This window comes from Saccostrea echinata, unplaced genomic scaffold (assembly GCF_033153115.1).
Source record: "Saccostrea echinata isolate AGI-Se365-2 ecotype Australia unplaced genomic scaffold, CSIRO_AGI_Sech_v1 ptg000054l, whole genome shotgun sequence".
NCBI classification, from domain to species: Eukaryota; Metazoa; Mollusca; class Bivalvia; order Ostreida; family Ostreidae; genus Saccostrea; species Saccostrea echinata.
The window spans coordinates 15,024,722-15,075,568 of NW_026889803.1; the positions used below are offsets into that span (position 1 = coordinate 15,024,722).

The window sequence follows — 50,847 nt, forward strand, 5'->3', positions numbered from 1 at the left end:
ATATGACTGATCTGACATGGCTTTGCTTTTCTGGAGAATTTTTTTTTCAATTTATACCCATGTTAAATTTGATCGTCTATAGTGGCCCCACTCTATCCCCGGGGTCATGATTTGAACGAATTTGAATTTATACTATGTCAGGAAGCATTCACAAAAGTTTCATATTTTCTGGCCAACTTGTTCTTGAGAAAAAGATTTTAAAAGATCCCCACCAGTTTATTTCACTGTTTTCTTATTTTTCTACCCTTGGAAGAGGGTGTGGCCCTTCGTTTGAATAAATTTGAATCCCCTAAACCCAAGGAAACTCTGTGCCAGTTTTGGTTGAAATTGGCCCTGTGGTTCTGGAGAAGAAGATCAAATTGTAAAAAAAAATTAACGACGACGGCAACAACGACGACATCGACGACCGACAACGGACAAATTTTGATCAGAAGAGCTCACTTGAGTTTAATTTGAACAATTCGCCAACTTTATTACTTCCTTATGGTAAGTTTAACATTCTTTATATGATACTTTTTAAATCTTCTCATAATAGCGAACTTGTGCTGCGATGTGGTAGTCTGCATTTCTGCTATCTTTCCTGGTGACACACTCATGCAAATATAAAACACAAATAGGATATTAATCTCTAAAGATCGTGCCTCGTGTGTCTGTAACCGATTCGGTCAGTGGATGATAGGCATCTGACCCCACCTCTGGTATTCCCAAGGGTCGTCCGCGTTTTGCCCTGTCCTCGGTTTTGTATTGTTTATAAAATTTAAGAGATTAAGAACTGATATCTTCACCTTTTACACCAAGACATTACAAATAGAAACCTGTACCTCTGGGCATCTTGAACTTCCAGAAGTGCACAATAAGGATACTACAAAAGAATTTCTGATAAAGATTCAGGTACATAGAACCTCGCTTCGGGTACCTTAGATATCCTCCGAGACTGTAGTGGCATTTATCAAAATAATACTTGAAATTCGCGGAAGTTCAAAAGTAGTTTGACAAGAGATCTCGTAAAAATGAATTAACATATTTTCTCCGATAGGTAATAATGGCCATAAATAATGGATCACAGGTACCATATGTACTTCACAACCTGTTGTCAATTTCACCTCAAACAGTTAAACAAAACTGAATATTTAGAGACGTTCATGTTTTCCCATTGTATTGGGTTCTTTCCTGCACAATTTTCATAAATTTTAATATCGTAATTTGTCCGACTTTACTAATTTCCTTTTTAAAAAACATAACAACAAAAATAGGTGTGCTATCTAAGGTTTGCTGTAGAATTTATGAACATAGGAATATAGGAAATTGTAACATATACAAAAAATATCAAGATGCACTTCAGCTTTGAAGTTACTAACATGTTAATTTCGATACATTTATTGAGTCATATTTCATACTTATTAAGCAATTTCTTTTAATAATGATGTCTTTAGAACTAGATACTTTTATAACTGGAAGCATAAACAATTTTTTTTATTTAGAAAAGGGTAGATATGGTGCTTCGTACAAAGCATTTTACAGTGTAATATTGGTTTTATTTTTAAGGTTATACACAACCTTACAACAGCTGTAACGACGCACCTTACCTTTTATACTTTTTAACCTTTATATATTCTGAATTTATAATCATTGTACCATCAGGAGTTTTAGAAAAAAAAATCAGCATGTATTACTGGCGGTTTGAATAGATATCAAACTATCCAATTTCTTGTGATATTCTAAGAGAAATAACAAAACATGCAGTTTTAAACTGGTATTTCCTCATTTGTTTTAGAAGAGGTGAAGAACATATTTAGACATTATAAAAGTCACACAAAGATCATTCAATCATTGGAACTCCTTAGTTATACAGGGAATAAGAAAACAAGCATTCTACCGGTAAGTGTTATCTGATTCCCGTTAAAAATTGAAAATGCCATAATTTCGTCAAAAATCAATGAAGCGGAACGAAATGCAAACTTGATCTATAAATCTTCAAAGTTAAGTCACATACCAAAAATCAGCTCTACATCTGCAAGCGTTTAGAAGAAAATTGCGGAAAACCCTTAAAAATTGAAGAGGTCGTAATTCCATCAAAAATCAATGAAGCGGAACGAAATGCAAACTTGACCTGTAACTCATCAAGATACACTCACATGCCAAAAATCAGCTCAATATCTGCAAGCGTTTAGGAAAAAAGTGCGGAAAACCAAGTGGGACAGACGAACAGACGGACAGACGGACGGACAGACTCAGAGAAAACCTATAGTCCCGTCCGGTTTCACCGGTAGGGGACTAATAATCTAAAGTTTTAAACAATTGTATTCGTATCTGTACGGTTAATTGCATTTCCCCCGCAATATGTTAATTTGAATTTTAAGGGCGTACGCAATGTAGTTCTGAACTTTATTAGTCCCCTACCGGTGAAACCGGAGGAGACTATAGGTTTCCTCTGAGTCTGTCCGTCTGTCCGTCTGTCTGTCTGTCTGTCCGTCTGTCCGTCTCTCCCTCTGTCTGTCTGTCAGTCTGTCCCACTTGGTTTTCCGCACTTTTTTCCTAAACGCTTGCAGATATTGAGCTGATTTTTAGTATGTGAGTGTATCTTGATGAGTTACAGATCAAGTTTGCATTTCGTTCCGCTTCATTGATTTTTGACGGAATTACGGCCTTTTCAACCAGATTACACTTGCCGGTAGGGGACTAGTATTGCTAATGCAATACTCTCAGAATGCTTGTTTTATCAGATTGGTAACAAATACTTTCAAGTATATAGGCCTATAAACTTACATGTAGTTTTCGAGATGTAAGTAGGTTTCTTTCTTCATTGTGCATATTTTTGGTTATTCTATTTATTAGTCCCCTACCGGTGAAACCGGCGGGGACTATAGGTTTCCTCTGAGTCTGTCCGTCCGTCTGTCTGTCTGTCTGTCTAGCTGTCCCTCTGTCAGTCTGTCCCACTTGGTTTTCCGCACTTTTTTCCTAAACGCTTGCAGATATTGAGTTGATTTTTGGTATGTGAGTGTATCTTGATGAGTTACAGATCAAGTTTGCATTTTGTTCCGCTTCATTGATTTTTGACGGAATTACGGCCTTTCAATTTTTAAGCGTTTTCCGCAATTTTCTTCTAAACGCTTTCAGATATTGAGCTGATTTTTGGTATGTGACTTTACCTTGATGAATTATAGATCAAGTTTGCATTTTGCCCCGCTTCATTGATTTTTGACGGAATTATGGCATTTTCAATTCTTATCAGGAACCAGATTACACTTGCCGCTAGGGGACTAGTATTGCTAATGCAATACTTTCAGAATGCTTGTTAAGTTTTATTCATTTTAACATTTGCTTGTGATATGTAAAAAGAATTTATTGCCTTGGGTGGAAAAAAGCATTATTTCTCTGTATCATTTAATTGATTAAGCTAAATTTCTTCGCTAAACATCTCAAACTTTTTTTTTTACCTTTCGCTAGATTTTCAATTAAATTGATTATTGAAAATCTTATGCAAAATGAACTTCCGTACATTTCCAAATTGATCAATTTTTGTATGTGCACTAAAGAAAGTGTAAATACTTATCTTCTTTTTTTTATTTGTACAGATACACTAAAATATAATCCAATGGAAATCGTTCCTTCGGTTAACATAATGCTTCCTACGTTAGAATGGATTTTTATGTTGAATGTTAATCCATAATACAAGTAGTAATAAATGATAAAGGAAGCCTGTTCTTGATATAATTTAAAAAGGGGGATTTTGTCATTCTGTGCATTTGTATGCGTTCTTTGTCCCCCTTCAATGATAGCATTTGTGTTTGTTAATTCCTTAAATCACCATTAGGTCTATGTCTTGTAGTCTATGTGAATGATACTCTACCAGCCAGGATTAAAGTGTATAATAAGTATTCGCTATTGTTAAGAACGGTATTTGGTATATAGATCTAAATATTAATCAATGATTTTTTATCGATTGGGCAATTGCAAATTCCTATGCATAGACAGCATGTTATAAAATGCAGAAAATTGTATTACTATATTTTTAGTGGCAGTACAATGAACTCAGTGGATCAAAGACCACAGGGTTTCTCTAAACAATGAGCGTATCTTTGATTATTTCATTCAACTCAAATAAGTTAGTTTCAAGGATTTTTTTCTACTTTTTTTCTACTTACTTTATTTACCTTAACTCTTCAAACTTCGTTTATTTTTCTACATCAACTACACCGGATGTGTTGAGTAGCATACGATGGCAGGCTGAATGAATACTTGATCAGACATATGTATATCTTCAAAATACACATTGCATTTTCCGTAAATCAATGTGTCCGCGAACTTACCTCGTATTAATATATAATTATTGCTGGGTTGTTGTTTTTTTTAGGTCACTACGTTAATTTAGCCACCTGATGAATACATGCAATAAATATAAATAATATAGAAATAACTCTTTATAACGAATTTTATCAATTAAGAAATTCTCAGTCTAGTGTGATTCAATGTTCAAAAAAAAAGTTATGTTCACCTGGAAAATCGTGTACATTTGAAATAACTTTTCAAAACTAATTGTATCAATCTGGATGTTCTCGATTTTAGACCAATGTTAATAAAAATAAATGTTATGTTCACCTAGAAGTCTCGTTCTGGTGAACATAACTGTTATGATAACTTAGTACGAGTTCTACATAGATCTCGGCCAATCAGAGAGCTAGGAATTCTTCAATCATATAATGAATGATATTGCTTGCAATAGCAGACTTTCTAGTTGTGGTTTAATTTTATACACAATTGTTGTACAAACTCAAATATCTTTAAAGTAAATCAATATCATAAATGTAGATTATAAATTATACCGAAATTTAAGACTTATTCAACCTTCCCTGTACTATGAGGAGGGGCTATGATCTCTATTTTATGTGTACACATGTATTTTCACTTTTGTATGACATGCATGGTTCATTTATCATGCTGAATTAAGTACATATCACTTCAGCTTCCCTGTGCATGTATGTTTTGTTTTAGGTTAATACAGATACGGTTTATTACCTGCAATAAAATTCTAGAGAGTTCTTCACAGTTCATAACAACTTCATTTCAAATACAATATGGTAATAATTTTATCAAACTGACATCTTCTCCAAAGAGGCAATGATAGGTAATATTTCAATTTTTATTATTTAATTGCGTTATAAATATTGATTTAAATTCCTAAACTGTGTATTTACGTCGAAATATTAATATTACACAACTAGGAAGTTGAAGCTGTCCATAATCCGAATTTTTTTTTAAAAACATTTTTAAAAATTGGGAAGAAATTGAATGAAAGATAGACGCAGTTGAGAAACATTTTGGCCTAAATAAGGAATTCAAGTCAGCTTGACCAAAGTAAAAATAATTGATGAAAAATCAAAGAAAAAATATATTTACATTGTGCCCTGTTTTCTCCGTTCCTATGGGCAAAATCATTCGATGCAACATTAAAAAGTAACAAAAATTCCTGGATAGTAAGTGATCTTTCGGGGTTGAATTGGGGATGCAACTTAAAAGTATTTTGTACTACCTGAAGTTCTAAATTTAAAAAGTCGTGAATTAAGTTTTCTTAATTCGGGAGTTCCAGTCCTCATGCACCAAACAAGTACTTTATTCAAGTGTCCGTAACCAATACATTACAGGAATATTTTGATAGATCTATTGCCAGATGACAGTATAAATAGTAAATACTATACACAAATAGGGCATTTCATTTAAACTGTAAGCGATTGTTCCATTTAAATTCTCCAAGTATACACTAACGATTGCGTTGCCCGTGCTTCTTTAGTCTCTAAGGTCAAAAAAGCAATTTAAGAACTAATTATAGACATTTTCTTTTAAAAAATTGAAAGAATTTTGTTTCCAAATACAGGTAATCTACATTAAGGTCGTGTGATTATGTGAAGTAGGGCAGCAGAAAGGTGGAATAGAACCAATTCAAAAGTTTTGTCAAATACTCAAACTTTTCCTTAATTACATATTGCTATGTTACAAATTTACCATGTTAAGTTTAAAATCTTTCCTTTACAATTATAAATACAAATTCAAACAGAGAATGGTTTATAAATTTATGTTAAGCAAACTAAAAACATTTGTGTTTTCCCCTTTAATAAGCATTTCCTTGTACTTATATATTTAAAATCTAAAATTTAAACCAAACCAAAAAAGGAGAGAAAATTGTAGTAAAGTTTTGAAGTTTAACCCTTACACTTTTATTTTGTGTACATATCTAAATATATCACCATGATATACTATTATGATAATTGTTCAAATGAAGGACACCTTTTCAGGATAAAATTACAAAACTACAAAATTTAATTCAATTAAAAAAATATTCTTTAAACAAAAAAAAGTTTGTTAAATACTTTGTTCTTTTCTACTAGTACACCATGTTTGGTTCCACAATATAATTTCCTCATGATTGTAGTTTTCTGGCAATGAAAGGACAGATATACATATATATATAATAATGGTGGTCTTTGTTACTTAGAACTACATGTACATATATTTAAAATACTTGTACATGTGTATATGTCACATGTATCTTTTTTTATGTTCACGTTCTTATAAATAAAACTAGCTTATCGATCAGCATGAAGAAAAATCACATAAAAATAACCTAGTGTTTGTCCCCCTCTATGGATGAGATCAAAGTAAGCATGCTTGATAAGTAACTACAAGTTTTACATTAAATGGTTTGTAATTCTGTATTGCAACAACCCATGGAAAGCCTCATCACATAAAAAAACCTAAGGTTATAAAGAAAAAAAACAAGGGACATATTCTTGGTTCCCTTTTATCAACGGTGTACCAAATTGGCTCTTTCAAGTTCCCGCACAAAATCGTTATGTGTTGTGTGAACTTCGTCCCAGAACATCTGTTGTTTGGTCTTTTTAAGCCACACTTCCACCTTGGGCCACATTTTAAAACTGAATCCTGTCCACTCCAGAAGCACGAGTACAGAGGCTACACAGCTGTCCGCAACAGTCATTTTGTTTCCTGCTACATATTTAGATTTCATCAGGTAATTGTTTTCAAGGATTTCCAAGTGAGTCGTAACTTGACGAAGGCCTTTTTCAATTACAGCTTCGTTTGCGCTCTCTGGAGAAAAAGAGTAGCTCTCCAAGAACTGAGGAAACACGTAGGTATATCCCACTGATCTGGAAATAAAAATAAGTCTCGGTTGAATACTTTACTCATCAAAGGACAAAAAAGATGTACGAAAACCATGCATACATATAATTGTAAAAGTTTTATCTTGAAAAAAAGATATACCTCAAAAGTTCACCAAAGGACCAAGCAATTACTGACTCGCATAACATTTGATCCTGCAAGGACAGTCCAAACCCTGCTGAATCTGTGTATTTCATTCCCAAGTACCGCAAAATGGCTTGTCTGAAATTAGAACATGACAGGTCTTACTGTATGTGTCACCATACCATCATTGTTTTCACATGAAGAGATACTTTTTTGACAAGAATAGAGAAAATGGACGTAGAAACTCACGCTTCAAAGACCACAATGTCACCGTCCACAAGAAGAGGGACCTCTTGATGGGGCTGATTCCGGAAAGCAGGGGGTAGATGTTTGGGTCCCTTGGAGAAATCCACATCTATCAGGAGGTGAGGTATCTCATGCTACAAGATAAAAAAATGACACTGATAAAATAGTCGATTTCCTTATTCAATTAAAGTTCCTTGGAAAACTGCTATAAATTGCTAACCAAGAAAAACTTCTTGAAAATTGTAGTTTAGAAAAAAAAAAGAAATTATTGAAACTTCGTGTTTTCTACATACATTTAGATTGAAACATTATTTGATTGTATATGTACTCAAAAATTGAGAAGGTCATTTTAAAAGTGCAAACAAGCCTACTCTTTTGAACGTCTTAAACAGAAGTATGTACATGTACTTCAGAACTGGACGTGACCTCCTAGAAGTGTAAAATTAGGCCTTGACAAAAGGTGCCGTGATTTCCAGAGAGATATTGTAAACAGAAAAGTATACACACAAATGGGAAAAATCTCCAAGTACCTACATTGTATACCCCCATGATTAGAGTGGTACAGGTATTTATCACAATGATACTTGAAATTTGCGGAAGTTCAAAAGAAATATGAGGGGTGAACTCTTGAATTTTTTGTCAGTTTTATTTAATTTATATCTTCCAATGGATCATAAATTATAGAGAAATATAATTAAGGTACTTCTGAAATGAGACACATCTCTGACATGCTTTTGTAAATGACTAAATAATATAATACACTAAGGAGATAACGAAGGGATGTCTGTTATATTTTGTTTCTTTATACAAATACGACTAAATCTCTCTCTCTCTCTCTCTCTCTCTCTGATGTATATAGATTTGTTGTACCATTTTCATATCTTATGGAGTGAAAAAATTGGCCCAGTTGCCAAAAAAAAGATCTAGTTGCAAGACTGTGCATACCTACTGTTTTGTTTCAATCAAAGAATTGTTGTTATAATTTTAATAAAATATATTAAACATATATGTTTCCAATTCTGTTTAAAAGATCCGAGATTTTCTATCCCCAAACCCGTATACCTTTGAATGATGAACGTACCTGATGGAATAAGCTAAATCTCAATTCATTTTATACGCCGTAAATCGGTGTTGAATACATTAACTTTCTCAAAATGATTTAAACACAAAAAGAACCTTTTTAATTTTGAGGATTCGACAATTTACACCTACGTGCACTATTTTACTAGGGTTTAAATGGATTAATATTGTCGAAGTACAAAATTTAAGGCAACCCCCACACAGAGTTATAAAAGGCATGGAAACTTGTGGAATGTATACTTCTTGTTTGACTGCTGATTATCTGTCAGATATTGTCTGTAATTTTCTCCGAAACCTTTGCAAAAAAAAAATATTCTACCTGAAAAATATCAGTTGGAAAGTTTGGCAAAGCAAATAACGGTTTATTCTAATCTTAGCAATTTTTTAATTCATGGTCTTAAATTTTGTAAGTTGGTTCAATAGTCAAATTATTCATGCAGTGAGATCGTCGACTTTAGACACACAGTTGAGTGACAGGAGTGCTTCTGCAGTGTATCAGTAAAGAGGCTGCGCAAAGATACAAAGAAAAGTGGAATTTCATGTCTTGGAATGGAAGACGACGCACTTGTAAAGCGTGAACTAGTGATCTCCAATGAACCCCCCCCCCTTTTTTTCCCTTTCCCAAATGTAGATTCTCTACGGTCATTTTTTTTTAACTACAATATTTAGATTTGCGCAGTTAAAGCTGTATCAACCCTCAATGCCTCAGAAGGTAGCTTAAATGTACCATGTTTATTTTGCTAACAGAGATTTAAAAGATATTAGATATAAATAGGCAAGTTTTCTTACAAACAGAGTTTATGGTTTACGTTAAGGTGTAATTATCCTAGAAGATCAATTTTCTAATGACAAATAACGGGAACAAAACAAATCAGATGTTGAATGAGGTTTTAGGACTTGGAAATTCTTATAAGATATCATATACATGTTGATATATTTAGTAATGCTTTGAAAGTTTATAGCAAACTTAGCGAGGGTATATAGGCGTAGTATACAGAAAAGTATGTGAGCTAATTCGAAATATCAGCACAATTTACAATTTATTTAAAAGAAAGATATAAATTTGCAATAAATGAAAATATATTTTTTCCGACCCCCCCCCCTTTTCCATTTAAGGAAAAAAGTTTCTTAAGAACAAATGTCTCCTATATCCAGCGTGGATATAGAGGAAACATTTATCACTCCTTTATCACAAACATAATGGTTTTTCTCATTCACAGTCATTATAATAGTTTCTCAATTCTATAATATGCACCTCTTTAAATACCATAAATTAAAAACATGTCTCCGCATAAATTGGCATTTTGATGAGTTAACATGTTCAATAACAATTGCTTTTTTATTTGAATATAGAATTCTTTTGTGATAAAGCGAGAATATATTAGCAAGTGCATAGCAGTTAATTTCGGTGTCGTTTAACCGGTTTAAATCTCATTTATTTTCTTAAATTATTATGCACATAAAAAAGTGCATTTACAATCGAGTGCTATATTTCCTCAGACACTTAAAGAGAAATTTTCAAATCATTTTAATTCTTAAAATCCCTAAGGAAAAGTTTACTTTTAAAAAATCTTTTCTCTCTCTCTTTCCAAATAGTATAACGATTTTTTATTGTCCTGATAAATGCATCAAATATTGAACAAGACCTACGCGGATTTTTAATGATATTTAGCAAACAAAAACAACCAGTCAAATGCACTTAAAATTTCTCTTTCAAAATTCTAACCAAAAAAGCATTTTCAGCAAATGTCAAAGCATGTGGATCTACAAAATACGATTAATATGTTAAAAGATAAAAAAAAAAAAAATACTGACTTTCAGGAAAGTTGCCCAAATGGCTATTTTATTCACAATTCTTAAAGATAAAACCAATTTAAGTTATGATCATTAAAGTTCAAATAATTTCTCAGTTGTCCTTTATATGATTTGTAAGTATTTCACTGTCAACATTTGCTCACAAGTCTGGATAAAAGTCATTTAAAAACATTTTTCACGCTATTTTAATTATGTGTACATTTATTAATTATAATTTAAAGTTAAAAATAGTAATACATTTATTTAAAGTTATATATATATATAAGATATAAGTCAATTATTAAATAACTATTTACAACATTATGCAAGAATTTAAAGTAATCGACAAACGACATTATACGGAGTTATTCAATTATAATTATCAAAGTTAGGTAAAATTAAGAAGACCGAAGACATATATTCCAAATCCCCTAACAGAGACCTGACACTAAGTTTATAGTTTATAGTCTTGAGCCCAAGAACATTGCTAAAGATTTTGCTCTTAGTTATACAGAATGCATTTTTGAAGCATAATTACTCTTAAAACTTTTTTATGTGTAAAATAAAGAAAGAAATTTATTTCAGCTAATACCATGGAAATTTTTCAGCTACAAAGATTAATACAATTTCAATGTATTGCGTAGGTGAAGCCAGAGAGTACCTATGCACTCTAAATGTTAGGAAAATAACCAAAGTTTTCTAAGACCACTAACAGTCAACGTTGCGACAACAAAATCAAATGTTTGGTTATCTTCGTTTTTTATTATGTCAACGACATTAAATAGGCACGGACTAATGGGCGATAAGTATTACGGGATTCTGTTCAATAGTCTGTCAATATTTTTGTTGCAAGTTGGCCACTTTCTTGGGAAGGATTAATTTTCTGACGTATCGAAACAAAATTAAACTTTCTTGTGAATTTTGCAAGAGAATTCATTTTCCATTTAAATAAAATAAATCTATTCAAAAATTTGGTTTGAGATATATTGAATGTTATTATGTTATTTGTAAATTAATGTTCACTCTCGGCCAGTGCGGACAGAGAGTAAACACGAGTAACGATTTTAATTTAAAGTCAATAAAATCAGACGCTTCATGGCAAAGGCTGCAGTCACACACTTTATAATTAGGTAGTAATTAAGACCCATGGAGTCACATAATCTTTAAAACTGAGTACTGCTAAGTGTTGAGTAGACACCTGTTTTCTTTGACTTGCGACATAATTGGTTTTGTTACAAATATTGAAAAAATGTATCTCCTCCTCTCCCGTTAATTTAAGAATAATTAAAATATAATTTTCTTGAGTGTCAAAATTAAGTTTGTTAAAAACCGACTGAATCAAATTCAATTAAAAATCCATAGAACTTCCTCGTTTTATTATCAGATATACGCTTTCTGAATGAAAATTATTGTTGAATCTATCAAAATATATCGAGGAAATATCAATCTTTGATTGACTTTAGGATAACAAAAGATTATTTACAACGTAATTTTATTTTCATTTTAGCAGTGTTCCAATCATGTGCTCAAAAGTCATAGAATTGTAATGAGTTTAAAAACATGAAAATTACATTGCAAAACATTGTAACAAGAAATATTTTCAGAATGTTGCTCAGAATTGCACTGAATGATGACGTAATTTACCTGAATGATGTAAAGCCAAACAGCTCGACAAGCAGGCGATATTCTCACCAAATATAGCTCCATCGGTCCTTTATGAAAACCATTCGTCTTTTTAGTAGTCATTTTCTCAACACCGTTTGTCTCCATCATGCACGAACCGGTTGTGTCTAATTAACGATTAATTCATCTGTCACAATTCAAATCAAATCCTAATTAACGGTTTGTACATTGTCAAGAAAAGCTTGTTTCTAATTTTCTTTCGCAGTAGTGGACATGACAGTTCGATCTCTCAGCGACAAAAAAATTGGGCAGACAGGATAAAGGACGGCAGAAGATTTAAATGAACGAACGGTTCTGTTAAACGTTTTTATGCCAATAAATCAGCTTCGCAAATAACACAAACAAATATATAAACAGGAAAGGGAAAATATTTAAATCCCCCAATCCCCATTTGGTCTGCATGGTGTCAGGTATTACATGTTACAACATGTATCGTCTCTTTTATACAAGTATTTACATTTAAACAAATCACAGAATATATCAATTTAAGATCTTTATATTATTTCTGGAAATTCATTGCTGGTAACTAAAACTACTTTGTGTAACATGCTACCTATTCCTGTACTAAAATGAAATTTTCTCGATTTATTTTTTTTTTAGAAATTTAATTTTTTTTCACCGAGTATGTAAAATAATATATGTATAATACTTTAAGTATTAAAAAATTCTTGCAAAAATCAACACAACTATAAAGCTGGCATGCTGTAAAAAGTACCCCCATCCCTTTTCCCCATTCAATCCCAACACCCCACATTGTTTGTCAACTTCTGTTCCATAGCAGACCTATTAAAGGTATTGATGTCATTTTGATCAAAACAGTTATTGTTATGCGATGTTTTAAATCCGCTTTACACTTTTTATATGAATAACTTAATAAACAAAATGATTTACCACATCGATGCTTATAATTATATAATCATGTATTGCGATATTTTGCGAATCACTCTCAGATTAACGTCATAACAGTGTTTTTAAGCAGGTGTTAAAAGATTATCAATTTTCAAACGACTTCCCTGAGTTTAGAAATTTCAAAAGAGTTAAATATTACAAGATTTTTTTGTGAAGCTCAAGTATGCCCATACAAATGGCATTTTCCACATCCGCTCGATTAATCAGATAAATTACCCCATTCTATACACACATAAAAATTAAAGTCTAAAATGTTGAATTTGCTGGAAGGTTTACTTGACAGACGCATACTGTCCAAAATATATATCGGCTATTTTGATCGAGAGAGAGAGAGATTAGAAGCAAGTTAATTTTTTTCAGACCAAAACTTTTTAAACTAAAAGAACCGTATCACTGTTAAATTTACGAACACCCATTAAAATTATAGCACATGAAAATTCTGTTTGTGAACATTTACAAGCAAGGTATTTCTCCGAATTTTTAGTTCTATATATTATTGTAAACACTTTATCCTCTTCTTCAAACAATGTTCACTATGTGACAACTAATTAGTACTTGAACTTCTAAATGAATTCTAGATGAAAAAAATAAAATCTCAATAGCATGTAGTTTATAAGACTTATGACCAAAAAGTCGACAAGAAAAAAAACCCGCAAAATTAATGAGCCCAATGAACGGGGCGGGAATTTGACTGAAAATAACTGAACAGAATTATGATGTATAGATAATTTATAAGTATAAAATATCTCTAACACACATTTATACTGATCTAAAATACGAGGACATAACACAGCAAAAACAATAACTTATTTGACGTCTTCAAATTTTCTTAGAACTCGGCAAATACAGAGATTTGTGTCTTTTTAATCCATGATCATTACTGAAGTTGTCATCTTGACGAAAAAGAAATGTACCCGGTAGAATGATCTCACACACGCTTGATTCGGGGTTAATGCTCACTTTAACTTCAAATTTATCCTTTGTCCTTGGATTTTTGTCGGATGTTGTCGAAGAGTTTGATAAAAATGAATGTGAAGCTAACATAGGTAAAATGTATTCACGTAAGTCTATTTTTCCTCCATCACTGTCGTCTGCTTTGTTATTCATTGCGCAAACTCTCCGGCGCCTAGGTCTTGCAGCACCTGGTCTATTTTTCGGATTAGATGTGCTGCGTTTTCTTTGGCTTTCAAAATCACTTTCACATGCCGATGACACTTCGTCTTCGACAAAACTACGGTAAACAGAATCTTTCCTGAACCACTTTTCCTCAGTCCCTGAAAATGATTCATTTCTTGATTTTGCAGCGTCATATCCTGCATCTTCGACGCTTTTCGCCCATGAAGAACGCAGCATTTTCTCACGCCTGCGTCTATCTCTGGAACGAATTGAATCCTTACTTGTGACAGCTCCAGGAATATCAACTGTTGTTAACGACTCATTGTCGTGAAATCCATTAGAGAACATCCCATCGTTCATGGAGAATTTATCAAATTCGGCAGAAGAGTCAATGTCTCGAAAGAAGTTCCTTTGACTGTCCGATTTCATCTTGCTTGTTGGAATCCATAAATCGTCAATAGACAGAACATCTGAATTATCAACCTTCTCCGCATTGTCGGGATTTTGCGGTGTTGTCGGATATCCACTGTCGGAATTGGAGAAATCTAGATACCGAGAACTTGTCCGATGTAATTCCCGTTCTGATTTCGGGTGAACCTCTTTCTTGATATCAATTTCATCTAAATTTTGGGGTTTTTGTTTGGAAGAAATTGATATTCCCATCTTTTCTTCCACAGACTAGGGTAGATATTAAGTTGTTGATAGATGTGTTTATGAATATAAAGAGGATTTCCAAATTGTATCAGATTGTGTTTGGATATATCTAGACAACACAGTGCTCACACAAGGGAGATTTCGGAGTATTAACATTAAAGTCAATATAACTATTTACAAACCTGTCACAATTTATCAATTTTTGCACTTCTATCTATTGACTGAAATGATTTTCAATTTAGCAAGCTAATCATCATTATTTCTAGTAATTTTTCAAGTTTCCTCGACTTTGTTTTACCAACAGAACGTGACCGAATTACAAATGCATAAACAAGGATTAAAAGGATCGACTCACTGCAGTCATATAATGTAAACGTCACAAAACAAGAAAATGATTGTGCACCGTTCTTTCTTATCCTTATTATAAAGTGGTTAAGGATAAAACAACTGAAATTGAAATTTTAAGACATAAAAACGATGTTCCAGTATTGAATAGCAAATAATCGTACTTCTGCTCTAAAACAAGTGCCCTCCTATTCCTCGAAGCGTTAGGGTTAGTGAAATTATTCCCCCTGTCTGCCCATGGACCTTTTTTCTGAAAAATATCTCTCGACTTATCGAAGTTTGTATGGTTATACACATACACCCTTTGAACGAAGTCACATGGTTTTTTCAAACAATAATGTCTGTCGTTATTTTTTAAGATTTCCATATAGATTGCATTCATTCTCAAGAAGTTACTGTCGCCCGCGTGGCGCAGTGGTTAGAACGTTGAGCTCTAGAGTCGCAAAATAAGGAGATCATACGGGGATCTAGAGGGAGACACCTCCACCCACCCACCCATCCCCAGAATTTACGGATTTATTAAATATAAAGTAAGTAAAAAAAATGACCCTCGACGCCCCTAGAAAAGCGGACCTTTCTTAAGTTGTTGTTTGCTTTTTACCAACCCGGGTTGGATTTTGAATTTGAACTGGGGTAGACCCCCAGAGAAAAAAATCCTGGAATCGTCTAGCTAGTCTCGAATCCCATTGCGGGACGTAGAAACCGGTCTTTTGAATAAAACACATGTAGGTTCCCATGTCGCAATAGGTGTTTTTACAAAAAAAAAAAATCCCTCACTGCTAAATAGCAGGTTTTTACAGCCTTCCATCGGCATATACTCCTTTCTTAATGAGATTTCATGAATATGCATATCGAACTCAAAACGAGGCTAAGGTCGTATCGAGTATAAACAAAAATGGAGGAGAAAAAAGCGTCTGCAACGCGAGACTTGACAAAAGTACCATATATTACCTTTGGATTTGTCGAGAGCTTTATAAAGAAAGGAAGTCAGAGTCTCGGAGAAAAGGAAATATCTAAAGGATATAAATATTTCTCCGAGAGATATGTAACAAACATCACAAGTACGTATTAAAATCTCCGTTTAAACTTTCACTTTGCTTATGGATCATACGATGGTCAAGTGTTATAATCTATACACACAATGAATGGAAAGAAACAGTCGCATAATTTAAATCATATAATGAAATATAATTTTCATAAGCAAATAAGTCAACAAAATTATACACTTTCCAAAATAATTCAGTTCACAGTGCAGTAAATGGATGTGTAGTGAAAGGAAAATGTCACAGATCACAGCGCAGGAATGAATCACCTCATGATATTGAGGTAAGAAAAAAAATCAGTTTGGATCTGTAAGATTTCTAATTACGTGTTTTAATTAGCATGTTTACATAATCAAATTTTACTGGTATCAGGATTTGTAAAGTGTCAGATTTATAAATATGTTTTGTATCTAGTGATCTACACTTTTTCTATGCCTCAGTTACCAGTTTTTCTTTAACAAGCTGTGGTACAATTTGTAGATCTTTCTGCTGGATGGTCCGAGTGTGGACAGTAGTACCTGTTCCTGTACAATTGGACAGTCAGGGCACTGTGGGCATGTCACTGGGTTGCTATTTTGTCTTGCGCACATGAAATCTGCTAACATGACATTCATACCATCTGATGTTTTGAAGACTTCTCTACCTCAGACCTGGCATCTGCCCCGAGGAGAGAAGATATCTGGAAGCTCCGCTGACAACGTGGTCGTACATGGTTATGATGCTAAATCACCTCAACAACAACCTCGTGGATTGCGATCAACTTTGTACAATCCAATCAATTCTGATGTCCCACCAATCTCAGAACTTTATTCAAGAGTTTCGGCAGTTGACAAGACTTCTTTATTGCTTACTGTTGTGAATTTGGGTAACATAGTGGATTGCAACTATACAGACACAAAATTTGGTAAATTTCCAAAAGGATCTCCCCTGGCTGTGCAACAAAAACTGTCATCCCATTATGTATTGAATATTTTAGATGCTGGTGAATTCCCACTCCTTCCTGTTGAAAATGTTATGCAACAACAACTGCATATGATTCTTGATGAAAAGAAAAGTGGCAGTTTGTCCTCTATATATGTGACAGAAGAGGAGTGCCATCAAATTGAAGAAATGACAAGGTTGCAAGGAGAGAGTCCGAAGTGGCATGCGATTCGCAAGGAGAGGATAACAGCATCAGTTTCTGGTGAAATTGTAAAACGTAGAGCAGGTAAGGTGTTATAGATCATGCAGACATTACCTCATTAAAAAATATTTTCAATATTCAATATATATTAACATCGATTAAAATTTACATAAACCTTAAAGCCTGACTCATTTTATATGATATTATGCATTTATTTTATTTATGTAAATTTTAATTTGTATGCTGAAATTATTTTATATACTCTTTTCATAGATTTTGGACCTTTAATAAAAAGATTGAAAACAACAAGAAAAGTTGTCACAGAGAGTATGCGCCGTGGATTATCATTCGAGGCGGTAGCTGCTGAAGCCTTTGTACAAGTAAGCAATGTTAATCTATTCTATCAAACTTGTAGCATAATATACAATCACTAGTATGCATGTTCACAGGATTCCCAACATTTTTACACAGTAATCTATGCATGACTTATGTCAGATTCATGTATTTTGTTTATATCATATTTTAAAATCTTATTAAATTTTTCATAAATTGCAGCTGCAAGACAACAATGTCAACATATACCCTTGTGGAATCATTGTCAGTCCTTATGCTTCCTGGCTTGCTGCTAGTCCTGATAGGAAGGTATACAACCCAACCATGAACCCCCCATATGGTTTACTGGAGATAAAGTGCCCTGTAAAACCTTTGACAGAGTGTGTTTATCTGAAGAAGGATGGGGATGTATGGAGATTGAAGAAAAACCACAACTACTTCTACCAAGTTATGATGCAACTTGCTGTGACAGGTCTTACCTGGTGTTACTTTTTTGTGTGGCACTGTGATGAAAGCCATTTGGAGGTGATTAACTTTGATAATGAAGAGTGGCAGGAAATGAAAAACAAGATTGATTCCTTCTATTTTAACTACTTCCTTGAATAAAACCTTGGTCTTTGACACTTCTTTTAGAATACTGAATTTTTATCATGTACAGTAAAACAAACTTATAGCGAACACATCTTTTAATGAAATACTGACTAATGAATTCTCCCTGACTGCAAATTGATTTCTTAATCCTTATGGTTTTAAAACATGCTTCATACTGACAAATCTTACAAATTAGGTTTAAACAAAGCAAGCTTGCTTGCCCCTGGCACTTTGTTATAAGCATGTTTTACGGTACAGCTATCTTAAAAACAGAGTACCACATATATAGCTTACTGAATAAAAGCTGCATAGAGGATATGTATATATAAAAACATCACTTATCACAAAAGGTAAAAAATTATCTTGAGAAAAATAACTAATACAGTCATGTTCAGCCAATATCAGTTTAATCAACAATAAAAACAGTCATTGTAAGAATTTAATTACTAGTTAACATCACAAAATGAAATATCATGGCAACTTACACCCTGAACTCAAAATTGAGTAAATGTATGTCATGTGTATTCACATTGACTATGTTTTTTTATTTACACCAATCTTTCACAAGAGGACCTCTGAACAGAGTCAGCATATTGGCAACAGTCCAAATCTGATTTATTGTACCAGTCATACTCAATGGGATGACACCATCAAAGAGATGGTATTCTTTGACCCTCCGGATATGTCGTTCAATATGTATTCTAAGCTTTGCAATAATTTGTGTTTGCTCTACTTCCTGCTTTGAAAACTGACCTTGGCTGAGAAGAAAGGGTGGGGCATTGACAGAAATACCTGTACCTTCTAATACTTTGTTCAGCACAAACCCTTTATCGGCCATAATTGAATCACCTTCTTCCAGAAGATCAAGGAGACCAGATAATTTTGTAATTTCAACATCTGACATACACCCTGTGTATAATGAGGACACAAAAGTGAGAGCTCCATGAGGAGCAATTCCAACAAGCCCTTTCCATGTGTGGGAACTTTTGTATGTTGAATAACATTTTGATCCAAGTGCTAGGGACGATGGACGCTCAGTTTTAATCTCTGTGCAGTCAATTATGACTCTAGTTGAGGGGTAAAACAATTTGAAGGACTGGGGCATTTTTTCATAAGTTTGTTCCTTACTAGGCCAAATATTCATGCTGCCTAAAATGAAATACAGAAAGTTTGCCCATGTTATGATCTTTCGACTAACTGTAGAAACATGACAATTGAATCTGACTCCTAAATCTTGTGCCATTAGACCACATTTCAGCCTGCATAGGAACATGAACAACTCGTCAATTAACAACATGCTTCTTTGTTTGCCTACATTTACCAGCTGGTTAGGTTTATCACATGATTTATAATAATAGCTTTTCATACAGGTTGCAGTAGGTTTGACATATTCAAAAAAAGCTAAAAACATAGCCATTGTTGCAAATCCTGTGTAAAATTGAATCATTGAATCGTCATTTGAAAACCGCTGAATTCCAAATCGTTCAACCTCAATCCTCTGCTGTAGAGCCTTTATTTCTTCATCCTTCTTCTGCAACAAACTTTCTAATTCTTGAATTCTCTCGATCTTTTTCTGCATTTCATCAGGAGGAGGAGAACTAAAATCATGATTTTTTTTTTTTTAAAAATGAGACTCTGCAAAAATTATATTACATGAAAATAAAAGTCATACCTTAAAGACATAATGACCAGCATTCTACTGTCCAGCAGCAGTTGAAAGGTAAATCATTCAAAAAAAGTTGATTACAATTGCAAACTGAATATTATCAAGTCATCAGTTTGACAAAAGAATAACTTTTTCGAGAATGATCCATGTTAAATATGACTTTGTAAAACATGTCCTGAAAAATTCAAACTTTAGATTGCAAGTCAATAAATATTCCATCAGTATGCATACATGTATTTTAAATAAAGTAGGCACCTTAATGACCTTATGCCTTATGTACTTTTTACTTCATCATTATTTTAAAAATCTATGTTTCTTTTAATATTCGACAGATACCATGCATCACATGTCTTTTTTTTAAGCTTGTCTTGAACAATTCAACTAAAATTACCCATCCTCAATTAACATTGATGGAGTAGAATCCATTCCCTCATGTCTCACAATATGATCCTCAAAATCCTGCTTCGGTATTTTCTCTGGAAGGATGTGTTTCACAATTGGGCGTCTAGTGTTGGAATCTGCCTTCCAGGAGAAAACCGAGGGGACAGATCCAGGTTTCAATGTTGTCCTCACTGGTGTCCATTTGATATCTTCCCTTTTAAAATGGCGAGAGCAGACAACTGTTTGATCACTTATCTGAATAATATTAAATGAATTTTACTCAATATTATTTACATGACATATATACTAGAAGCAGTTAACATTTTGGAGCATTTCTACATAACTTTATTAGCCTAAACAAAACAAACTTGCATGGAAGATGCATCTAGGGATATCAGTTGATTAATGATACTTCATAACAAATACATGTAGCCTATGTGAATTTTTTTTTCAAGTTGAGAAACTATGGGGTATTAAACTTCACATGTAAAACACTGTCATTGATTGTTTTAATATTTAACTGTTTAACTACAGTAATAACGATTTTTTTTTTACTGGACTTAACGCTTTTTATGATTACAGAAAGTTACGGTAATATTTAGCTTTTACCACCTCTATTAAACAGCTGATTGACTTCCTGGTTAACATACTCCACTAGGACCTACATGCCTCTGCATCATGATCAGATGACATTTCGATTTATAAATATGTCATTCCAAATGTATTCTAATAAATGTATGAAAATTATGATTAATCAACTAATGGTAATATATTTTTGTTTAAATAAGCGCTGATCACTGATTAGTTTGCATCAATATTGTTTACGTGTTCTTGAAACATGTATTCGAAGGTCACTCACAGTAAAAAGGGGGCCAGGGTCTCTTTTGATCGCTTGGATCCATGCCTTCCTCATTTCGGGCGCCTTTGGTATCCGGTGAAATGATAACTCTGGATGGATTCGCCCATTTCCGTTACAAAATGGTACACAACAGTGTTTGTCGTGACCCTTCCCTTCCTCCTCTGACGCCGACATTTTGTTTACATTTTACCGACCTTAGCCTCGTTTTCGATTTTTCAGCGCGACTTATGAATATTCTTTGAAAATGGAGTATTGCGGTGCAACGCAGACAAAGAAGAGTTGCTTGTACTGCAGACACGTTGACAAGTTTCCATTCAAACTCTGACTCGAGATATTTGTGACCAGGGCAGAACACTCAATTGCTCATATGTTTCAAGGTCGAGTTTCAAAGATATAAGTGCGTGTCCAAAACATAACATTTCTGTTAAAAGTGCATAGAAGCTTGCAGGTTGCACATGAAGAATGGGACGCTTCGGAAAGATCAATTAGACATTGTCAAGGGACTACACAGAAATCTTTCCTATAAATTTCATGTTTGATATCAGTAATGTTTTATTTTAGTCAATGTCAATAAAAGTGCGTTGAACTATGTACAATCAGTTGACTTGATTTTAAGAATTTAAAGAATAATCCTTAAAATTGGACCGATAGGTCTACGTTGCTAGTGTCCGTGCACCAGTTAAGGGGTAGTGGCATGTGTATAGAATTTTTTTATGCCCCCGTAATCGAAGATACGGGGGCATATAGTTTTTGTCCTATCCGTCCGTCTGGCTAGCTGTCTGTTTGTCCGCAGCAACTTTAACTTTGGCCATAACTTTTGATTGGTTGGACCTATGGCTTTCATATTTCACGTGTATTTCTTGTGACAAGACCCTTCTTTGGGCACCAATATATTTGACCTCTTGACCTTGGAGTCTGACCCACTTTCGCAAAATTTTACCACGCTTTAACCTTGGATATAACTTTTGAATGGTCGGTGATAGAGCTTTCATACTTCACAAGTGTATTCCTTGTGATAAGACCTTTCCTTGGATACAAACATTTTTGACCTCTTGACCTTGGAGTTTGGCCCACTGTACAAAACTAACCTTGGCCATAACTTTTGAACGGTTTGTTCTTGGGCTTTCGTATTTCACAGATGTATTCCTTGTGATAAGATCTTCCTTTGGGTACCAACACTTTTGGCCCTTTGACCTTGACCTTTGAGTTTGACCTACTTTTGAAAAACTTTAACCTTGGCCATAACTTTTGAATGGTTGGTACTAGGGCTTTCATATGTCACATGTGTATTCCTTGTTACAAGACCTTCCCTTTAGTACCAACAAACCTTGACCTTTGAGTTTGACCTACTTTTGAAAAACTTCAACCTTGGCTATAACTTTTGAAACAGTTGGTGCTAGGGCTTTCATATTCCACGTGTTTTCCTCGTGACAAGACCTTCCCTTGGGTACCAACAATTTTGATTTGTTTACCTTGACCTTTGAGTTTGACTTGCATTTGAGAAACTAACTTTTGCCATGAGCTGCCATACGGGAGCATCAGTGTTTCACAAACACATCTTTGTTTTTTAATTTCAGTATCAGAGATCTTTTGTATTTTTAAACCTAAATTCCTAGTTGAGCATACATTTTATCCTCATTACTGCAGTGATATGATTTACCAGGCAGATTGGTATTTAGACGATTCTACTGATTTTTTGGTTATGACAGTACACAGAAAAAATAACTGACCAGTGAGCCATAACATTGAAATTCTTCTGTAGAAAAAAAATACAAAAGGTATTTGATGCAGAAAATTCATGAAAAAATATATATAATATTTATGCTGTATCCTTTGCAGCCATTAGTGCCTATAGTGTTATGTACATAGAGACCCAAGTCCAAGAATTGAACTAGACTTTGTTAGTCTTAATGGACTTAATGTTACAATATGGCATATCCAGATGAGAAAGAACATAAACCAAGGAAAAACAATGTGCATCTTTCACCAGATCCACCTCAAAATCTAGACGATTATATTTATACTGTCTGGGTACTCATTTCAATGAGATGCATATCTTTGAGCAAATTGGCGAATCCTTTCCGTCTTTTAGTCCCTGATCAATGTTTGCAAAAAAAAAAAAAAACAGTAAAGGTGCAGTACTTCTAGTACACACTTTTCCTTTGATGTTTTACATCTATTCACATCTTTCTGAGAGATCCTGCATACAAACATGAATGATCTAACATACATGTACACTTTATACTGGTGCAAATTCATTTACATATCCGTGGTATCCGATATATAAACCGTAATAAATAGTTAACAAATACCTATGCGTTGTACTTTCAAATCATTTATTAGTGTCTTTTTATAATTTTTCTCTCATTTAAACATACATACACATAAGTATACACACACAAACCACACTCTCTCACCCTCTCTCTTTTGAAATCCTTGTTTTCAGACTTTCTTCATTGGATGTATTCCCAGAAGTTTTAGCGAATTTGAAAGTGTCTGTCTGGCACAGAAAAACAGAAGGTAACGAACCTATAAGGAGAAGAAAATATGAGAAAAATTATATTTTTTGTACTCTTTGTGCCAAATGTATACATTCACTAAGACTTCTAAAATGTGGAACTGTTTAACTGAAAATCATACTGGATGCAGAGAATGTGACTCTGAATGCCTACTAAGATGAAACTAACATATGACTGTATGGGAACATGAATAAATTTATAAATAAAAATGAATAAAAAATATCTGAGAATATTTGAGGCACCAGTCCATTCTGTTAGATGTTATTGTATATTGTAAGCAAATTAAAAATATTGATGGTCACAAACTGGTTTTACTTTGGCAGTTTGCAAACAACAGTCATGATAACTTGATTTTTCAGTCCTTGCTGGTCAGCTGGTCAGTACTGGTGTACTCATTATACCTACCTCCTCCTGCTCCTTAGATATACTCCTGTCATTTATCCTGTAGTTTTCATACGTCTTGCCTATTAGTGCTCTGAAAAAAAGAATGAAACTTTGCTGTTTTTAAATTTTCAATTTTAATAAAAACTTCTAAATAAAGAACCAGCGATTTACTCCTAGGAAAATGGTCAAAGAAACGAACAAATTACGAAGAAAAATCATTGTTGCTTACTGTAGATCACTAAATTTTTACGACACACCTTATTTTTGTGAGATCATAGTTGTTTGGTATTTGTAAGTAAGACAAAATTTTCACAAGTTTTGGTTATTGTTCTATATAATCTTAAATGATACAAAAACATTTACAAATATATGTGAAAAAAAAATTTTCATGAGCAGACAGTCTCACGTAATTACGCAAAAATAAAGTTCTCGCAAATAAAAAGCAATTTACAGTACTTACATTGGGAAAGTACATTGCAAATTAAGTATTCAAGTAATTTATCATGGCCTTATTAAATGATAACAATGTTGAATTGATGGCAACATAATTGAGAGATATACTAGAAATTTCAATTTATTTTATTTTAGATCCAAGGGAAGTCGATGCAGCAACACTTACTCTAGATATTCTGTGTGGAGATGACCAGTCACCAGAAGGCTTTACATGGTTTTATTCTTGTACTACATTTTTAGTAGGAATTTTTTTTTCTTAAGCACATAGATAAATTCACAAAATTTAGATATTAAACATTTTGACCAAAATTCTCAAAAATAAATTAGCCTAAAATTTTCCAAATTTGCAAGAAGACTTTATACACTAGACGTTCTATGTAGTGACAAATGTATGAAGACTTACACTAGACATTCTATGTAGTGACGAATGCATTAAGACTTACACTAGACGTTCTATGTAGTGACAAATGTATTAAGACTTACACTAGACGTTCTATGTAGTGACAAATGTATGAAGACTTACACTAGACATTCTATGTAGTGACGAATGCATTAAGACTTACACTAGACATTCTATGTAGTGGTGAATGTATTAAGACTTACACTAGACATTCTATGTAGTGGTGAATGTATTAAGACTTACACTAGACGTTCTATGTAGTGACAAATGTATGAAGACTTACACTAGACATTCTATGTAGTGGTGAATGCATTAAGACTTACACTAGACATTCTATGTAGTGGTGAATGTATTAAGACTTACACTAGACGTTCTATGTAGTGACAAATGTATGAAGACTTACACTAGACATTCTATGTAGTGACGAATGCATTAAGACTTACACTAGACATTCTATGTAGTGGTGAATGTATTAAGACTTACACTAGATGTTCTATACAGTGATGAATATATTAAGACTTACACTAGATGTTCTATGTGGTGATGAATGTATTGAGACTTACACTAGATGTTCTATGTAGTGATGAATGTATTAAGACTTACACTAGATGTTCTATACAGTGATGAATGTATTAAGATTTACACTAGATGTTCTATGTAGTGATGAATGTATTAAGATGTATTAAGACTTAGGCCAAAATTAAAAAATTGTTGTTTGCCCTTTTCTGACCCAGATTTTTAACAATGGGTAGGTAGGTAGAAAAAAAGTTTTTTTTCTTCTAAAAATCATACCAATAAGCATAAGTGCCACAATGCTCATTTGAGTCACTTTCGTTATTGCTGCTCTTCAAAAGGTTATTTTTGAAAGATTTCTTTTCTACATTCCCATGAAAACTTGTGGGTCCATCCTAGGCCCAAAGACCCATGACATAACCAAATTTAATCTAAACTACATGGAGATTCTGAATATTAGTATGACTAATGTGGCCCTGCTATTTTAAAGGAAAATGTTCATGATTTTTCCCCTACATGCATGATTGTACATGGACAGAAGGCACTTTAATTTATGCTGCAACAAGAAAAAGGAATAGACATGTTTTCTGTTGCATGCCTAAAGTTTATAAGGTTTTGAGGTGGTTTATTTACTTTTTGTCTGCTTGTATTATTTTGTATAACCAAACACACAAAAAAATTTAAAAAGGGGGGGGGGGGAGTAGAAATTAGAAAAAAAAACATGTATAGGGCTTTTTTTTTTTCTATGGAAAATAATATATCAAGCGTATCATGAATTTTAAAAATTTATATGTAAAAAATGACGTAAATCATATATCTGGCTTAGAAACATTGAACCTGCGGGTATCAACTTTAAAGTTTGAACAACATCATTTAATGTATTTGACTTGATATTCTGTGTTTCCAATCCCATTTCTCATCCAACTTTCAAGTTTTAGTACATTTATGTAAGTTGACAATGTATTTGAAGGTAAAATCAGCAGCCTTGTTTCCCTCATCAACAATGTTTTTTTCTACTTTCGGTTTTAAAAATCACCTCCACTTTTGACAATGATTATAAATTTCTTTAATGTTTGCTGTCTCTTACAAATTATGCTTAAATTCTATTCTCAGTCTTCATTTTCTATTCCCTATTACATGTACTACTTTTGTCAGCTGTGTGCGTTCAAGCGAGAAGTGATTTCCTGTACAGTTCACACCCTGAATTGACACCTTTGCATGTCTAATGCCGTATTGCTGCATGCACTGAATAAAGAAAGCTAGTCTAGGAATAACACAGAATTCACCAATTACATTTTATTTTTAATGCTACTAATCAAAGCATCTAAATGACCTTAAAGAAGTTTGTAATCAGATAACAACAAACTGGTTTGAAATTATTCATATAAAAAAAATTTGTAAATGAAAAGAGCAATAAAATATTTTGAGTCGGGCGAATTTTTCTGGGTCGGTCGGCTGAGGGCAAACAAACAATATTTTGATTTAGGCCTTACACTAGACGTTCTATGTAGAGATGAATGTATTAAGACTTACACTAGACATTCTATGTAGTGATGAATGTATTAAGACTTACACTAAATGTTCTATGTAGTGATGAATGCAATATGACTGGCTCTGACTCACACCTTCATGTATAACTTCCTCCAACCTAAAAGTATATCAAAAAACACATTATACAAACTCAAATTACTCACAAATGATTTAAAATTTGTTCCCCATGAAAATTAGCTTTCAATTCCACTGCAGTCATTTTTTTAACCACAAAAATGACATGGCTTAATAATTCAATAGCAAAATATTGCCCATTTCAAAAAAGAAAGTGAAAAATTGGAAATCCCTCTGTTGTTTTGACTTGTAATACATCTGATGAAAAGAATAAAAACTCCTTATCAAAGGTATATAAATCTAACTCTTACACAAAAGCAACAAGATGGGAGGAGGGGGGGTATAAATGGGGGGGGTTGTTAAGAATAACATGTCTCAGTCACTTTGACAATGAAAAGGAACATGTGAAAAAGAAAAAAAAACTCGTTAACATTCTCCAATCAGGAGCACATTGTAGCATTTCATGTACCTGGCCATTTGTAAAACTAGCTGTAATGGAAGTGCTGAGATGGCAGCCTTATCATCACAGCTGAGGTATTCTGTTCTGGCATCAGGATTCAGGTTTAAAGACATGGCAGGGTTTTCCAACAATCTAAAACGATTTGAACAATAATTAATGATACATGTAATACATGTATTTTGCATATTCTACATCAAAAGATCCATGTTAATAATAAATAAATAAACTAAATAATTTTGACAATATTGTTTCTTTAATTTGTAAGCTCATGACAAAGATGAATGAGCAATTTTTTTGGTATTAAAGCAAGTTTTTGAATCTTTATGTTTATCAAATAGATTACAAAGATTTGCATGTACTTTGCTTTCGCATGTACACTTCAATTTAATCAAAGATTTGTATATGAAGCACTTGATTGCCTCTGTGATTAACATGTCAGGTATGACCTTTGACCTTTAATAACTGATAATGACCTTGACCTGACTTCACTTGCATTTGCTCCATGTACTGGAATATACATACTTACATGTTTCATCTGTATGTAAACCACTGGATTAAAATCAATGGTCAAAATGAAAGCTTTGATATTATAGCCCTAAAGTCTACAATTACATCTAAGAATAAAGCAAATTTAAAGCTTTTTAAAAAGTTTCACAATGATCAAAATACATACTGACACAGTCTGGCATGACAGTATTGCACAGGGACAACATTTCCTTTCCTCAGCTTCCAACTCTTTGTATTTTCTAGATCCGACTTCCATTTGTAAGGACGATTGTGATTGGACCGTAAATCTGTGTAAATCAGGTGACTGACAGCCAATGTTTGGGCTCTTTGTTTTAGTTCTGCTGGGTCACAATCTGAAATGATCACAAAAAACAATATCATTTAATACATTGCTTGAAATGAAATGAAGTATATAATGTATTTTGGATAAGGTAACTTTTGTATCCTCAATACATAGATGATTTCAATTTCCACTCACTGCAAGTACATTTTTACGAATGTAATATAACCATTTCTATAACCTGAAATACAGTATAACCAATAATTTTATGAATTTTTCAGAATATTAACTTGCATGCAATTTAATAATATTCAGTACTTTGATTTACATACATATATAATCCATGGCAAAAAAAGTTGAAATTATGTAAACAGCTGATCTTCATTTATAAATGTAAAAAAAAAATTCTTGTATTAAAATTCCCTTCTTCCTAGCTGGTTCACAAAGTGCATTTTGGGCACTAGTTTTAGGTACAAGTTTCATCGACATAACATTTAAGTGTTATTAAAATACCAAACAAATTAAAAGTATCAGTTTGATAGCATCAGGTTGACAGTGGAATACAAAAGGAGCCATAAGATGAGTAAACAGTCAACAAACATTGTTTCAGTTTTTTTCTTCTTTTTTTTTAATTTGCCAATGGACTAGGAATTATGGACTATTGAATTTCACAAGTTTAGTAGTCATCAGACCAGTGAATGTTTAGGGGAAATTTGAACCCTCTGAACCTGTAGCCAAATATACTGACCCTCTATGGAATACTTGTGGTCCGGGTTTTGCATGGATTCTAGCATGGTTGCTGACAAGTCTTCAATGATGTCCTTCAGCAATAAAACCTTTCCTTCCCTGGTGCTAAGGCCCTCAATTTCTCCAAAAGAGCGACAAAAGTATACACTGTTATGAAAAAATAACAAAGGTTAATTTTTTTAAGGAAAAAAGACATAGCATACACTTGAATAATTGTAAGTATTCATGATAATTTTATTCTCTGTCCAGTTGTAAGAGTATGTATACACTTCCTTTTATTATTAATCTTATTTTCAAGATTTGAAAATGTCAGCAACAACAAAAATCAACAGTAGGCAGCAAAAATTTAGCAAAAATGTTATTTATAACACCTGTAATAATATTTCTTACCCTTTTCTCCAAGATTCTGAAGGTTCCAATATGTTCAGCAAATTTAAGAGGTTTTCAAAGTGTCCAACTTGCCTTTGATCAACCTGCATTTACAAAAACTGGTATAAGTTTCACTTTTTACATGTACACACAAGCAACTATGGCATTTAAAGAATAACTAAAACAAACTTTTCTTTAAATTCAGTATTGTTTACATACAACATACTGAAGGGCATCTACTCCATATTTTTTCTTTCTTTCTATAGCTGCAACAAGATCTCTAAAAAAAAATTAAGAAAATGATAAAAATATGAAGGTAACATGTACTTACACTTCAAAACTTAACAGCAATGGGCTGTAAAAACCTCTTTACCTTGTCTTGATAAAAATTGTCTTGCCATTATTTTGATGTTTTTTGGCATGAGGGTGTATAAAGAATGCTAAAAGCTTGACTTCTTGGATTAAAAAAATATCAATAAGCACCTTGTAATATACAGAGAGGTTCCATCTTTTTTCTGCAAAACAACTTCTTTTCTAACACCTGACTTGGGGCACTTGTACACAGCAAGAACATGATCATCAGTTTTAGATCTGGAAAGGAAAATAATTCTACTTTAATGGTCAAAAGTTTATACCATGGACATGGGTCTCTCTTCAAATGTATCTATATAAACATTTCACCTCACAGGGTACTCAGACATTGACAACATTGTCATTTCCAATATAAAATCACACATTTATTCATTCGTTTTGCAACATTGTTTTTAGGATCAACTTCAGATAAAACTGAAAGTGTATATTTTTTCTTTGTTCTAATTCAGTGGTCAGTTGATATACAGGGAAATTTTTGCCCGTTTTATTTTCGCCCCTTCTCCCTTGTGGCAAGCGGGCGAATTAAAAATGGGGCAAATGAAGAGGAGACAGCATTATCTGTTAAATACATGTAAAACTGTCTGAATTTTAAATGGGGTAAAATTGGTAAGAAGTGGGAAGGGCGAAAATAACACAGGGTGAAAATAACCCTGTATACAGCACCCCCTCTTAACATGAAACCTATTCTATATCATCTCTTTGCTGTGTGATGAACATGCCATGAAAGATTTGCAAATTTACATTCATTTACTTCTGTGAATTTGACCCTTACCTTTCTATACATCCCTTCTCAGCTAAACTATCTATAACATCTTGGCTTTTGTTGTAGTACATAGACTCTCCTTCATAAACATCAAATTCCACTCCTAGTACCTGAAGAATTAGCCAAACTCGCTTTAAAAATATTGCTTATAAAAGGAAAATACAATGTATTCTGGGAACTCTTTTTATTCCTATGACCTACATGTACTTATGATACTGTGTTATTTTACATATTATGAATAATCTACATGTTTACTTTGTAAATGAATCCTTAATCCATATATATACATGTATCTATCCTTATGTCTTTTAAAGGCATTGCTGACTATTTTCCCTTGAGCTCTGCCACTTAATACCTGTAGATGGATGTATAATGGTGACTTCTTATCTAAATAATTCATGCTCTTAAGCCCCCTCAAAATACATATAATGACATGTGAAAGAATTTGTACAGGATTTGGTCACCTAACTTGATTTATTTCTACTTCAACCATTAAATCTGAAACAAGTCACTTACTTTATAAAGTTTCGTATACTCGGAGATGCTTATGTCTCGAAACTTTTTCCACAGGTTCAAATATTTATCGTCACCTACGTAAAAAAAAAAAATTCTTAAAAATGATTTTCTACTTTGAGTTTCATCCATCAGTCCTTATATAAACAGTGCTAAGTGTTAAAGCAGGTTCCAATAAAATTTGAGTGTCTACATGGGAGGAGCTTAACTTACCTTCTTCCAGCAGTTTGTTAATTTCAGCAGCCCTTGTAGTCAAGGTCGGGTCATTTTTAATTTCCTTATTTGCCCTGACATACACCTTTGGAAAAAAAATTACAAAGAAAAGACAGATAATTGCATACTTTGGGAAAAAAAATTACAAATGAAAAGCCATGTTATCAAACAGTAGTACAGATAAATCTTGTTATGACTGAGAATGGTACTCAATTTAAATGGCAAATCCAATATAAGGTATACAGCACCCTGATGCATAAAATAAATATAATTCATTGCCCATACCATATTTGTACGAGGGTCATTCAAAAATACGTAGACATTATCCCTCATCATATTATTATTTTTACAAGATTTAAGATCAACACATTTTCATATGTAAAAACATTTATTTTGTCAATGTGTGAAGTTTCATTCCATATGATTAAATGGAACTCCTGTTACTCAATTTTAAAAGCAACATGTTTTGTCACCACAGAGCACGCTTAACAACATTGTAACGTCAAAAACAACATCGAGAAAGTTTCTCAAAATTACTCTGCCTTTTCATTTCACAAACGCTTTGTAGTGTCTTACCCATTCATAAAAACATATCCATAATATTTCGACACCTAGTTTACTTACAATTGTTCGAGTAGCTTAAGTTAGATTGTCAGACCAGTGTTTTCAAATTCTTTACTGCGTAACTCAGCTTTCACAAGTTCCGCAACAGTGAAGCGCACATCACGTTTCATGACGTTACTAACTCTTTTGACAGGATTTTTAACTATAATCTGTTTCTTCGCAGACCGTCCATCGTCCGATTCAAAGTCTCTACCACTCAAAAACTGTCTTATCCATGTATGCACAAATGCACAGCTCATTTTTGATATATTTCCTGGTTCCTCCAGCATTTTCAGAGTTTGTTTAGAGGTTTCCTGTATGCAAAACGAAATTTTATCGCTACTCATTGCTCCGTGACGTCCTTCGACGTCATCGTTTTTTGATGTTTTTAATGAAGTCTACCTGTCTTTAGAAATTGATATATTTTAAACGAAGCGATGTATTACGTTACATTTTAGCATCTAAAGTAATAGAACAATACAAAATTTGAACATTTAAATTTTATTTCATTTAAGCACCATTTATTAGAGATATGACTATAGACATTATAAAGTGTATAATTAGTAAATAACTCAATTTTGACCCTACTCCGTGACCCCATTTTTGCTGTCTTAAACCTTTGATAGTTTAGATATATATCAAGATATATTTCAATTTTTTGACTCAAATTATTTTAATCTATTTTAAAAATATGTGTACTAATTTTGGTTATACATGTAATATGACGTTAAATAAAAAAGTTATGACAAAAGTCTACAAATTTTTTGAATGACCCTCGTAAAATAAAATAATCAATATTAATAATTTTTTCCATATCAAATATTTTATCAGTGGAGATTTTTTTAAGAAGTCATTCAAATGCATTTCACCTTTAAGATTTATTTTTTTTTCTCTTAAGTAGAATTTTTAGAAAATCCTTACTTCATTCAAGTGTGCCAATGCATTTTCTTCCAAGGATTTTTCATTCCCAAATTTCTCATAACCACTCAATAAAACCCCTGAAAGAGGAATTGATAAGCATGACAAGAATACACTTAAGGAATGTTTTAAATTTTGTGTGATTTATTGGTGTGTAAATCACACAGACTTGTCACGTAGGCATATTTCATGAAGCGCGCTAGCACTTCATGAAAAATATGCCTACATGCAAGTCTGTGTGATTTACACACCAATAAATCACACAAAACTTAAAAACATTCCTTACATTTACATTTTACAAGTTTAGAAGAACCGATGTTATACTCAATGTTTGAATTTTTTGCTGCCCTATATTGTTACATTTTTATTAACGTCTCTGTAGACTCATTGTGACATCACTTTAGCGCGAGTTTCACCATGTATATTTCTACACATGAGTATGCTTTCAAATCAGTTGCACAGTTGGTTTAGTAGAAAAGCACAGCAAATGTAAATATTTGCAAAAATCACAATGATAAAAGCTTAATGTATTTTAGAAAAAATTTATACTTGCAAGCATTATCATCTTCATATTATGTATACATTATGTTCCTAAGAAATGTTTCATAAGTACTACAAAGTATCAAGAATGTATTCAAATCCAAACCATTTAGACCTCTTTGTTCTTTAAATTATTTTCATAACTCAAAACACAGTTACTGTGTTTCCTTACCAAACTGAGTTCCCCAGTCCCCCAGGTAATTGACCCTCACTACTTCATGCCCAGCAGCTTGGTACAAGTTACACAGAGAATTCCCAATCACTGTGGAGCGTAAGTGGCCCTCGTGAAATTCCTTGGCAATGTTAGGAGAACTGTGAAGTTAACAATTTGTGCCTATCAAACATTATATCACAAGAAAAGTAAATTACTGTGGCACATTTCAATTTGAACTTTTTAAATTTAGAATTTTCACTGACTTTCATCCAAACATAGTTTATTTTTATTTTTTGTTTTTTGTTGTTGTTTTTTTCTTTGAAATCTTGTATGCTTAAAAAATTTAAAGGTCTGAACAAATTATGCAAATTAAAAGTCAGACTCTTTTCTGAAATTCCCATTCTGGGCAACATACTGATCCCTTAGGCTAAGATACATGTAGTAGATAGTATTTTGCAAATTCTTAGGTTTAATGGTATAAAGATACGTAAACTAAAACCTGAAATCAACAAGAATCTCTAACTTTTTGCTGAGTAGGTTTTCTGTTTTACCAAAACTCTCCTTCCTTTGGCAAATTTCTCTGAGCACCTCCTACGACAAATTTCACAGAGGATTAAACATAACAAATATAAAGGTATACAGCTGTAATAATAAAAAATCCCGCTTTTTCAGGGACTTGAGTTTGTATTTTTAGGTACCAACATTAAGATCAGATGCTATTAAATCGCTGTTCCACTTTTCCATGATTCGACTGCTTTTCCACTGACAAAAAAACCTTGCTTTTCCGCAATTATTTTCTTGCTTTTCAAATACTTATTTTTGATATGTACCTCTTGCATTAGCCACATAAAAATCTTACCACAACAATTTGCATCAGTTTAATATTGGCAACCGTCTGATGCCAAGTGTTACTTGTGGCCATTTAAAAATCACGGACAGGAGGTATCAAATAAAGGAGATAACACGAATTTCGGAAAGCAGTGTTAAGAATTCACGGAAAATCAGACAGGGGATTGAAATAAAAATATGGAAAAGCAGGAAGGCCTATTAAATATACAAGAATGAAACTGCTCGAATCTGTTAAATAAATTTATTCTACTCACCTGCATAAATCCATGAGGATTTACCATAAAATTAATGTCATTTCCTTTCTGGCTAAATGTTATATTTTCAAAATCTTTATGCTTATCTAGCACCTGCAAGTTAAAGTATATTTGCAGTTGTCATACATAACCTGTGACTGTGACTGCACATTGCAGCAACATTAAGAAATCTTATAAGATTTTTCTTCATAATAATGTTAAGCTACAGTGAAGCAATATGACACACCTCTTTGAATTGTGGCATAATAAATATGTTGCTTAAAAATTATATAGCTCCATAATTCATGATTTTACTTACAACATCAATATCTTTTGATGAGGCCTTAGTCAGTCTTTGTAAATATTTCTTGTTGACACTTAAAGATGGAAATCTGGAATATATAAAATAAAAATGGTGAAGGTATTAAACCTTCAACCACTGAAGGGTTATATCTTTGCATTTCAATATGTCATGAAACAAACATATTGGACACAGAGTGAATAATGCATGTTATGAAAATTTGATGTGCACCTCAGTCCTGTAGAATTTACTGAATTAAAAATGCAACAAAAATTAATCAATAAACACAGTTATTTTATATATTTTAAATTCTTTAATCACTTGAATTAAAATTGTACATTGTATATTACTTTAGTAAGATTTTTCATCTATTATAATTTCAAATAGCATATCACTGTGACTGATAACATGTTTGCCTGTCACTATAATCATGCTAACACCATACATCAAATGACAAGTAGTGTATTAAGAAAATAACTCTGGAATGACAACATTTGATGCTGGGGCCCGTTTCACAAAAGAGCTTACGACTAAGACCAAAATTTATGCCTGCTCATTACTTTCTATTTCACATTGATTTGAAAATGGTTTTAACCTTTTTAAAAAGAATTTAACAAAATATTTTTATGCTAGCAATTTTAAACAGAATCATTAATTTTGCAAAATTTTACAAGCAACTGAAGTTTTTGGTCTATAGTCATGAGTTCTTTTGTAAAACGGACCCAATATGTAACTACATCATAAACTGCCTGTAGATAACTTGTAACAGTATAACCCCAAACAAAAATAAGTCTTATTAAAACTTACCTGTCTGTTAAATGTCTGAAATCACCATGCCTTACAAGAAAATATACTTCATTTTCTAGTTCTTCCTGTTTTAAGTTTACCATACATTTTCTTTTTAGTGCATTGGCAATCTGGAATCAAGTGAATAAAAAAATCCTTTTAAAATTGCATCTCGCCGCATACTATGTTCTCATGATAGCAAAAAAAATTGACCTCACCTTGGTTTAACAGTTGCTTAATGGATATTGCAGAAATGTAGTAGTCTAGATTAAATGTTTCTTTAAATTCTTTGTTCACTAAAGGTACTGTGAGCAAGCCCTCAAAATAATACTTTGTGCACCCCCAACACCACCCCCACCCCCTGCAATTTTTTCAAAGTGCCCATTAAAAGTACTATTGGTAAATTTGTAAATGTGACCTTGAACTTGCCAAAATGACCTTGGTTAAAAAAATGACACATCTCTGGTCAAAGTAATCTTTGAGTGAAATATGGACGTCCAATGTTTCTCTATTAGAAACTTATAGACCTGATATAAATTTTATACTTTATCAGCCAGTGACCTTGAGGGCTACATTATTGCAATTGGAGCCCCCCTCCCCCCCTTTAAAAAGGTTGCTATATAGGTCTTTTTTTTTTTTTTTTTGGTTAGGAAAAAAAAGTCAATGGTGCTGCATGTACCATGTGTGCTGTGTTTAGTTTTTCAATAAAAATAAAAACAACCCATAATGATGATAATACTGTAAGTTAATATGCGATGTAAAGAGAGAGAGCATTGTCCAGAATGAGAAGTAAAAGAACACAATAAATATTAAAATGAATAACTCAATACTGAATGGAACTCGCTGAAAATTTGTTCTGATCCTAATATGTTCACTTAATAACCCACTCCAGATAGCTATTTTTACCTTCTTTTTGCTTTAGTTGCATTTCTTAGCTAAATGCGGGAATAGGATTACCAAATCTTGTGATACAGTCACACTGACGATGAATACAACAAAATATTTTAACCAAAAAGTGATCACTTTCCAACTTGTCAATTTTGCATCAATAATTACACCCAGTTGCACTTAATTTCTAGGAGATAAGTTCAAAGCTACATGTTAAGAAGCCTAAAATGTCTCACAAATTGTAATCTGTACAAATTTTAAAACATTATACATTCTTAGATAAAAGGTTTTTGGGACCATATTTCATGCATTTCCTCAATATTCTCCACATTTGTATTTTTCAAATTAACACCCGAATTTTGCTGTACATGTAAACAACATGATTAACAACAAGTCTGACCTGTTTAAGAGATGTGCCTTAATTATTATTTATTTCTGTTTTCAAAGACAGGTAAAAGTAGGTAGAAGTAGCTACTTCGAGTAGTTTTAAATACCTAGGCAGCTATTAGTAGGTAGAAATAGTCTATGGACTGGACCTGTTCAATAATAGAGCAGATTATAATAAAAGATATGTACCTCTAATAATGGTATTATGACAACAAAATATTTTAGAATATATCTCGTTCAATTTTGATTGAATAGAAAATTCAAGTGAATGATAATGTCACTACAGCGGTTGTATGTTCATTCGGCCTAAAACGCGTTCACCCTTGACGCCGTTCGCCCTTACTCTCATTCGCCCAGAGTCCGTTCACTCTAAAACTCATTTGCCCAAAGTCCGTTCACCCATAATATGTTTAATTGGTTAATTTTTCATATTTTCTTTTATTTTATTGGATTTTATGAAGGTTTGTTTAAAGTATAATTCATTTTACTTGAACATTCGGCACAGATAAATATGATAAAGAAATTTTAAAAATCTGTTAAATAATCGATGTGATACTCACTGATTTATAAGCAATGTTATACAACTAACATTATTAAATTGAGAATAAAAGATTCATCAAAAAGAAAAATAAACCTTTTATTCAGAGACTGCTTATCACCAATTAAAATAACCTATATACATAATTAACGTCAATCTCAATTTCATTAATTATTTTCTGAACATACATGTTATACGAACCTTAAAAAAAAACAAAAGAAGAAAGTGTTTCCTAATTTACGATAAGTACTAAATTAACAGCAATTAAACATTTACAATTAAGTCTTTGATAAACATTGAAATCGGAAAAAAATGTCAATACTGAGAGAAATGAAATATGCTTATTAGATCTTTTAAGTAAAAAAGGAAAGGCTTTAAATTCAACGATAATGTTGACATAAATTATTACAATAGGACAGTCAAGATATATGGCAAACAGGGTATAGGGCGAATAAGAGATATGGCGAACAGACCCTGCGCGAATGGACTCATGCGAACAGGTAGATAGGGCAAATGGACCCTATACCCACTACAGCACAAAATCAAAGTACTCAGAAGTACAGAGAGCCGGGCTCATTTACAGACCGTTTTACATGAAACATACATTGTAATAATTTTAACAGATGAATAACAACAAGACACTGTAAGAATATGTAACTCAAAAAATATATTTATGGCATATAGTATAAATAAAAAATGTAAAATTAAAAAATAAAATAAATGTAGTTTGAATTTAACAGCGTAAACAATTCATCACATGTGTCGTTTCGGGGTCTTATACCACTTACAGAAGTAAATAAACATTGATGCAGCAAGTTCAAACGAGTCCTCAGCGAGAGAGTATATTTGCATCAAGGTGTACTGGTCACGTGCTCCCCGCATTTGTGTTAGCCTGGTAATTAACATAACCTTTATCTATAGAATGTGACGCAGACAGGGAGACCTGATGAAAACCTTTCCCATATTTTAAACAAATAATTAATTGAAGAAGAAGGGAGAAAGTATATTACCATTAATGTTTTTCGTTTAGAGAATTTCTTAGTTAACTTAAATTTGTTTAATTTAGTGTGTGTATTGCATCAAAGGTGGTTGAGCATATGTACTATATTCTTACTCTTAATTGATTTGGCGGTGAAGAAGCAGCATTTCCGGTTGAACACCGTAACAAAAGCCGGCTATTGCTCTACGAGCAATGAGCCTGGCTAAAAATAATAGGATTCCATCCAGAGACATGAATAACATTTATTTTATTCATGTCTCTGGATTCAGTCATCATACGCCATAGCCCAAATTACTTTACTTTCAAACATGGTTTTGTGACATTAGGTGACTGACATTAGGTGACAAGTATCATTGTATAGATATACTCAACTGATCATTTTTATGATATATTTACTGTCAAAACTGTTGGAGTTTACAAACGATTAATCGCTTAATTTTCTAGTTGTTATGGGTCAAGAATATTTATGCGCTGGGTACATATAACCAACTGAACGTCTAATTCTGTAAAATTGTCAAAAAGTTTGCCTTACTTTCCTGGAAACTAATCTTTTGAAATATGACATTTTCCCAAACTCGTGTTATGGGCGCAGACATATTTGAATGGCCCGGATGTTCACAGTTCCTTGAACCCGATCATAATGCAAGCTCTCTCTCTCTCTCTCTCTCTCTCTCTCTCTCTCTCTCTCTCTCTCTCTCTCTCTCTCTTCAGATGGGGAGCGCCTATGTCATTTAAAACCTTTGTATATAACGTTATAAATACCCATCTGCTATCATGAAACATCATTTAGAATATATATATTAATTCTGATATAAAACAAAGTGACGAACGATCGACAATCGTAAGAAGCTTTCATGCCAATAAAGTAACCCTTTGCAGTCTTTTTGGGGTAACCTCAATAAATGCATTTTTTAACAGTGGCAAATGTAAGGAGGTGTACGGGCTTGATCCAAAATTAATCGTCATATTCATCTATACATGTATATCAACACTACTCAGTGCTACTCCTAGCCAATATTCATGATATAATATCAGGCAAAAATGTCAGAAACTTTGATGTTTGAACCCTTAATTTTCAAATTTGAAATTAATGAATTACTTGAGATACATGTACATCATTGATCAATAATTATCAACAATTTATTGACGCTACTTCATTATTATTATATATATACAATTTCTGGAATAGTCCCAAGTCCTTTTCTCAACCAGCAACACAATCAAAACTTATATGTATTTTTATTTTTTTACGTAAAACAAAGTTAGAAAAGTATGGAAGTATTTGTTATAACGAATGAATATTTTGTTTTATTATATGATTGAATAATTCCTCTCTCCCTGATTGGCTGATATCCAACAATGAAGAAAAAATTCTACGTTATGTTCACTCGCACATAACCTTCCAGGTGAACATTTTTCTACTTTGGACTAAAATAGATTGAGAAATACAAAAGTGATACAAATAATTTTGGAAAGTTATTTCACTTGCACCCGATTTCCACTCAGGTGAACATATCATTCAGGCACATAGAATCTGCGGTGAGTGGTGGGTATGGAGGAGGGAGGAGTGCAGGGAACCTGCCCCCACCCATAGTTTTTTAGCGTAAATTTTTACTTTTAATGTAGTATAAAATGTTCATTGAAGGGCTGGTGCTCCCGGGTAATGGACCTTAAACACCACCACCCCATCTTATGTATCTTATGTTAAATCATCATATGTACGTGACTGAAATTTTTTTTCTTTTCCTACATTACACCCAAAATAGATTTCAGAATACCAAATTCATACAGCAGTTTATTTTAAAACCAGTTTCTCTCGATCATCGCGTTTGGCTAGAACTTCAGCAAATGTAAAAAGCACTAGTATTAATTGTAACGGGGACCGTTACAGATGTTCCCCAAACGCTCCCCAACTCCCTTTTGGTGTCTTATTTCTTGTAAGCTTCATTAAATAAGGCAATTAAGTATATTGGTCATTTAACGCATTTCACGCGCGCGCACGTGCATGCATGTGCAGGTTGACAATGTCATTCCGTCTATACTATAAATGCATCTTTATATTCTCAGTATCAAAACATTTCATCAAAAAATATATAAGTTCCGGCTATATCAAGTATATTGGTCATCTTAGCATTGCGCGCATGCGCACCTGTATGCATGTTCATAATGACCATGCCATTTTGTCTACACTTATAATATGTCTGTTTGTTCTTAGTATCAAAGCTTTTCATCAAAAAATATAAAAGTTACGGCTATATTAAGTATATTGGTCATTAAACACATTGCACGCGCGCGCATGTGCATGCATGTGCATGATGGCCACATCATCTTGTCTACACTTTTAATATATCTGTATATTTTTAATATCAAAGCTTTTCATCAAAAAATATAAAAAGTACGGCTATATTAAGTAAATTGGTCATTTAACACATTGCACGCGCGCGCACGTGCATGCATATGCATGCATGTGCATGATGATCATGTCGTCTTGTCTACACTTTAAATACATATAAATATTTTGAGTATCAAAGCATTTCATCAAAAAGTTTCAAAGTTACAACTATATCAAGTAAATTGGTCATTTTACGCTTTGCGCGTGCGCGCACGTGCATGCATGTGCATGTTGACCATGTCATCTTGTTCATACTTTTAATATATCCTTATATTCTGAGTATCAAAGCATTTTATCAAAAAATTTAAAAGTTACAGCTATTTCAAGTATATTGGTCATTTTACGCATTGCACGCGCACGCACGTGCATGCGCGTACGCGCAAAATGACCTTCGTTCCGCAAATCTACATAACATGCCTAGTAACCCTAAAAAGGTTTCACCTCAATCGGATGTGTAGTTTCGGAGATCACTCACGGACAAAAAAGTACCCAGGAAGAAAAATAATAATAATAATAACTAGACTCTTGTTGCCATGGCAACAAAAAAGTCTTCCGTTCTTCTAAATCTGTAAGAATTTGCTTTTTTCTGTGTAAAAAACATACATATCATATTTACAATGAAAGAAAAAAATAACTGGAAAAAAGTCCTTTCAGTACTTAAGGTACTTTGATTTTCATTATCAATCTTGTATAATACATTTGGCACCTATAAGAGATAAACGTATATCATTAGCAATTTAAAAAAAAATTGTTTGCAATCATTTCTAAGACAAACAAACAGACGAACGAACACCGTACTATCATAAACTCCACTGTGTGTATGTTTCGGCATAATTGTGATGGTGTTATAAAAAAAAATATAATGAATTTAGTTAGTATCACACTAAACGTAAAGTCACTGAGTTTTGTAAAGTTATAATATCAAGATTTGACAGCATACCTATAAGACAGATTATTCAATTACAGTAATTCTTCAGCAATCGATTGATTGATTAATTGATTATACGTATGTTGTTTAACGTCCCTCTCCAGAATTTTTCACTCACATGGAGACGCCACCACTCGCCGTTGGAGACTGTAAATTTTTGTCCTATACTTTGGCATTTATCGCAATTGAGCAGTGGGGAATCTTTTTTATTCCAGCATCTTCTGCGACAAGGGACCTCGATTTATACGATCTCATCCAAAGGACCGGTCTCCACGTCCCACAGTCGAAGTTCATAATACCGAGATATTTTTTTATTTTATTCTATTTTTTTCACAAGTTTGTTGCAGCAAATTTACTTAAAGATCATACTTCAAGATCATTTCGAACTCAGGCTACTTAATTGCAGTGCATACAGCGTCAAGTGATTTTGATTGACAGGTCAACACACGTGCACTTCGTGTGATACTTTTTAAGCTGAAAAATATACAGGATGTGACCATGACTGACTATGAAATCAGAAAACATCTAATAAAGAATGGGTGTGACCGATAAAGAACTAATTTTTGGTCTGGATCGGGATTAAGAGGGAATCTCTCCTCTCTCTCTCTCTCTCTCTCTCTCTCTCAGACATGTAAATTGAACATTTCATAATTATAAAATATGAAATTCTGTATACATGTAAATGGTAATGTTATTCACATGTTCCAGATTTAAATCTAAAACGAATATATAATTCAAATTCAAGACGGGGGGGGGGGGGGGCTTCAAAGGAATTAGATAATTTTATGAATTACAAGGAAAAGTACGGACGTCAGTTGCATGTACATGATTATATATCATTGCATAAAATTGTGTTCATTCAGATATACTTATCCCACATATCAACAGACCTGTACAATTTTTTTTATCATGTTTTTTTTTTTTTTCAAAAGAAACATATAGCGTACCATTATTTCACACACTCTTTAACTCTTTGAGTATTTCCAGGCGCGTAGCCAGAATAGAAATGATGTGTACGCAGAGAACGGCAAGGGGTTGGGTGGGGGCGGTCTTGAGTCCCCCCCCCCCCAAGTGTTTAAGGGTTCTGGTCAGGCACGTAATATAGCTTTTGCCAGCCAGGAAAAAATTACAACTTTAAAAATTTTGTCAAGCAAGAACGAAAGAGGAAGATTGTCAAAATTCGAAGTCCTATTTCTTGTATATGTGTGTTTGTTAAGGGGGGAGGGGGTGTCCATCTTTCACATACCAAATTTTTATTAATACATTACCAAATTACCATGATTTAACAATGGTGCAACAAACAGTGGGGGTCCACCCTTTCAATGTACATTTTCAATAGTAAAAGGTTAGGTTTTGGGAATAAGTAGCTCCCCTGATACTACGTGCCTGCTGGTGAGGACCCAGAAGCTCCGGAGTTTTACCAAATATTTCATTCATTTTCTTGAAATATAAAAATTATGCCATTTAGTTTTTGTTTAAGAAATAAAAGACATAGTAATATTTATTGCTTTACCGAAAATTAATATTCCATGGAAACTTATTGTACATATAATTGAGGCTAAAAATTTAACCGATATATTAATTGGTATCATATATTTAAGGAATAACTGTCTAATTTTTTGGATTCATGATGTGATCAATCGAGTGGCTTGCGTGATAATTTGCATAAACGCCGAAGGCGTTTATGCATAAAATTATCACGCAAGCCAATCGATTGATCATCGTCATGAATCCAAAAAATCTGACAGTTATTCCTTATATTTACATGCTCCTGATTCTGCAAATTCCCGTGCTAATAGCCCCGCTTCTGTCTCTATTTGTCCCGCCCCGCACGTGATTTTTTTTTCAACCGCGCCTATCGATGAACCAGTAGATTTATGTAGAAATAAAGTGTTTTTACAATTTGTAATTTTATCTTGGACAAAGACATTGGAAATGTAAATATAAAAATATCAATGTATGATAGAACAATGACAAAATAATGAATGATTTATTTGGATTTGGTTTATTAAATAAAAGATTTCAAATTTTATCATACAGCCATAATAATTTAAAATCTAAATCGACACTGTATGACACAGAATAATTTGAAACACGAACATTTGTTGGATGGTACTGAGATTTTTTTCTCCGAATAATTCTCTCTTTTTTCTTATCTTTTTGTCTTTTTTTCTGAAAATGATGTGTACGCACTTGCGTATTTGCGTATAGGCAGCTACGCGCCTGATTTCACAAGAATCCAAGAATCGCCTTTTCACATCTTTTATAATTCCTTGGGTATATAGAGTATAGATCATGTGTCATAAATAATTTAACCTTTTATCAAATATATATGTAACATCTAATAAAGAATGGGTGTGACCGATATAGAACTAATTTTTGGTCTGGATCGGGATTAAGAGGGAATCTCTCCTCTCTCTCTCTCTCTCTCTCTCTCTCTCTCTCTCTCTCTCTCAGACATGTAAATTGAACATTTCATAATTATAGAATATGAAATTCTGTATACATGTAAATGGTAATGATATTCACATGTTCCAGATTTAAATCTAAAACGAATATATAATTCAAATGCCTAGCTGCACGAACGTCTCCAAATATTAATCAAGACGGGGGGGGGGGGGGGGGGGCTTCAAAGGAATTAGATAATTTTATGTTTTATGAATTATAAAAAAAAAGTACGGACGTCAGTTGCATGTACATGATTATATATCATTGCATAAAATTGTGTTCATTAAGATATACTTACTCCACATATCAACAGACCTGTACAATTTTTTTATCATGTTTTTTTTTTCAAAAGAAACATATAGCGTACCATTATTTCACACACTCTTTAACTCTTTGAGTATTTCACAAGAATCCAAGAATCGCCTTTTCACGTCTTTTATAATGCCTTGGGTATATAGAGTATAGATCATGTGTCATAAATAATTTAACCTTTTATCAAATATACATGTAATAACCAAATCTAATCTATAGATTGATTTTCTTTCTTTTCAGTGGCAGATATCAATTTATTTATAAAGGCTTTAAAACAGTACTGTATTACAATTTTCTATCGCTTAATTCCTTTTTTGAGTGTATGTAATATTTTTTAATATCGAAAGTAAAACTCGGAAATCGGGATAATTTCGCATTCAGATCATAGAGAATAATAAATCGTCTGCATTATAGAAGGCTTATAACTATCGTATTCTGAACTTAATATACGAAATAGATAAAACTGCATGCCTGTCCATCACTATAAATGTATATTCAGTGCTTATAATATATTTACTTGAATTAGCTACCTAGCATATATATATATTAATTTTTTTTAGATATATTCATGTGTAAATTAACTAACTGTCAATACAGACTTACACTACACTGGCAACTTCAAACTTTACATGCACTGGAAGCGGTAACCAACGTCCTCTTAAATTTTGAAGAGTGAATATAGAACGTCTAAATATTTTGATATGGAGAGTGTATATGTCTCTAACGTCATCGATACTATTTCCGCCTTTATCTCGAAAGTTCTATTCTCACTTACAAGTCAGAGTTATCTTTCTTTGCCCATTGTCTACACACTAGGTAAATAGGGAAAATGAGGGTACCGAAAATCTGCAAAATGTGGAATCTGATTTCAAAACAAATTATATATTTAGTATTTGTAGAATAACCTCTGTTATACATAATAATATCTTGAAAAAATATTAAAAAACAAAAAAGTTGAAAATTGACCAAACACAAGTTCACTTCCGGTTCGGACAGGAAGTACCGGAAACACACGAAAACAACTTCGAAACAAAGAGAATGTCATGATCTAATACTCCTGTAAATTTCACATCTTTACCTCAAACCGTTTCCGAGAAAAATTCCGGACAAAAGTCCATTTAAAAATTGGAAATTCGGCCGTAACTTCGGACCGGAAGTGAATTTTTCAAAAAACGGAATTTTATATAAACTTCATATATCAGCCTACTATCATGTGAAAAATTGTGAAAATCTATCCAACCATCTCTGAGTAATCGCGCTCACAAAATTTGGGAGGAATAATAATAATAATAATAATAATAATAATAATAACTAGACTCTTGTTGCCATGGCAACAAAAAAGTCTTCCGTTCTTCTAAATCTGTAAGAATTTGCTTTTTTCTGTGTAAAAAACATACATATCATATTTACAATGAAAGAAAAAAATAACTGGAAAAAAGTCCTTTCAGTACTTAAGGTACTTTGATTTTCATTATCAATCTTGTATAATACATTTGGCACCTATAAGAGATAAACGTATATCATTAGCAATTTAAAAAAAAATTGTTTGCAATCATTTCTAAGACAAACAAACAGACGAACGAACACCGTACTATCATAAACTCCACTGTGTGTATGTTTCGGCATAATTGTGATGGTGTTATAAAAAAAATATAATGAATTTAGTTAGTATCACACTAAACGTAAAGTCACTGAGTTTTGTAAAGTTATAATATCAAGATTTGACAGCATACCTATAAGACAGATTATTCAATTACAGTAATTCTTCAGCAATCGATTGATTGATTAATTGATTATACGTATGTTGTTTAACGTCCCTCTCCAGAATTTTTCACTCACATGGAGACGCCACCACTCGCCGTTGGAGACTGTAAATTTTTGTCCTATACTTTGGCATTTATCGCAATTGAGCAGTGGGGAATCTTTTTTATTCCAGCATCTTCTGCGACAAGGGACCTCGATTTATACGATCTCATCCAAAGGACCGGTCTCCACGTCCCACAGTCGAAGTTCATAATACCGAGATATTTTTTTATTTTATTCTATTTTTTTCACAAGTTTGTTGCAGCAAATTTACTTAAAGATCATACTTCAAGATCATTTCGAACTCAGGCTACTTAATTGCAGTGCATACAGCGTCAAGTGATTTTGATTGACAGGTCAACACACGTGCACTTCGTGTGATACTTTTTAAGCTGAAAAATATACAGGATGTGACCATGACTGACTATGAAATCAGAAAACATCTAATAAAGAATGGGTGTGACCGATAAAGAACTAATTTTTGGTCTGGATCGGGATTAAGAGGGAATCTCTCCTCTCTCTCTCTCTCAGACATGTAAATTGAACATTTCATAATTATAAAATATGAAATTCTGTATACATGTAAATGGTAATGTTATTCACATGTTCCAGATTTAAATCTAAAACGAATATATAATTCAAATTCAAGACGGGGGGGGGGGGGGCTTCAAAGGAATTAGATAATTTTATGAATTACAAGGAAAAGTACGGACGTCAGTTGCATGTACATGATTATATATCATTGCATAAAATTGTGTTCATTCAGATATACTTATCCCACATATCAACAGACTTGTACAATTTTTTTATCATGTTTTTTTTTTTCAAAAGAAACATATAGCGTACCATTATTTCACACACTCTTTAACTCTTTGAGTATTTCACAAGAATCCAAGAGTCGCCTTTTCACATCTTTTATAATTCCTTGGGTATATAGAGTATAGATCATGTGTCATAAATAATTTAACCTTTTATCAAATATATATGTAATAACCAAATCTAATCTATAGATTGATTTTCTTTAAGTGGCAGATATCAATTTATTTATAAAAGCTTTAAAACAGTACTGTATTACAATTTTCTATCGCTTAATTCCTTTTTTGAGTGTATGTAATATTTTTTAATATCGAAAGTAAAACTCGGAAATCGGGATAATTTCGCATTCAGATCATAGAGAATAATAAATCGTCTGCATTATAGAAGGCTTATAACTATCGTATTCTGAACTTAATATACGAAATAGATAAAACTGCATGCCTGTCCATCACTATAAATGTATATTCAGTGCTTATAATATATTTACTTGAATTAGCTACCTAGCTTATATATATTAACTTTTTTTTAGATATATTCATGTGTAAATTAACTAACTGTCAATACAGACTTACACTACACTGGCAACTTCAAACTTTACATGCACTGGAAGCGGTAACCAACGTCCTCTTAAATTTTGAAGAGTGAATATAGAACGTCTAAATATTTTGATATGGAGAGTGTATATGTCTCTAACGTCATCGATACTATTTCCGTCTTTATCTCGAAAGTTCTATTCTCACTTACAAGTCAGAGTTATCTTTCTTTGCCCATTGTCTACACACTAGGTAAATAGGGAAAATGAGGGTACCGAAAATCTGCAAAATGTGGAATCTGATTTCAAAAAAAATTATATATTTAGTATTTGTAGAATAACTTCTGTTATACATAATAATATCTTGAAAAAATATTAAAAAACAAAAAAGTTGAAAATTGACCAAACACAAGTTCACTTCCGGTTCGGACAGGAAGTACCGGAAACACACGAAAACAACTTCGAAACAAAGAAAATGTCATGATCTAATACCCCTGTAACTTTCACATCTTTTCCTCAAACCGTTTCCGAGAAAAATTCCGGACAAAAGTCCATTTAAAAATTGGAAATTCGGCCGTAACTTCGGACCGGAAGTGAATTTTTCAAAAAACGGAATTTTATATAAACTTCATATATTAGCCTACTATCATGTGAAAAATTGTGAAAATCTATCCAACCATCTCTGAGTAATCGCGCTCACAAAATTTGGGAATAATAATAATAATAATAATAATAATAAAAAGAAACAATACAATCACTATAAGTCTTCCGTTGTGAACGGAAGACTTAAAAAGAAACAATACAATCACTATAAGTCTTCCGTTGTGAACGGAAGACTTAATAATAAGAAACAGAGTAAAAACAATATGTTCCCAAACTTCGTTTGGGGAACATAAATATGGCGTGGATCGCTTGATGAGTCTTTATCATTTAATCATTAATTCATATAATTAAACAATTACAATTATTGCTGGGTTTTTTTTGTCAATACTATGATTTATCCACCTGAGGAGTACAACATTCACTGAACCCGAATACGACGCCCGCCGGGCTCGGTGAATATTGTACTGTCTCCTCAGGTGTCTTACTCTTAACACGCATGCAACAATGTAACTACAGTGCAAAAAGAGGCGGATCCCGGCATGTTTATACTGGGAAGAAGAAGAAATGTTGAAAACAAAAGACCGAACTCCAGTATTTCCTCATCCTCACAACGTCAGGTGCCCTGAGTCAATTCGTTGCCGTTGGACCCCTGACTAATTTCATTCGACATCCTACGGGCTGCTTCTCTCATTGAGAAGCACCAATCAGATCGGGCTATCATAAGTTGATTTAAAATGTAAACAGATTTTGAAAAGTTTAAATGTCATTGCATTATAATAGTCTTTCAGATGGCTGCATTTAAAAAAAAACTATACTCAAATTTTCAGGTTATTGTTTATTTGACATCACACATGAAGATTTACACAGTTCAAAGTCATTGTACTGTACTGTATACTTTTAAATAGTTCAGCAATCCAGAGAGGAACAAGACTCAGTTTTAAACACATTAGTTTTTACCTGATTCACATAATTATGAAGTAGATATCAGATTTGATCAAGTATAAGCCTCCACCGTCATTTTATCTTAATAGTTTCTAAGGTGGATGCAACAGAAAAACCACTCAAATTTACATTATTGTCTATTATGATTCACATTGTGAAGCATTATAAAGTTCCACTGTCATTTCACTGCAATGCTCTCAAAAATGACTGCAATAAAAAGTACTCAGATTTACTCCTTTTTTGTTTATTTTATGTCAAATTGTGAAGATTTTCATGCTTTTATTTACTGTCTCAGTGAAAACATATTTGCAAATAGCTATACATAATTCACAAAAGCGTATATCATTTATTGCAAGTACATAAAGAATGAAAAATTGTTGTTACAACAATCAGACCACACATTAAACATCAAAAATAACAGTATAGTCCCTTTCAATGTTATTAAAAACTTTCCACGAAAAAGTACATAAAAATATTGCAAAAACAATTAAAAATTGATTCCAATATAAATATTATCCGAGTCTAAGTGTGAATGTTATATATACATTCATTTAATGGAAATATAAATTGGTCAATTTCAACTGGTGTGGTAAGGGAATTATCTGGCTTAAAAAGAGTTATTCGTATTTACTCCATTACTTTTATAAAATATGAACAACTACATATGCTATGCATGACAGCCATGCATGTGCTAGACAACATATTTTACTGAAAATTACAAAACAATCCATATCGATATACAGCACATTATATGCAAAAAACCTGACAGATTTGCTAAACCTTTTGTATATATTAAAATTCCATCTTATGAAACACATTTGAAAAACATCAGGGCCGGCAAGGCAAATCTATAGATAAAATAATTTTAAAAACTTGTATCCGTTGCCAAGTGCCACTGGATGAAATATGGAGACAACAAATAGTATAGACGTTTCGGCATCTAAACCTAATAAAACACGTTTTGCATATATCTACATATTATGAAAACTTTAATGTTGCTCGCTAGAATGACCAACCTTTAAAACCAGTTCCCTACTACACATCAAAATCAATTTCTAAAGGTCAATCCTTGATCAATACACACTACATGTAAATAAACATCTTGTCATCAATACAATATTTTTCCGCTATGCTATCAAAGCAAGGGAGATACCAAGTTTTCTTCAAAACATCAATAAAGATAGGAAGGACAAGAATTGGAAACTGCAAGGCATTGGTTGAATATCACAGATCCTCCTCAAAAGGACACAGATCCTTAATAAGAAATGGATCCTTAACACTAGCTCCAAGATTCTTCAAACAAGGTCACAGATCCTCAACACAAGTTCACCGATTCTAATCGCAATGTCATAGATCCTCAACACAAGTTCACAGATTCTTATCGCAATGTCATAGATCTTTAACACAAGTTACCAGATTCTTCACATAAGGTCACAGATCCTCAACACAAGTTCATAGATCCTTATCACAACATCCACAAACCCTTACCAGTAGTCCCACACAAGGTCACAGATCCTCAACACAAGTTCACAGATCCTCACATAAAGCCATAGATCCTTCAAACAAGTCACAGATCCTGCACATAAAGTCACAGAACCAAAAATCACAGATCCTCAACAAAAGAATCCTTCACGCAAGCTCAAAATAGAATGACATCTCTCCCTGCATTTCTATTGCTCCATGACATGACATGAAA

At 32.9% G+C, this 50,847-nt stretch overlaps 4 protein-coding genes across 4 annotated transcripts; 1 reads left to right on the forward strand and 3 right to left on the reverse strand.

The window, feature by feature from the left end:
- Positions 1-6,278: 6,278 nt before the first annotated feature.
- On the reverse strand, positions 6,279-12,378 carry LOC133205892 (glutathione S-transferase theta-1-like). Its single transcript, XM_061341784.1, has 4 exons — positions 12,022-12,378; positions 7,507-7,637; positions 7,276-7,395; positions 6,279-7,160 (listed from the first exon to the last, which is right to left on the reverse strand). Exons 1-4 carry the CDS (start codon positions 12,148-12,150, stop codon positions 6,800-6,802), a joined length of 741 nt encoding a protein of 246 aa, XP_061197768.1. The 5' UTR covers positions 12,151-12,378; the 3' UTR covers positions 6,279-6,799.
- A 3,526-nt stretch (positions 12,379-15,904) lies between these two features.
- LOC133204655 (uncharacterized) lies at positions 15,905-18,189 on the forward strand. Its single transcript, XM_061340402.1, has 5 exons — positions 15,905-16,145; positions 16,328-16,410; positions 16,608-17,334; positions 17,524-17,630; positions 17,806-18,189. Exons 1-5 carry the CDS (start codon positions 15,980-15,982, stop codon positions 18,187-18,189), a joined length of 1,467 nt encoding a protein of 488 aa, XP_061196386.1. The 5' UTR covers positions 15,905-15,979.
- A 529-nt stretch (positions 18,190-18,718) lies between these two features.
- On the reverse strand, positions 18,719-21,254 carry LOC133204656 (uncharacterized). The gene is made up of 3 exons (XM_061340403.1): positions 21,081-21,254; positions 20,232-20,476; positions 18,719-19,772 (listed from the first exon to the last, which is right to left on the reverse strand). The coding sequence occupies exons 1-3, from the start codon at positions 21,252-21,254 to the stop codon at positions 18,719-18,721; spliced, it is 1,473 nt and encodes a 490-aa protein (XP_061196387.1).
- Positions 21,255-23,355: 2,101 nt separating this feature from the next.
- LOC133172672 (uncharacterized) lies at positions 23,356-38,994 on the reverse strand. The gene is made up of 19 exons (XM_061307620.1): positions 38,908-38,994; positions 35,584-35,693; positions 34,795-34,867; positions 34,497-34,589; positions 33,893-33,984; positions 33,412-33,551; positions 32,703-32,779; positions 31,179-31,263; positions 30,969-31,042; positions 30,462-30,562; positions 29,801-29,908; positions 29,537-29,597; positions 29,339-29,421; positions 28,950-29,095; positions 28,088-28,274; positions 27,424-27,546; positions 26,923-26,997; positions 24,005-24,074; positions 23,356-23,609 (listed from the first exon to the last, which is right to left on the reverse strand). The coding sequence occupies exons 1-19, from the start codon at positions 38,938-38,940 to the stop codon at positions 23,523-23,525; spliced, it is 1,818 nt and encodes a 605-aa protein (XP_061163604.1). The 5' UTR covers positions 38,941-38,994; the 3' UTR covers positions 23,356-23,522.
- Positions 38,995-50,847: the final 11,853 nt, after the last annotated feature.

Bases quoted from the DNA above. Each gene is read 5' to 3' on its own strand.
- LOC133205892 (XM_061341784.1), bottom strand. From the start codon at position 12,150: ATGATGGAGACAAACGGTGTTGAGAAAATGACTACTAAAAAGACGAAT. The intron at 7,638-12,021 runs GTAAATTACGTC...TTTATCTTGTAG, and splicing joins TTTGGCTTTACATCATTCAG to CATGAGATACCTCACCTCCT. The intron at 7,161-7,275 runs GTATATCTTTTT...TTTTATTTCCAG, and splicing joins TCCTTTGGTGAACTTTTGAG to ATCAGTGGGATATACCTACG.
- LOC133204655 (XM_061340402.1), top strand. From the start codon at position 15,980: ATGGAGGAGAAAAAAGCGTCTGCAACGCGAGACTTGACAAAAGTACCA. The intron at 16,411-16,607 runs GTAAGAAAAAAA...TACAATTTGTAG, and splicing joins AATCACCTCATGATATTGAG to ATCTTTCTGCTGGATGGTCC. The intron at 17,631-17,805 runs GTAAGCAATGTT...CATAAATTGCAG, and splicing joins CTGCTGAAGCCTTTGTACAA to CTGCAAGACAACAATGTCAA.
- LOC133204656 (XM_061340403.1), bottom strand. From the start codon at position 21,254: ATGTCGGCGTCAGAGGAGGAAGGGAAGGGTCACGACAAACACTGTTGT. The intron at 20,477-21,080 runs GTGAGTGACCTT...AATATTATTCAG, and splicing joins ACCCTGGCCCCCTTTTTACT to ATAAGTGATCAAACAGTTGT. The intron at 19,773-20,231 runs GTAATTTTAGTT...TCATGATTTTAG, and splicing joins TCAATGTTAATTGAGGATGG to TTCTCCTCCTCCTGATGAAA.
- LOC133172672 (XM_061307620.1), bottom strand. From the start codon at position 38,940: ATGTCATATTTCAAAAGATTAGTTTCCAGGAAA. The intron at 31,043-31,178 runs GTAAGTTAAGCT...TTTTTTACGTAG, and splicing joins TAACAAACTGCTGGAAGAAG to GTGACGATAAATATTTGAAC. The intron at 27,547-28,087 runs GTATGTATTTTG...AAATCGTTTTAG, and splicing joins TGTCATGCCAGACTGTGTCA to ATTGTTGGAAAACCCTGCCA.